The sequence below is a fragment of the Asterias rubens genome, chromosome 15 (genome assembly GCF_902459465.1).
Source record: "Asterias rubens chromosome 15, eAstRub1.3, whole genome shotgun sequence".
Taxonomy (NCBI): Eukaryota; Metazoa; Echinodermata; class Asteroidea; order Forcipulatida; family Asteriidae; genus Asterias; species Asterias rubens.
In genome coordinates this window covers 11,108,442-11,169,389 of record NC_047076.1, presented here as the reverse complement: position 1 = coordinate 11,169,389, position 60,948 = coordinate 11,108,442, and the positions used below count along the sequence as shown (strand labels likewise).

At 39.3% G+C, this 60,948-nt stretch overlaps 1 protein-coding gene across 1 annotated transcript; it reads right to left on the bottom strand.

Annotated features, from left to right (window-relative positions):
* Window positions 1–9,395: 9,395 nt before the first annotated feature.
* LOC117300263 (corticotropin-releasing factor receptor 2-like) lies at window positions 9,396–29,342 on the bottom strand. Its single transcript, XM_033783994.1, has 11 exons — window positions 29,288–29,342; window positions 28,720–28,827; window positions 27,407–27,498; window positions 26,397–26,479; window positions 24,401–24,509; window positions 22,245–22,404; window positions 21,260–21,320; window positions 18,699–18,780; window positions 16,370–16,461; window positions 12,950–13,139; window positions 9,396–11,202 (listed from the first exon to the last, which is right to left on the bottom strand). Exons 1-11 carry the CDS (start codon window positions 29,340–29,342, stop codon window positions 10,696–10,698), a joined length of 1,539 nt encoding a protein of 512 aa, XP_033639885.1. The 3' UTR covers window positions 9,396–10,695.
* Between the last annotated feature and the right edge of the window lie 31,606 nt (window positions 29,343–60,948).

The window sequence follows — 60,948 nt, the reverse complement described above, 5'->3', positions numbered from 1 at the left end:
CGGTGTATGGCGTTTTTTTTCCAGGACGAACGTGGGTTATTATCTACACAAGTTCGTCCTGGAAAAAAACCCGCCACAAACCGGGGTCGACCCAGGGAAGCTAAACGAACGCACCCTATATAGGGTGTCATGGCCGAGTGGTTTAGAGCATCGAATTCAAGTTCAAGGTGATTAAGCATTCGGAGTGTGGGTTCGGGTCCTGGTTGTGACACTTATGTCCTTGAGCAAGATACTTGACTATAGTTGCCTTCTACGCCCAGGGGTTGGGTACCTAAATAGGATAAAGGTTGATATTATGAAGAAGCCAAATGAGTACGGTTGCCTGGGTCTGTATACTCCACAAGGACCGGAGAAAGATGGAAGGAGTGTTATTGGAACAATGACCACGGGTGGATTTCACAATGAGTTAAGACTGGTATTATTATCTCCAGTAAGGATGAGTGTAAATTGGCATGAATAAGGTTCGGTGAATCGTCTTTGCAAGATAGAGGACAACTCGACATCATTCAGTAGCTCGACTTTACGAGAATAATCAACGTGGATAAGTGACTGGCAATTCTGGAGCTCCGTAGTAATCATACTCGGCTTGTTTGCAAAAAAATGAACTCATTGCCTTACCTTAGCCTATTTTTTTCTATTCGAATCCTTAAAGTTCCAACCTATAGGGTTTAGGGCAATGTAAGCTTCGTGTTTTGTGAGGTCACGTTTTTGTTTTGGCGTCTGTATAAACAACAACAAACTATAACAACAAGACAAACAAACATATTTCCAACTACAACTTCATCAAAGTCCATTTATCTTCACCCGATTCAGGTTATTCTTTGCTGATAGTGGGACGGACAAAATCGAATCTGTCTCATTTGATGGAACGAATCGACGGACAATCTACGAACAAAATGGCGCAGATTTCTTCGATATTACCATGTATGGAGTAAGTGCATAATGTCAATACCATCACGGTAAACATTTGTTTTTTTTGGAGGTCAAATTTGACACTAATATTTTCCTAAAGATTCACATCTTACTGTATGTTACTGCGCCAGGAGCGTCACTGAGTGACGGCTATTATGTGTGCCAGCCGTGTCCCTAAGCAAGACACATAACCATTGCTTCGTCCTTCGGATGGGACGTAAAGCCGTTGGTCCCATGTGTTGATAATCCCATGATTATAAGAAGCCACTATTATTATGAGGATTGTTCAGCATACTAATAATGTTGAACAGTTCTAGTGCGCCATGTTTTTCAATGAACTCTGCGAATGCACAAGACAACCACAAGTTTGAAGGCTGTTTAAGTTTCCGAAATAAATTTGTTTTGAAATGAGTTTTGAATTGGGAAAAACAAATATCTGCTTGTCTGAGTTAAAGTGAGACGCTGTTCTAAAGAGATGGCCCAACATGTTATTATCCCATAATTATAAAATGTTCCTCTATGTTATTTTTAAGGACATTCTATACGCGACAACAAGGCGGTCAACCGAACCTAACGGCAAGGTGACTGTACTGCGAGTCGGTGCTGCGAGTAACAAACCAGAACACATCGGATGTCATGCAAACCGTTAACCGTGACAATCAAACACTGGGGATCACAACACTGGATAGGTCTGTACAACCAGATAACCTGCAAGGCAAAATGGGTGTGTATAATAGTTACTGGTCTTGGTTCCAGGGTGCTCTTAGACTTGGTTCCAAGTCTGTGATCGTGGCTTTTATAGTCGTCCTGATAGGCGATACATGATTGGGTGAAACAGCGCCCTCTTGTAATAAACCCGTCGTTAGCCTACGATCAAAGAGTTAGGGCGCGTGATAGCTAATAATGTGGGACGTTTTTGTGGCGGATGAAGAGGACTAACCGCGATCTCAGACTTGAAAATCAAGTCTAGGGTGCTCCACACTAATAGGCTTACTATCATAATTGGTAGGCCCCCAAATCCTTTGAATGAGAACGTTTTTGGGGCCATGCAACGTGTTGTTCCATATACATGTATCATCGTATACTCTATCGTCAAATGCGTGCCGTAGTATTATGTGGTGCTAAGTTTGTTTGTTTGGGTGTTCATTTGACTTGCTTGAAAAGTAGCTATATAATAAAACCCCCAAACATAATTATTTATCTCCAGAAGACGATCACAGCATAAGGCCTACTGATCAAAACGTCGAGTTGTAAACCAACGGTTCTTTTCAGAACCACCCCAACTCATTAGAGATAGTCATTACATGGTGTTACCGCAAACCTTTCTGTATCGAATTTCCACCATGCATAGTTTCAAATCCTACATAATTATTTTGTTTGATACCGCATGTTATTTTTATGCGCTTTATTTGTTGACCATGAAAAGTGTAAAACAGAACGCAAAAGCAAAATAACCACACATTTTCTCCCCCAGATTTTACACCGATTGCTGCTGCCGCTGGGGGCGGGCTTGTGTTTATACTGATCCTTATCATCATCATTTGCTGTGCTGTTCGGTGCGCACGATCAAGTGGAGGAAGGTAGGACATGGTGAAAAATTGCAAGAAACAGCTCTCCTGAAGTAACGTAGTTTTTGCGAGAGAAATAGTTTCTCAATTATTTGAACCGAATAAGAGACCTCAGCTGAGGTCTCGATTTCAAGGCATTTGAAAGCACACGCCTATGCGAGACAATGTTGTTGTTTTTTCTTCCGGTCCTCGCAACTTCGATTACCAATTGAGTACAAATTTTCACAGGCTTTTTAAAACTTTTACGTATACACTTTTATGTACACAGCAACACCTACCCAGCTGGTGCATTCCAGCACCCATCAGAACAACCAGCACCATGCACTCCTGTTAGACCACCGGAAGACCCATACTACCTAGACCTTTCTATAGACAATGATCGCGTCTACGCAGAGCCTGGTGGTGAGGAGGCTTATCAGCAAGCCTATCTAAACCCAGTATTCGACGGGAACGAGGATGCGATCCCGCCAGGAATCCCACCAATAATCCCACCAGGAATCTCAACAGAAATCCCACCAGGAAACCCAACAAGAATCCCGCCAGGAATTCCAACAGGAAACCCAACAAGAATCCCACCAGGAATTCCAACAGGGATCCCAACAAGAATCCCACCAGGAATTCCAACAGGGATCCCAACAAGAATCCCACCAGGAATTCCAACAGGGATCCCAACAAGAATCCCACCAGGAATTCCCACAGGGATCCCAACAAGAATCCCACCAGGAATTCCAACAGGAATCCCAACAGGAATCCCAACAGGAATCCCAACAGGAATCCCAACAGGGATCCCACCAGGAATCCCACCAGGAATCCAACAAGGAAACTCAACAAGAATCGCACCATGAGTTCCAGCAAGGATCCCAACAGAAATCCGACAGGAATCCCGAACGCTTCATCAACTGGAAGGGATAACGACCACTACATCAACGCGAAAATTAAACAAAAAGTCTACTGAGAAGACTACAGCCAAACCCACGCCTAGGCTTAAGCCTAAGTCGTTTAGGCGAGCCCCAGCAGCTATTAATACTAGCTCTGGTGATACATGCATCTCACCTAAGCTACCGGCACAGCTAGAGCAGGGCTACATGGCATTGATGATGGACGTTCCAAAAGCTAACTAGTATAGACTTGCAGGGAGGGGGCCTGTCCAGTGAATCGATCACTCTTTTCCCGATTAATGAAAGGTTGTCATACCAAGCTGGTGACACTACTAGATCCAATAGACATTATGCATATGACGTCATTTCAGTAGGGCGCCCTCACCTAGAGGTCAAAAAGAGGTTGTTCATTGGCCAATACTGTGCGCCGCGCGTACAAATCTGTGCGTCTCGATTGTTTCGTCACCGTTTTTCCTCTAAGATGGCGGTTGGATGACGTCAATGCATAAGGTCTATAGACAATGGTGCAGCCATCTTGATTTTTCCCAATTGATATCAATGTAATCAAACCGAGGATGGAAGAACAATACAGTCTGGTTCCTAATTGCAAAATGATTATTAGCATTCATTATTGTTATTCGATAAAAGGAACATGACCACGATGGAGACATAATGATAAAGGTCTGTTGATTCTGTTGGACAATTTGTTTTTAAACTAAAAGGGCGTGGTCTAAGGCAAAATAGGGAGGACTGGAACGTTCACAGACCACGGAAATGCTTGATGCAGCGATGATAAAAAAAAAAAAATACTAACAAATAAATAATTTACTATTAACAAGATTGTTTGTGTACACTAAGTTAGTACACTGTAGCTTTGCTTTAAAATAAGTTTGTATAACAATATGACATTAGGGGCTAATTTTTTTATATCCCATGTTTTTTTCCCCGAAGTTACTCAATCTGCCTGGCCTTTTCAAATCATTTTGAGACTGACCCTTTATATTTAAATCTTTGTCATTGGTTGTTTGTCATGTTTCTTAATCTTTTCTTAAATATTGTCCAGTATTGTTCTTAATCGCTTAAATTTTTAATCTTTGTCATTGGCAGTTTTTTCCTTCTTCTGAGCGTTCTTGGTAAATAAATGATGGCGCTGTCCAATTCAGTGACATTTTGAGACTTTTGACTTGATACCATAGGTTTGCGAACAAAAATGTTTGCGAGGTGTATGGGTGGGGCCCATGTCAGTTTAATACATATCTCTGTCAGTTGGGTTTGTAGTGTAACCATGGGGTGTGTGGTGGCTGGATATTATTTGGGGTGACCGAGGAAGCCGTTATGACGGTTGCGTCATTAATTTGTGTAGGTGGGGTGAGATCGCGGGGATGGATATTTTTGTTCAGATCCCCTGTTTATCTTAATTTGTTTCGTATTTTCGTAACCTGCTCGATATTTTTAAACTCTGTGAAACAATTCGAGACCCTTGGAGGAGAGGGCGTGGTTATGGGCGCTATATAAAATTCGTTTTGTTGTTATTTTATTATTAATACTAAGGTGTACAATAAAGCTAATAAAAAACTATCCCTGTAAAATTCAAAATAGCAGATCAAGACAAAAAACAACAATTATAACAACACACGCGAAGAACAATCTTTGTTCTCATTATTGTTTTTCTCTAAAAATCATTTTGTTTAGACTTTATTTACACTTGATTATCATTGATACTTTTAATGTTTTTATTTTACATAATTAATTGTACTTTTTATCTTACAATTTAAGTGATTGATTTCGAATCAATGGAACACTTCATAGCTAATTGTTTTTATATATAAATACATTGTATGTTCAAGCTTATGCAACTTTGCACCAATAATACAATAGAGCTAGCATATGTAGCAGCAATGAAGTAATTTTAAACTAGTTTATTTACGTTATTTAACACATCTCCATGGACCAAAATGTTTAATAGTTCACTCCTAAAACAAGAGTCGACAATCACATAGACAAAAATAAAGGAAAAAGCACAAGAAAAACATATGCATACATGCATCTTATACATGTACATGCAAATGTTTATAATACAGTAGACGGATACAATTCAGATGCATACTTTAAGAATGACGTCAGACCATACGATGTCGTATCTGTCAGGGACACAATGCTTTTGGGTTGATCGCTTTGGGCTTTTAAGGCGTTTGTTATGAAATAAATTATGGTTGGAAAGAATGTTTTGAATAATCTGTGGTTTTCTTAATATTGTCCGCCATTTTTGTTAAAAACATTTGGTGTCAGAGTCAGCTTCATTAAAACTTATTTCACATTAGTAGAGTTGCGACAGATCTTATGTTTAGGAATACAATGTCTGTAGGGTTTTATAAAATGGTTTTGTAACTACACCAGCAAAAACCAGTAGCACCAACAGGACGGACAACAACAACAACAACCCCAGCAAAGATAACAGCAGCAACAAAAACAACATTAGCAACAGCAAAACCAGCAATAACAACATCATCAACGACGACAACAACAATAAGTCGACTTGTCTTGATAATTAATTTCACCAGGACGACTTGACTCAATAAGTTATTTTCCTAAGTTATATCCTACTCATACTAAAGAAGATGACTTGCCATCTCAGTTCGAGTAAGTCGTATAATCATAAGGACGAGTCGACATCCAAGTGTCGACTCATCAACGAAATTAAAACACGGGTAGTCGACACTAATAGTTTCGGTAAGTTTCCGCGACAGGGCCTATGATATTAAGATAAGTGGATGGCACATGCAGAACCCCGTACTTGTGTTCATAGGGGCTGCCATGATTTTGTACTAGCGGCTACAAATTGTCGATATTACAACTGTGTTTAGAATATTAATATGCCAAAAATGAAGAGTGTAAACACATACATTAGAGGACGGTCTCAATAGTTAAGTATTCTCAAATACTTAAGTATGTTCAATAGTTATTTTCAAAGAAGAAAAAAATCATCGTTTTTTGGATGTTTGTTTTTTGTACATTTTGAATTATTTACGGTGTGTGTAATAAAGTCTGCGGAAAAACCGTCTATATGAAAATTACCTCCCTTCCAGTCGTGGTGCTACACAAGAATCGCGGTGAATATAAACATAAATTGACGTTTCAATATAAACCCCAAACTTTTGTTGTTGTATCTCAGGCCCCCTTGGACACAGATCCGGGTCAGAATCTGGGTTTGATCCGGGTCAGAATCCTGGTTTGACCCGGAAGTTTTTAGTGTGTAAAATGAGGCGATCTTCAGTACTAAGTAACACAAATTGATATAGATTATATCTTTATGTCATGGCCACCAATTGTTTCTTATAGAAACTTTGAATCACTATCATTTTCCCCCAATTTCTGGATCCCTTCCCTTAACCCTTGCTCACCATTCCTCTCTAATAAAATGGATGTATTTGTTTGTACTTGTTTATGCCTCTGAAGAAGGTCCGGTTTGGATCGAAAGGTAAGGCCATCTACCCTACTTTATATATATCTTTATGACATAGATAACCATAACAGTAATTAAGATTTGTGAGCAGCCGTTGACACACTTCAAGTACGTTAAACAATGAGGCAACAGGCGAGAGCGCTTTATAACAATTTCAACATACCACTCCACCATTACTCTGTCAACATTGACTTACAAACCGATGAGTTAAAATTGATTTCGCTATTCACAATCTGGTACTGTACAAGTAAAATGGCCTACGAGTTTGATTTAAACTGGTTCTCTCTGAGAACAGTTCAGCAGTACACAGCTGTCTCATAAAATGTCCAATAAGTCTACGATGAATTGGAAGAAAGTTTACGGATTAATTTCAGTTTACGTAATTGTTTCATTACAAAATTACTTCATGGTTTTATTTTACAGCATTTGTAAATTGAGTCTAAAGCCACTAATTGTTTTCTTAAAACACTGAACCATTAATAAGTACATGATTGAAAAACGTTCATTATTTCGACCCCAGGTTTTTGCAGTGTAGCCTACTATTCATTCAAAAGTGTCGATTTTGTCCAATGTTACCCTGAAATCAAACCCGATGTATACTGAAGGACAACCTTAAAGACAGTGGACACTTTTGGTAATTGTCAAAGACTAGTCTCCACAGTTGGTGTATCTCAACATATTATGCATAAAATAACAAACCTGTGAAAATTTGAGCTCAATCGGTCGTCGAAGTTGCGAGACAATAAAGACAGACAAAAAACACCATTGTTACATGAAGTTGTGTGCTTTTAGATGATTTATTTCGAGACCTCAAATTCTAAACTTGAGGTCTCGAAATCAAATTCGTGGAAAATTAACTCTTTCTCAAAAACTACGTCACTTCAGAGGGAGCTGTTTCTCACAATGTTTTATACTTTCAACCCCTCCCCATTACTAGTAATCAAGAAAGGTTTTATGATGATAATTATTTTGAGTAATTACCAATAGTGTCCACTGCCTTTAACCTTTACACTTGTTTTAAATAGACTGTTAGTGTCACAGATTAAAAAGTTTTGTACAGTTTATTTACATCGTCTAAGCTTTCACCATGGTTGCGACCAGCGCTTTAACTCAACGTATAAGGTATAGCAAGGTATGTATAATAATCAGTTTTAAAATAATCGGTTTTTGTACCCCGCTTATGGAACAGTCCAAACTTTACCTTGCGATAAATATTCCTCCCCTTCCACTCTGAGCCACTCAATATTTGTATACTATCAACAGCTCTCCATTGCTTGTTACCAAGAAAGTTTTCATGCTAACAATTATTTTGAGTAATTACCAATAGTGTCCATTGCCTTTAATGTCATCTTTATTCTTTCAGTATAAGAACCTTATACGGTATGTTTGGGGCTACATTAAGATCATCGTTATTACTCGTGTGATACACTAAGTAACCGTTTACTTTGTATACTTGAGCTACAGTCAGTTGTTCAAACACCAGCTAAATCTCGAAAGTACATACATTTTGTTGACAAAGGTAAACAACAAAGGCGCCATTTTGTTGTTTACAAGAAAAACTGTTCCCGACGGCACAACGCGTATTACAACCTCGTATCCTTGCTCTGTTCGTACTTGGGCCTAATTATAACATCGTACAGGGCGCTGGAAACGACCAAAATGTGAGAATAATCAAGGTGTTGATCCCGGTATACAATTTACACCACTTTTCATTATATAGAGAAATGTACACAAACTTTCCAGACAACCGCGGGCGGGGCACGTTACGTTTGTTTCCCTATGTATACAGTATAAATTACGGTTTTGACATCGCACCTAAAACTAAATAGCATTAAGATCATTTTGCCTTCAAGCCATTAAAGTTCATAATTAAAACCTTATGGGAGGAGGTGGGGGGAATTAAACAATAATGAATTGAGAAGCAGCCTCCAAAATATTCAAAGTAACTTACTCTGCAAGGTGCTCTCCCAACCCAGGGTGTCAAGGGGTCCCTCAGCCCTCCACACACATGATTCCGCCATGCTGGATCCAAAAAGACAACTCGCCCTTAGCCTTTAGCTTTTCTCTGCCCATAGCCCAACAACTATAAGAATACACTGAACAGACAGTCTTTGTACTGACCAAAGCTGGATGTGAACAAAAGGGTTTTTAGACCGTTTTTTTTTAGACTGTTGGTTTCCAAACACATGTGATTCAAAGGAAAGATAAGTGTCAATTTACACAAGTTACTGACCTGGGTTAATCCATATCAACCACAGGGAGGAGGAGAGTGAACCCTGGACCAAACCACAAATGTTTAAAACAATTTAACTAATTTTGGTTTTACCCATATACACCGATAAGTGTTTTAGCTTTGTATAAACAGTACTTTCCTGAGCTCTGTAAAAAAAAAATAAAAAAAAAATCACGGGCATCTCGGGTGGGATTCGAACCTACGACACTCTGCCTCTAGCTACAGGGTGATCTCGATGGCCTATTATAAGACACTTCTCTAGAATAGCAAAGGTCTTGGGTTCGAATCCCAACAGAGAATATCCCCGTGATTTATTTTGCAAAGAGCTCGGGACAGTACCGAGTATACAGTACTAAAACACATCGGTGTATTATGGGTAAAATCAAAATTTATATACTTTATCCCCGATGCAAGTTTCAACCTACAATATAATTCAAAATAACGTGACTTAGAAATTAAGCCAAGAGTTTTATTTACAGAGCTGTGAAGCACAGCAGTTTAATATAAAAGTAAAGAAGGAAATGCTGCTTAAAATTCTTTGCACGTGTCATTGTATGTGGTTGGTAATACATTATTTGCTTAGCAACATTTTGCTCTGATACAGACATGAAACTGTCCTTAATCTCATATAGACATATGAAGCAGAAATAATAGGGGACTTCCGGGACGCTTGGTGGCAGCAGACTTACCAGGTAAAATCCATTGTTCTCGGTAATGTGCGCATGCTTGGAACTTTGAAACAGGGGACATTTACCTGGTAAGTCTGCTGCCACCAAGCGTCCCAAAGTCTCCCTTTGCTTAATAATTTTCTGTTACGCCAAATATAAGCAGGTTACCAGGCAGAGATTGGACATGTGACGTGGTAGATTGGCTGGTTACCTTAATATAAATAAACCTTATGATTTGAACCTCAAATACGCTTATGCTAAGCGTGGATTTATATATGCAACCATTAGCGCCGATATTTTGCTTACATCGGCAATCAAGGTCGTGAAACTGCTTCCAATTTCCAACTTCATTGAGCTGTCTATACAATAGCTGCGAACTCAGCTCAGCGATAAATATATATGCTTTCCACAATATAATAAGTATTCCGGCCAAAATACCATGTCATTGTACATTAACTGCTTCCATATTTCCTTTTGCTTAGCAGAACAATTTATACAGAGGTTACCAACCTAAATACCATGTCACATTAACAACATTTGGCTAGTATCTTACTTAGTTTTGCTCAGCAGAAAGTCTTTAAGCCAATATTTCTGTTTAGGAAGCTCTTTCAAATTAAGCCAGGACCTTTTGCAACCGTCAGGAGTGTGAGTTAGTAACAAAGAGTCAAGGCTCAATTTCAATAAGCCTGTAAGCACAAAAACATGCTAAGCACAGAAAAGTAGTACTTAACATAAACGGTTACCGGCCAAAATTAAATTTATTTTACATTGTTGTGGCAGGTGCCCCACTAAATTTTGGCTTAGCAAGGAAGCTTTGAAAGCAGCATTTCCGCTTAACAGCTTTATGCGATTGGGTCCATAAGTATACATTGAGAAACCAACTTGTGTTTAGCTGATTTTTATGTTAAAGCAGATTGGCCCTGATGCCTTTCTTTGTTATCATACAACATTAGTATTGGGGTTCAGGTTTATCCTAGTGTTCGTTAAACTCCGTATCGTTTTCCTTGGAAGCACTCGTTTCATGTTCTGGGGTTGCTTCCGATATGACAATGGTCGCTGCAGGTGTCTTTTGAGGCTGACCCTCCTCCAGAAGAGGCTCCGCCTCCTCCACTTCCTCCCCTTCCTCTGTCCGATCCCATTTGGCGGCAGTTCCGTTGTTCTTGACTACGTCCATCTCAATCGTCTCATCCTTAATCTTTCTCATGCCGTTCGTGTCTCCGTTGGCGATGATTGTCCCCGTTCCACCACCGTTGGCGTTCTTGTTGCCATGGTGATGACCCCGGTGACCCACGTCGTCATCATTGTAGCATGAATCCCCCATGGTGTCGTTGTTGGCCATGCTACGCATCGTACTGGTGCACGTTTGCTCGTCGTACTTGGAGTACGAGGAAGTGCGGGGTTTGGGACGCTTACGGCATAAACAAGACGGGGTTTTGCTGCCATATCGTCGGCGCCACTTTCTGCGAAGCACGGTTCTCACCTGGTTTTAAGGGGGAAGGATAATGTTAAGCACTCATCTCTTGAATCATCCTCGCCTAGCTCGATCGACCCCAGGGTTCAGTAGCAAGTGTTTGTGTGGGCAAACCGCTGGTTCCACCTCCTACGAAGCAGTGTATGAACCTGCCAGTGGGGGAGAAACATCAGTGTCTAGACCCATTGTTCTACCAATAATAACTTCCACTTGTCCAGTGGATAAGAGTGAATATTTCGCACACTTTGTGGTAAAAGCATGACACTGTGACACACATTTACTCAACACAAAAAACATGACATTTTAGGTAGGGCCTATAAAAATGATCATAATAGTGGCTTCTTATATAACGTGCACATCCGCCACTCAGTAATGCTCAAGGCACGTTATTTTTCAGTATTTTTATGCAAGTTTTGAACTATGTGACTTATCCTTTACATAGCACCATGTATTGATTTACAAGGTGCTGTGGTGTAATATGCTGCCAAACAAACCAGGAAACCCGTGGCGAACCCCTTCTGTTTTTGATAAGTGCACTGTGTTCTTTTACGTGCGTTACACAACACACGGGACCAACAGCTTTACGTCCCATCCGAAGGAAGACGAAGCATCGTGGTGTAAGTGTATTGCTTAAGGACACCTGGTTTGGTATACAGATGAGTGTGCTTTTACCACAATGTGCCAAATACTGTCAAAATAATATTGCACTTATCCACTTGACTACACAGACAATACAAAGCTCATGCATGAGATGCGTAACGTCTTCACTTTGGGCATCATGTTCGCGGAAACAATAATTCTGTAATCCTCCATGCAGTTCACGATAAAAAAATAAAAAAAAAAACTGCAAAATACAAAGCAACATTCTCTCGTTTCTAGTAAAACAAAAGGGAAGATGCACTGGGAACGCAGCAAACAATTCAAACATATCAGGATGAACATGTAAAATAAAAGCTATCAATCTGAAATAAAACAAGAGCTTTATAAACAAGTATAGTTAAATGGCTTGAACTTTAACATGCAATATAAAATGACATCTATAGTTGACAGTCGCTGTTTACTGTAGATTGAAGAAAAGCATTTAGCAAGTATCCAATGTTTCAATGTTTTTACTGTATGTATTTTGGGTGATCTAATGAAGATTAGTTGAAGTGAAACTGTGCGACTGTGTGTTAGTTTGGAATGGGCATCTGGTAACAAAAAGCTTAATGATTTTCCCCACATCTTTCTTTTTAGGCACTGGGACTTTGTGACGACATGTCACAGGGAACAACTGGTCATTGTTTTCGTAAGTTTAATCATGCCCAGCTTAACACAATCAGTAAATTGATCTGCTGCCACCTAGCTTCCACAAAAGTCTCTAGTTAGGTGTATTTGTAATAGAAATGGAATAAGTTCTCTTCAAAATTTTGTGCAGAAAAATGAATATCATTGTTTTGTTTACAGCCTATGTACACAGGTTCAAAGTGAAAGAGAAACGCCAAGTGGCACTTATGGGCTTCCTTAGTTTTGATCAACCTTATTGACTGTATGGCCCTTTTCGAAACCACGACTCCATATTCGGCTCAGGCTCAGGCTATAGCTTGGCCCCGCAGTTTTTTTGACAATATTGCGCGTGCTTTGAGTATCCTCAGGGCTTCAGACGAGAGAACTGAGCCTGAAGCCGAATCCAAAGACGAAGCCGTGGATTCGAAAAGGGCCTATGTTACTGTGGAGTACCAACTTCCAAGGCCCAAATTTTTCAGAAAATGCTCACCTCTGTGTTTAAGAATACGTAGATGACAGAGACGGCCAGGCCCTGGGTGCTAGCAAGAAGGACATTGACGTACTTGAGAATCAAGTTACCCAAAGGGGGTAAGTCTGTAGGAAGGAATGACAGACAGATGAATAGGATGTAACCCACACCAAGAAGAACAACCAAGACCAATGTTGCTCTTGCTGCCCGCCTGAAACACAAAGTAGAAAAGAAGTGTTGTATTTATTCACAAATAGTTTAATGAGCTCTGCACATAAAAACCACAGTGATACACTATGCAAATGGTTAAATGCACTGGGCACTATTGGTAATTACTAAAAACAATTTTGAGCATAACAACGTATACCTGGTAACGAGCAATGGGGCGGTGTTGATAGTGTAAAACATTGTGAGAAACGGCTCCATCTGAACGTAGGTTTTGAGAAAGAAGTAATTTCTCACTAAAATATTTGAATTGATTTCGGGACCTCAGCTGACCTCAGCTGAGGTCCCGAAATCAAGCATCTGACTAGCACACAACTTGTGCGACAAGAGTGTTCTTTTCTTCCATTATTCTCTCGCAACTTCGACGACCAATTGAGTTCAAATTTTCACAGGTTTGTTGTTTTATGCATTACGTTGGGATGCACCAAGTGAGAAAATTGGTCTTTATTCAAAATTTTTAGTGAGAAATTACTTCTTTCTCAAAAAAACTAATTTTGAGGGAGCCGTTTCTCACAATGTTTTATCAACAGCTCTCCATTGCTCTTAACCAAGTAAGCTATATGCTAACAATTATTTTGAATAATTACCAAGTGTCCAGTGCCTTTAAGCAGCTCTATGAAATTTTGCTCTTTTGTTTCTGACCAGAGCAGAGTCAGGATTCGATACCCGATCGTGCCACGTGTGTCCTTCCTTGAACAGAAGCCGATTTCACGAAACTCTAGGATTAATCCTAACTCGAGTTAGGACGAGTAACTCCTCCTAACTTAGGATGAGTTCAATGCGTCCTACGTATTTGGATACGGAACTGAACCCGTCCTAAGTCCTAAGATTAATCCTAAGTTAGGAAGAGTTTGGTGAAATAGACGGCTGGACACTTTACCAAAACTGTTTTGTCCTTCGTATGGGACATTAGGCCATGCGTCCCGCATACTACGATTGGTAGTGCGCGTAAACGACCCCAGAATACCTATCTTGGAAGAGTAAGGGTTAACCTCTGTGTTTTTTTGGTTCACATGGCAAGCACCCTTTTTTCATAACCGTTGAGGCATCATTGGTTTCATTACCAAACATATAGAACACTGTTACCTGTCAAGTTTGTTTTGTAGTCATTCTTAGCCTTCGAGAAAGACTCTGCTATATAGGGTCGAAACTTCAGGCTAGTAACTATTTTTTGGCTATTGTAACCTCGGCCCTTTTGGTTGATTAGTTGGTTGCAACAGCTAATTCTCATTTCTCAAAAATATAAAATACACCTGATTTGCTTAAATTAGAGTGTTTCTATGACGAGGGTATTGCACCGACACTTCACAGGAAAGGGTAGTAATTTAAAATCTGATGAACTTTCCACGCCGTTTTAAATTGTTTACCGCCGACACTTGAATAAAACATTTTGGAGTATTCGGTGCAGATGGTCACAAACCCCCACTCCACAATCTCTTCAACTCTAAACACGCGTCAATCGGTAAATAACCCTCAATATCTGCGTTCGACAGGATAGCGCTAGAGGCGATACAAGCACGTCTTGGTGCGCAAGTTACTTAATTTACTTATTCGCCGACTAAGATGGTTGTGAATAAGTAAATAAAACCCTAAGGGACTTATTTCATAGGCATTTTTTTTCCACACAACCTGTAACTCAAATATTTCCCAGCTGCTAATGAAACGTTGGGCCTACTTCTAAAACTCTTTCGACACCTGTTGTAGAGAACTGTTGGACCTATGAAGTGTTTTCACACTTCTAAGCTAACGGTGATTCAAAGGCAGTGGACACTATTGGTAATTAAAATAATATCGACATAAAACCTTACTTGGCAACGAGTAATGGGGAGAGGTTGATAGTATAAAACATTGTGAGAAACGGCTCCCTCTGAAGTAATGTGGTTTTCGAGAAAGAAGTAATTTTCCACGAATTTAATTTCGGACCTCATAGATATTGAGGTCTGGAAATCAAGCATCTGAAAGCACACAACTTCATGTGACAAGAGTGTTTTTTCTTCCATAGGTATCTCGCAATTCTGACGACAAATCGAGCTCAAATTTTCACAGGTTTGTTGTTTAATGCATATGTTAAGATACACCAAGTGAGAAACTGGTCTTTAACAATTACCAATAGAATCCATTGTCTTTATAACACAAATAAATCTAGGCAAGCACAGAACAGGAAGGCCCACCGCAAAACAATTTTTTTTTATGAATTTAAATTGACCTAAAATGGCGTTTGCAAAGTGTCCCTTTGATGTGTAGGTTATACATTTGTGTTGATTTTACATTCAAAACATCTTCCCGTTAACGACAACATCGTATTTATTATATGAACACATTGCTGCAAGCTAACTTTCAGATCATACACTGTTTTCACTAAGCAGGAAACCAAACTTTCCCCCCCCCCCCTTTTACAACATCAAAACCTATCAAAAAAAAAAAAGGAATAACAAACAAAAAAGCACCGACGAGTGCTCTCAACAGCCATCGAGTCAAATTGCATCGTTTGTCAGTTTGTGAGTATCGGCAAACAAGCTCCTTGGATGACCAACAGATCCAAGAGTACGTGAACAAACACTTGGGGTCAGGACACGAGAAGAGAGCGTCAATAAAGCCCCCCCCCCCCACCACAAATGCAAGTGAAACATCCTTATTTCTATGGCCAAGTAAAACAAAATACCAGTTGATCGTCGGTTTTTTTCCAAAAAGAGGAGGATGAGCGCCTTTTTATTGTTTGATTTCTTTCAAAGGTGGCCGTCATGGTTTTTATTTTTAAACTGGCCACAAGTTCTTCAGTTGAAAATCTCTACTTACTTTATGAAGTTACAAATTCTTAAAGAATATTAAGTTTAATAAGAAATACACAGACAAATTTACTTTAAAGGCAGTGGACACTATTGGTTTTGATTTTGAGACCTCAAGTTTAGAATTTGAGGTCTCGAAATCAACCATCTAAACGCACACAACATCGTGTGACAAGGGTGTTTTTTCTGTCATAGTTATCTCACAACTCCGATGACCAATCGAGCTCAAATTTTCACAGGTTTGTTATTTTATGCACATGTTGAGGTACACAATGTGAGAAGACTGGTCTTTGACATTTACCAATAGTGTCCACTGGCTTTATACATAAAGAAGAAAATAAAAAGGAAGATGCGGCCTCAAAAAATGACGAGGGAGGGGACGATCAACTGGTATTTGTTTTTCTTTGGCCTAAGTGAGACTGGTGTATACCTGTAGTGTTGAATATCACTGGTTCGGTTTCCTTGCATGCGAAGTTTACTCATCAAGAGACGGACGATGTTGAGTAGAAAGAAGCAATTAATCTGAAATGCGAGACGAAGATGAGAGAAATTAGAGGACATTAGTGGGGTAGACTCTCTACAAGCCTTTTGTAATGGCATGTTTCTTGAGGGTGTTTTGAATTAAAGGACATTAGGTTAGACTCTCTACAAGTCGTTTGCAATGCCATGTTTCCCAAGTCTGCAGTGCTAACACACATCGGTGTATGGGTAAAAACCAAAATTAATTTTCTTTATCCCCGATGCAAATTTAACATCTCTGAGTTCCCAAGTCTGTTTTGAATTAGAGGACATCAGTTAGACTCTCTACAAGCCGTTTGAAATGGGATTGCTCATTGTTTGAGATCTTGCTCAAGCATTCAAATAGGCTAGGCAGCGACATGGGATTTTTATTTAAAAAGGTTTGTCAAATAAAACTGTATTTTTTTGGGCAGAAATAATTGTAATTTCAGCACACTGTTGGTTCGATAAAACATACATACGATGTTTTGATCAGGGCCCAACTTCATGGCTCTGCTTACCGCCGAATTCTGCGCTTACGATCATGATTCTCCGCTTACGTGCAAGCGCCGAATTTCTGTGCTAGCCTTGTAAGCCTAGAATGCCTATAGTAACAGGGAGTACGCACGCGCAGAAGCCAAAATTCGCCGCTAACCCGTAAAATACGCTTGCCGTAAGCACATAATTCCCTGCTTCCGTAAGCGCCGATTATGTGCTTACGGTGAAGCAGAGCCATGAACCTGGGCCCAGGTATGAAGTGCACGTTTGAATTTTTGTCTTACCAAAATATAAATCAACACATTTCACACGCTTGCTCAAACTCGAGACCAACACACTTATATTGTTGTGTGATGTATTGCACCAACGCTCTCACAATAAACAAGGTATCGCTCTGCAGTGTCAGTGGCGCAAGTATTTTAATCTACTGATGGGAAAGCAAATCATCCATAGATGGAAAATATAAAAAGGAAACTCACATCATCTGGCAGTGCTAATCGAACGAGGGGACGGTTCGAGGTGTAACTTGAAACCTATAACGAACCCTCATACATTTTGCACAAGGACTGATGCGGCGATGGCAAACATCAACCGCTAAGAACAAACTTCAAAAAATTATAGATAAATTTGTCTTGCAAAGACGTTTACGGCAACCAATTTGACATTTGATCCTGGCAGAGACCGATTGTCTGGGTTTGATGCTTGATTGGAAGTCGTGATACATTTTTCTAATGGATGTAAATGTATATTCTTGATCTGTGCCAATACTCTCCATATGTGATTGAGATTGTTCTGTCTTTACTCGGTAAAAAGAAAAAACAGTAACTAGACATGTAGTGTTTGTATATAAGTTCTTCGGTGCAGACATGTCTGAGAACAGAGTAAGCACAGAGTATCTGAGGTAAACTGAGAATGTCTTCGACTTTTTGCACATTTTTTTTGCTTTGAAAATTTGCACAATTGAAATAAGAAACATATTGCAAAAATTTAAAACTGATAACGTCAGTATTAAGTTCAGAACTTATTATGTATGAAGACTAGTCAGACTTAAAGAAATCAAAGTAAAAATCTATTATTTTTATAACTTTAATTTCAATTTCTACCTCCATGGTTTAAACGGGAACTATGAAGAAGTTGCATTTGTTAAACATATTTGCATAAATTCTCCATAAGAGTATGTGGAAGGCTTGTAGGCCTGTATGATAGAGTTCGTTCTTTGTCTTAGTTTGGTCTTGAGTCCGTAAAAAGAAAAACAGTAATTACATAAAAAGATCTAACTTTTGTTACATCAACTAGTAAATGTTGACAGATTCGAAACTTACTTCTGGATGATGAACACATTCTACTGCTAGGTTTGCAAAGATGTTTTGCAATATCGCAACTATTTGCAAAGATTTTTCAGACGACTCATGTATTTGTTGATATATGTACAATAATCGTTTGGCTTATCTTAAATTGCTTTGCAAATATTTGCGACGATATTCAGGATTGAAGTCGAAGATTTCTTCGCTAGTTGCAAATACACCCATTACATTCGACGCCACCGATGATGACAATATTTAAACTGAAAGGGGTACCATTGCACGCGTGCACGTTATGTTGTTTACTATCAAAGATGGCGGCCATTGACGTCACGTGCAACCACCTACATATTTACGACGTGGCTGGTGTCCTCTTAGGGCCACCATACACATCTGACATTCGACCATATAATATCGCTGGTCGTACAAATAAAGTAAATGGAAAAACAAACATCATCTTACAACCAACACTAGAAGGATGGGTCCAATGATGCAAACGTATTCGTGGACAATCACCGCATCCTGGCTCATATTGATGAATTGACTGCAAACAAAACACAAATATTGCTAAAACCTTTGCTACAAAAATTCGAGACTAATAAGTATTGATTGATCATTTGCATTGTGTGGGTTAAACACAACTACACTACTAATAAATAGTAAACTTGCGGGTACAATCACGGGTAAGTCTCTTTTGTGGGAGTGTTGCCTCACAGAAGAGCTGCATGATGTTGTCTCAACGTATCGAACAGCACACTCTGCTCTCCTGAAGACGAGCCGAGTTTCTTCGAAACGTCGAGACCACACCAGCTCTCTTCAGAGCCAACATTCCCACGTATGAGGTGCTTGCATGGAACGTACTTGATTGACACCCCTCTAAAACGAATGGTATGGTCCAGCTTAGGGTATCATGGCATATGAGCTGACCCGTGTGTCCGATCAATGGCTATCACTGCAATTTTTTATTTTTTATTTTTTTATTTTTTTATAGCAGATGAACTACCCAGTCCCCCCACACACACACGCGAGGTGCCCGAATAGAAAATGACAGCAACTTGCAGCTTATTTATGGATGGTACTTATCCATCTCCCTGACACCTAGCTTTGATGGAAATAATCTGACCCAACATGTCCTTTTTCTCCTTCGCACGCAATTTACCAATGATGATTCTGTTGACAGCTGAACGATTAGTGGTTGCCGTGTGTAGCAACTATCAAGGAGGAAACTGCGCTGAAAATCTCCGAGTCTTTTACCGAGCACTTGAAGAAGGCGCGGTCGCTTATGATGCACCGCACTGAGGGACAATATTTTTTATTGAAATATGATCGCTGAAAATGTTTATTAGTGTAAGAGGCATTATATGAGTCCTGATATCTAACATTCACTAATGAAGCATGTGCCACTTCGCATCTCATTATAACTTCTTAACAGTTGAATGACAGAATACATTATCTCAATATATATTGAATGAATGCTAAAAGTTTATGGGTGTTCAGAGGCATCACTTTATATAACTAATGAGTCATGATTTTACAAATCACGAATGAAGCATGTACCACTTCGCATCTCTTAAAGGCAGTGGACACTATTGGTAATTACTAAAAATAATTATTAGAATAAAATTTAATTTGTAACAAGTAATAGGGAGAGGTTGATAGTATAAAACATTGTGAGAAACGGCTCCCTCTGAAGTGCTATAGTTTTCGAGAAAGAAGTAATTTTTCCACGAATTTGATTTCGAGACCTCAGATTTAGAACTTGAGGTCTCGAAATCAACCATCTAAACGCACACAACTTCGTGTTACAAGGGTGTTTTTTCTTTCATTATTATCTCGCAAGTTCGATGACCGATTGAGCTCAAGTTTTCACAGGTTTGCTATTTTATGCATATGTTAAGATACAACAACTGTGAAGGCTAGTCTTTGACACTTACTAATAGTGTCCACTGCCTTTAACACTGAAATATGAATGCTGGAAATTCTTATCAGCGTTAAAAGGCATCACTCACAACTAATGAGTCATGATTTTATCAATCACCAATGAACCATGTGCCACTTTGCATCTCAGTGATACCTCATATAACCGTTGAATGAAAGAATATCTCTATATAAAAATATATTGAAATATAAATGCTGGAAATTACTACGGGTGTTCAGAGGCATCACTCGTAACTAATGAGTCATGATTTTATCAAACACTAATGAGTGTGTAGCGCTTCGCATCTCAGTCTAAACAAACAACTAGCATGGCTGGTTCTCAAAGTTCTGACTGCGTCAAGAAGTGCTTGAATTTGTTTCTTTTTTCGATTGAGTTAACAGGGCAAATAGAACTACAAGAATTCAGCAAGAAGGCACAGACACAGGAAAGAACGCACGTGTTTTCCTTCATGCCACAGTTCAAATAATGTGTCTCCCTGGAAGCTTCGGTTTGTGTGATCAATCAAATGTCACGTTGTAAAATACCACCGTTTTAGAGCAGATAAGACTGTACAAAGTTCTATTTGCTTCACTTCAGTTAGGATACCGCAGGACAACATTCCAGTTGGAGCCGGTTAACCGAGGTCCACTGGTTTTATAACTGGATAGTGTGCAATTTCCATATAAAACCAACTGGTTTGAACTGTGTTCAACTATGTTTACTTATATAAACCAACTGGTTTTGTTCAAATTCCATATTAAGCCACGTGGTTTTAACTGTGTTTAACTAGTTTATCGACTGGCGTTCAACTGGTTCCAGTTAAACCCAGTTTTAACTACATGTAGGTTTGCTAAGCATGAACATTCTTCCTGGATAAAAACAGGATTATCAACCAAATTTCCGCGTGATATTCAGAATACGCAAACAACAGCCGAGTACCAGTAACAAGCACTATGCATCAAATGGAAATTTGGTTGGTAATCCTGTTCTTATTGAGGAAGAAGTTTCATGCTAACCAAATTTCCGTGCTTAGCAGCTCTATGAAATTGGACCCTTAGCTCTTTGAGATATCGGCCCCTGTTTAACAAACACAAGTAATACATACCTGTCTGGGTAGAGTGCAACTGATACGATAGCCCAGGAACCGACGAAAACCATTGGTAACCCTGTCGGGGAATGATATTATAGTAAAACAATTTTTAACATAGGTATCACACTAGCCTTGATTCAAGGCTGTTGGCGTAGTGTGCCCCGGCCCGGTGCGCGGCCGCGCAGTGTATACACGAACAACAGCGTGTACATTGTTTGTGCTGTACATTGTACAGCGAGATCAGTATAGCGTAGTCATGAGTACGGTCGTGTATTCAACCTCGTGCGTGTGGCTCAAACAACATGTACGGTACGGTACCGTACAGATTGTACATTTACATGTACAGTACGTATATGTACATACGCTGTACACGTATTATAATAATGCACTGTGTTATGTATGGGGGGGGGGGGGTGCGCTGGCGGAATTCCATGATGGCAGGTCGCGGCTTGCTGGAGCGCTTTGTTTAAGGCTAGTATCGCACAGACAGAGTTATAGGTTCCTGCCTGTGCAAGCAGCAGTGAGGTTTCAACTGGGGCCATTGTGATACTTCCATCCATAATGGTAAAACCAAAACCTTAGCATGAGCAAAATGAAGAATATTCTGAGAACACTTTATATTTAGATTTCTTGTTATCCAACATACATATTTGAACAAGATGATATGAATTTGAATTGAATGGGGGACTTTTGGGACGATTGGTGGCAGCAGATTCACCAGGTGAAATCCTTTGTTCTCGGTAATGTACGCATGCTCAGAACTACATAAACAATAGACTTTTTTTGCAAATACCCAATACGCAAGCGCGAACTGTTGAATGAGGTGCATGCTGGTCTAGCTAGGGACCAATCTTGATAGCTAGCTGGCCCAGTATGCATCTCATCCAACGCCTACAGCGCCCGTACTGAGTATTGTGGCTAAGGTCTATGACAAAACAACCTGGTGAGTCTGCTGCCACCTAGCGTTCCAAAGCATCCAATTGAATTGGCTATAGCTTACCCCATCCAATGATACAGTAGACCCAGAACATGATCTTGTCAGCGTCTATACGAAGCGCGAACACGACCAATGTGTGGAGGTACATGCCCTCAACGAACATCCAGAAGTAATTGGTTTGCTCGAAATAGAACAGGAGTGTATCCAAAATCCGCGTCAGGTGCTACAACAAGAGTTAAACAAGAAAAGAACAACCAATTACAATAACTTAAAGGGTTTTGGTACTTTTTGTGACACAAAACACAATGCCAGATGTACATTAAACATACATTAAACCTACGTTAAACATTAAACTTTAAAGTTTGAAATTAACTGATGGTAGAAAAGATTTCCGTAAAAATATTACCTGCTGAGGTGCTGAAGGTTTTGAGAAAGGAGTAAAACAATGTGACGCAAATATTTTATTTAAAGGCAGTGGACACTATTGGTAATTGTCAAAGACTGTCTTCACAGTTGGTGTATCTCAGCATAATATGCATGAAATAACAAACCTGCGAAAATTTGAGCTCAATCGGTCCTCGAACTTGCGAGATAATAATGAAAGGAAAAAACACCCATGTCACACGAAGTTGTGTGCGTTTAATAGATGGTTGATTTCGAGACCTCAAGTTCTAATACTGAGGTCTCAAAATCAAATTCGTGGAAAATTACTTCTTTCTCGAAAACTATGGCACTTCAGAGGAAGCCGTTTCTCACGATGTTTTATACCATCAACCTCTCCCCATTACTCGTCACCAAGAAAGGTTTTATGCTAACATTATTGTGAGTAATTACCAATTTAGAGTGTCCACTGCCTTTAAGCATGTATAACACACTTAGCATTGCTGCCTAGTATTTAATTATCAGTATAAATACGTTGCACATGCTGAAATAATGTACGTCTCCTAAGACGGAAGCTATTTCCCGTCATTGTTTGACTATTTTTCAAAGACTGGATCACCTTTAAAGGAAGCTTTCTACCATCATTATCTTGAAACTGTTACAGTAACGACTCGTTTCAGAATAAGTTCACAGAACCCAGGAAAGTACTGCGTATACAATGCTAACATACATCCAGCCGGTGTATACAGGTACAACCACAATTTAAGGGAATCAATGTGTGGTGAAGAGGTTTTCAACTAGTAGTTTAAGCCCGCGCCGAGGCCTGGACTTGATCATTTTACCGAGACGAAGTCGAGGTAAATTATCAAGAACCAGGCCTCGGCGGGTTTAAACCACTAGTTGAAAACCGATTCAACACACTTTGATTCCCATTCATAAATACCTTTTCGGTCAAAAGCATCATCACTTTTTGGTCAAAAAGTAAAATAAATGCAAAAATTATAATTGTTAAATGATTTCTGAAACACAACACCCCTCCAGCTATGAAATGGTAGAGCCCTCCGCTGCCCTCGAGTAAACAACTCCTTATAAGGGAATGCTGTGGGCGTCGCGCGTATTATCGTGGCACAACTGTTTCAGCCGTTGCTCTCGACCAATAGGAATGAAGAAACTGTCTTATAAGAACAGGTGCAAGGTCGCGTGTCACGCTTATGAATTAACACTTTTTACCGGTCATTAACAAAAGGTTTATGCACACCCACGTGACGCGCTCTCCACCAATAGGAGTAGAGAAACTGTCTGGGGTATTTATGAACAGTAAATTATTTATCCCGATTCAAGTTTCCATCTATTAAAGCTTAAAAAATTATTGACGCAAATGCTGCAAGCTCAGAAGGACTTTTAACAGATTAATCCAAACCTTGCAATACTTCTTGTTTTGAGCAAGACTAGTGTCAATGATTTGTCAAAGCCACCTGTAGGAATAACAGATACGATCTATTGGGTTAAATGATTAACCCTAGTTTTGCACGGGGCCATCCGTTAAATATCTTCGATTGATTGAATAATTGATGGGGTATTAAATACACTGAATACTATTAGTAATCACTCAAAATCATTGTTAGTATACACAATTACTTGTTAACGAGCAATGTAGAGCTGTTGCTAGTATAAAACATTGTGAGAAATGCAAAGTTTTTATGCAATTTCTGGAGGGAGTATATACCAATAGTGTCCAGTGTCTCTAATAAGCTCTTTCAAATTATATTACACTTTATTTTAATACGCCTTTGACAAACTATTTTGTTAAAATATATTGCTTGTGAATTCACACTTACCAGTTCTTTTGTATTAAACAACGCAATCTGTGCAAAGTAGACGAGGTACTTCAACATAAAGGAACTGATAAGGTGCCAGTGTATCCGATTCCTCGTACAGTGTAGAGTTCTGCAGAGGGAGGAAGTTCACCAAAAAGAAGAAATTATGTAGCACAAACCATACTATTGGATTTTGGAGACGGGGGGGGGGGGGGGGACGGATTCATTCCAATCATCTGATTTTCAACCACAGAGCAAATGGGAAACTTTAGACTATCTGCCAATCAGCAAGAGAGGGCGCTCTTCACCAGGTAATGTCAACAACTTAGGAATAGCAGACGCATGAGTGACGGTCACTGACAGCAAAATACCTTGTGTTTTGCGTGTTTTAGATTTTGTATTTTAGATTTAGCCAAACTGTGTTTTGTTTTTCATAACACATTGCCAGCATAAACCAAACTGTTCTGGAACAGGACGTACTGGACACGAGTTCCCCAAGGATAACAAGCGGTGTGCCTGAGTTTTTGGGAGTGTTTCTTCTAGGGTAATTAGCAAAAATTCCAAAATGCTGACCTACCAAAACTTGAGAAGAAATCTGAAGTTTAGTTGTATGACAATGTATCTGATTTAATTTTCAAGAGGCTGAGAGACTTCTGAATATTGTTTGAGTATTTTTGTATGTTTAGCATTTACCATTGTTTGCTATAGGAGTTGTGCACTCTTACCTGGCAGAGCTTTCAAAAAGTCCCCCATTCCTGACGTCAACTAAAGCCATTTATTTGCTCAACCTTTGTAGTTTACAATATTGTACTTATTTTTAAAACCTAACGTTTGATTACAAATGGCCATGTTAAATTAAGTAGGTAGGATTTGAAATGTTGCATGATGGAATAGCGATGAAAAGTGGTAAGGTATATATGCACCATGTAATAATGATAATCTCAAAATGATTAGGGCTGGTTCTCAAAATAATCGTTGGTTTCAACTCAACGTTTTGATCAGTATGCTCTGATCGTCTTCTGAATAAAAGCAAAAGACGAAAGCTTTTGATCAGTATGCTCTGATCGTCTTCTGAATAAAAGCAAACGACGAAAGCTTTTTTCAGAGGACGATCAGAGCATACTGATCGAAACGTCGAGTTGAAACCAACGATTCTTTTCAGAGCCACCCCAACTCATTTAGAGATTATCATTACATTTACCGCAAATCGTACTAAGAAAGGTGCCGAAAAATAAGTTTGTTGTAATTCCAAACATACTGATAAAACTTTAATTTTGGATGACGTTGAGTTGTAAACCTGCAATTTCATAACAGTATGGAGAAAGTGTAAGAACACAGCGGGTGTTTTCAGAGCCAACACTAACACAAAAGAGATTTGCCCATGCTTGTACCTACAAGTTACTATTTAATACTATCAGTAAAATTTGAAACTTTGCATGGTGGAAACACAAATGGAAAGGTTTGCGGTAACACCGTGTATTGACTATCTCTAAATGAGTTGGGGTGGTTCTGAAAAGAAGCGTTGAATTTCAACTCAACGTTTCGATCAATATTCTATGAACGTCTTTGTCTTAAAGCCATTTTACACTTTCGGAACAGGAAAAAAAAATGCACAGATTTACAAATAAATTACATGGTTTACAGAAAGTAATGGTGAAAGATTTCCCTTGAAATATTATTCCATGAAATGCTTTACTTTTTGAGAAAACAGTACAACAATTATCAATTCTCGATATCGAGAATTACGGATTTATTTTAAACACATGTCATGACACGACGAAACGTGCGGAAACAAGGGTGGGTTTTCCCGTTATTTTCTCCCGACTCTTATGACCGATTGAGCCTAAATGTTCACAGGTTTGTTATTTTTTGTATATAAGTTGTGATACACGAAGTGTGGGCCTTTGGACAAAACTGTTTACCGAAAGTGTCCAATGGCTAAAAGTATAGATTCTTCCTAGGTATCCACACCATGCAAAGCTTCTAACAATACTTTTATAGAAATTGAAAAACTTACCTTGAACATAAAAATATGAGGAAGGCAACGGCGCACGCAGCTAGCGACAAGGCGTAACCCAAATTGTTCAGAACCGCCAAAGACTGCAAGAACACAATACAACAACTTCAGTATTTTAACACCATCACATTTAAAGGCAGTGGACACTATTGGTAATAGCTCAAAACATTTATAGCATAAAACCCTGTAACGTGTAATGGGGAGAGGTTGTAAGTATAAAATATTGTGAGAAACGGCTCCCTCTGAAGTGACGTAGCTTTCGAGAAAGAAGTAATTTTCCACGAATTTGTTTTCGAGACCTCAAGTTTAGAATTTGAGGTCTCGAAATCAAGCATCTGAAAGCATACAACTTCGTGTGACAAGGGTGTTTTTTTCTTTCATAGTTATCTCGCCACTCCAACGACCAATCGAGCTCAAATTTTCACAGGTTTGTTATTTTATGCATATGATGAGATACACCAAGTGAGAGGACTGGTCTTTGACAATTTTCTATAGTGTCCAGTGTCTTTAAGATATTGCAACAATTCATGGTTATACACTGCAAACACTGAGGAATTAAATTTATTCTCTCGGTATCTATACGTGAAACGGTGATAATTTCACCAACGATATGGGGATAAAAATACCATATCGGTGTTGCCACATAAAGAAACCAGGAATAACCAATTGAATACCCCAGTTTTTGCAATGTACAGTTTAGCAGGCCTAATTATCAGATTTTATTAGATTTTCTTGACCTGCTCCAGTGTCGAGCATGATCATGCACGACTCTTTGAAACTACGATTGCAATTAAAATGATTTATTTAAAATAACATTCGATAAAAGACAGCTCGAAGGCTGAGACATTATTACTTAAACTATAACAAAATTGATACAAAGTGGACAAAATAAGTCACTTTTATTATAATATGTTTTTTTATAGATAATAATGTATAGAGGTGTATTCAAATAGTTAAACGAGTTTGAATCACTAAGTGGTGATATTCGATTGGTGGCGCCCCATACTTACCAAACAATGGACGCATCGACACGAGTCGGATAAGTATAATGATTGAGGACTCGCCTGTTCCCAAGTGGCATTGGAAAAACATGTTCTTTGTACTGTTGATGGTAACGAAAAGATAACACATACAATAATATAGTGTAAGGGTAAACCAAACTTGAGAAAAACATTAATAAAGTATTAATACTCTAGCCTTTCGGCAAGGTCATCATAGTCCCAACGACTGGAACCGAAGACAATAATTTGAAAAAACTGGGGCGTTTTCAAACTAACAAAATTGTGTATTAAAGACACACCAATGAATAAGAAATACTGATCGAAACTAGTCTATTTTCAACACCCTTTGATGTAAATGTTTTTTTTTTTTTTTTTTTTTTACAAGTGCGACTGCTAGTGGTATCAAGTTTAACCATGGAGGAAGAAAGAGCAGGAGCTCGAACGAAGGAACTTCAAAAGTCGAACCCGCGGTACCGCGGTCGTTTAACGACACCTCGTAATCACCCACATACCTTATACAGACAATGGGCGACCTGGCGTATGTGAGTTTGCGCGTGCGCACTTGGTTCTTCACTCAACTATGGTGTCGTATGTCGTATGGATATAATACAGAAAAAGTGTTTGAGACCTGTTAAAATTTGTGTACACTTGTGCCCACCAAATCGAAAAACTAAATTGAATACCAACCACCCTCGTGTGCTAATACCCAAATTTGGAACCACCGCTAGTGACCGGAAAGTCACAAAAAATGTAAAAATATGCCATGATGATTCAGTGAAACACCACAAACGGTAAATGAAAACGTGTATATTCACAATTCTTGTCTCCAATGATTCAACTTTACACGAAGGCAACGGTGCGGAACACGTTCTATACAAAGAGATCTAATCCCGCTCGTTATTTAGCCGTCCAGCTGGAGGTCTCCTATCTTTTTCCACTGGTCAGACAGGGGCATTGTCAGGGTATTCTTTTGTTACTCTGCGGTTTTGTGGGTCGTTCGAGCTCCTTCTCTTCCTTCCTCCATGGTTTAACACACTAGATAACGGCATTTCGAATCCTACATAGCACTGGTTGTTCTATACTGTTCTATGATTGCAAAGTTGTGGGTTCGAATCCCTCCGAGTAATATGCCTGTGCTTTTGTTTCACATAGCTCAATAAACATCAGCGTATAGTTAGGGTAAAACAATAATGAATATTCTTTCCCCAAGAAGCAAATTTCATCTCTTTGAAGTATATTACAAGTTTCATAGTTTAGCTATAAAGGAATTTATAAGTAAAATATGAATAGAACTAAAACGAGCTTTGGTTTTGTCGCCTTACCTAACGCAACCTCATATCTGTCCAGAGGGCAGATCTGTTCTACCTTTGTATCGGGCGCTGAAGGTGGCCAGCAAAGTACCCCATCGAAGAAAAATTGGCAAGAGAAATCTGCAGAGAAAAAAAATAACAACACAATATAAACATTTACAAATCGTAGGATTTGAAAACTTTGAAACTATTGTGAAAATACGATAGTATTAGGTTTGCGGTAACACCATGTAATGATAATATCTAAATAAGTTGGGGTGGTTCATGATGGTCGAAACGTCGAGTTAAAACCCACAGTTCTTCTCAGAGCCACCCCAGGTCATTTAGAGGTTGTCATTACATGGTGTTAAGGCAAACACACATCAGTTGTAGGAAAAGTAAGCCCCCCCCCTAAACAATTCGCCATAACATCGTAAGGTAAAACATTTTACCAATACAACTAATTAAAAAATAATTCTATGACATTTTTTCCTAAGTGTTGTGTGAAAATGAAAGATGTCCATGAATTCATGGCTGAATGAGCTCAAATGGAAGACAAAAACTGCTCTTCTCAAAAGTCACAAAGGTTTATCAAATTTACAGTCCAGTAACGCCTGTATCCACCACGCCTGCCAATGACCGCCTGGCACCGTCATGGTGTTGGTCACTGGCCAGTCTGGTGAAATGCTGCCGCTGTGGGATGGCATTCCACTGAATTTGCAGAAGATGGGACAGGTGAGCCAGATTGCTGTTGGCGTTGATGTGGGAATATGCAGATCGCTTCAGCTGGTCCTACAGGGATGGGATTGAGGTTGGGGGAACTTGCCGGCCACACCATTCGCTCGATGCCTTCACCAGCCAGCAAAGCAGTAGCTACCCTGAACCTGTTTTCCCGGTAAGGCTTATACCACCCCACACCATGACACTCCCACCCATCGTAGGTTGAACACAGCACTCTGCATGTTGCTCTCCAACTCGACACCCATCTCAACACCCGTCTCCGACCGTCAATGGGACGCAGGCAACTTCCCGTCTCATCGCGATCGGTGAACAACACAACGCAATCTTTGTGACTTTTGAGAATGGCAGTTCTTGTCTTCCCTTGTTTAGGGGGGGGGGGACTTACTTTTGTTGATGTGTTTATTAGGTGACTTGGTAACGAACAATTGAGAGCTGTTGATAGTATAAAATATTGCGAGAAACGGCTCCCTCTGAAGTAACGTAGTTCTTGAGAGAGAGGTGATTTATCACTCAAATAATACAAGGCTTAAAGGCAGTGGACACTATTGGTAATTACTCAAAATAATTTTTAGCATAAAAACTTACTTAATAACGAGTAATGGGGAGAGGTTGATAGTATAAAATATTGTGATAAAAAACTCCATCTGAAGTAATGTAGTTTTTGAGAAAGAAGTAATTTTCGAAATCAAGCATCAGAAAGCACACAGTTTCGTGTGGCAAGGGTGTTTTTTCTTTCATTATTATCTGGCAACTTCGATGACCGATTGAGCTGAATTTTTCACAAGTTTGTTATTTTATGCATATGTTGAGATACAGCAAGTGAGAAGACTGGTCTTTGACAATTACCAATAGTGTCTACTGTCTTTAATGCAACTGAAAAACACCTACAGTTGAGCAAAAAGGGTGTTTTTTCTTTCATTATTTTCTTGCTACTTTGATCACCAAATGAGTTCATATTTTCACAGGTGTTACTTGATGCTAATGATGGGACACACCAAGTGAACACACTGGTCTTTGACAATTACCAAAGGTGTCCAGTGCCTTTAACACATTCCGGTCAGGAACAGGCCCCGGTTTCCGATTTCCGATGACGCAATTACCTTTAATCATCCCAGATATAATAACGATATACGATTCTGTAATCAAAATAACATAACGGAAATAGCTGAGACGCTTTTAGGATCGGATGTGGTCTAAGCGGCAATGTTGCAGGATCAATTTCGTAAAAAAAAATGTATGGAACATTTTTTGTGTGGGCGAATGTGAGCGTATAATCCATTCACAATGATACCAAGGTATTTAACAACAAATAACCCAAACATTTGTCAGGTTTGAAAAGATCAGCCTTAATTTGTTAATGTGTTCTGCTCTTTATTGTGAGAACTGCATTTTGTACCATTTTAGACTATAGTCCGTATTTTTACTGAAAAAATACAAATAATCAAGGTGGTCTAGCTTTATACACATTATTGTGCAAACATTGCATTGCATTATCGTATAACTAGTAAAATAGAGCTTACAAAGATTTAAGCCCTCATAAAATTGAAGGTATAAACAAGTTTTTCTATAATTACGAGAGCAACTTCTAGAAATTGTTTTGTACATCAGTGGCGTCGGTGATGATATGTCGAGTACATTTTTTGTAATGTTTAAGGTTGACAAAAATGCTCAATGTGTGTCATCCCATATTATTGCGTCTTATTCTAATGAGAGAAAACATATTTCAAACACTGAGAACAAATCTAGGACCCGTCAACTTGAATATTTTCGTCTGTACTGACAATAAGTGCGTGTCAGACAAGAGCGCACATCCCATCCTAAAACGTGACTACTAACGGCCTCGTCAAACTACAGCGTTCTGTTTCTCGGTGCTTACGGACACGTTCCCAAAACTTTGGGGAGGTGGATCAAATTGTAATGTGTAACATTATTAGAACCCAGGCAACTGTTATGTCTCCGGGGACGAGGACGTGATCTGATTGGAATTAAGTTCATCTGCCGCGACTCAGTTGTGAGTTCTCCTGTTCGTTTCCTCATATTTGAAAATAGACAATGGTAAAATCAGTTGCATAAATTCCAAAGGTGTTATATAGTGAACAGCACCTTGTAACAAAACTAGCATGTGCTAAGGAAGGTCTCATAATCTAAATTGTAGTCCCAAATATATTGCAGGAAGAACTGTACAATTATTACAGCGCAAGGAGCGTCACTGTGTGACCGATTCATGTTTAACTGTGCCAGCCGAATTTTCGAACAAGTACCTTTCAAACGGTAGTTACTGAGTATACAAATACCAAGTTAACACTATAACACTGGTTTCAGTTGAGTTTCATGTATGGACTTTATAGTCTTTTCGCTAGCAGGGTACTTTTACGAGTACGAATGTAACGACGAAAGCGTTCCTAGTGTTTATTTCTCAAATTTTACTCGAGCGATCAAATTATAGGAGCTTGGTGCAAAGATTCACATTATCATTTCCAGTGCGCCTCTCCTGTGTTTCGTTCTTGATTTTCCTTCGTGCACTTAACAACCGTAAATCTGACTCTGGTGACACATCAGCTCAAGGTGCGAAGTGCTAAGTGCCGTCCATAGACATTATTGGTCCCTGGAAAATAACAAATCCAAGTCTACACATATATCCACCATGGTCAGTATTATTTCGCTCACTGGAAACAGCATCCATTCTTAAACATGTCCTCATCTCCCGGTTGAGACATTTTGTTCTTTCTTTGTCCCTGTACTTAATTATTATCTTCACATTTACTTGGACACAAATTTTCCTGTTAAAATTCCCCTATTGATACTTTAACCCACCTTTTTTATTTTTCGTATTTACTTATTTATTTATTTATTTATTTATTAAATATATATATTTTTTGGTGGGGGGGGGGGCATATTTGGGTACCGAATATTTGCACACTCTTACCACCTTTGGTCTCACCGGACTCAATACTCTTGTTTTTGAACGGAAGAACTACGACTAGGACCTGAATCTGTATAGGTTCGATTTACTAGGATTGTTAGTGCACGTAAACGAACCCAGAAAACTTATCGCTTATTGCCATTATTCGGCATTTTCACTTCATCCTTAAAACGAACGTACATACATTGGTCTATGCGCTGTGCAATGCACCCTAATTCAAAGAACCCGCTGTACACTTATTTTTATTTTATTTTATTAGACTTTCCACTGGCATAAACAAATAAATATACAAGACGATACATAAAGAAACAGTGGATCAAAATAGCTTTAAAATACCAAGCCAGTGAGTGGCCAGGAGGAACTTGAGTTGTCAAGAGAAGTTATTCACCCTGGTGTTGATAAGAAAGCACATACCAACCCTACCCGTATGATCCCTTAGAAGGGTCCAATGTGCAGTATCTATCAGTACAATTATAACACACCCTCAAGTGATACATTGATCTTGCGCTACATATTTGTTGAATTCCTAACAAATATTCACAGTCAGTAGACTCCATACTGGAAGGCCTTTTTAATTCATCCACAAAGTCCATTTATGGACAAGCTCCATATGGCAGGGGTAGGGGTTAGGGAAGCCTCAAGTAATAAATTTATAATGTAAAGCATTAGTTCAGAGTCAATGTTTGGGAAACATTATCCCGCCCTTTTCTTGATGTCCTGTTTACGCAACGGACCTCACCAGGTCCTAATAATCAGAGTACATCCAGAGTCATTCAGATATAGATACGACAGAGGATCCCAGCAGACCGTACCCGTCAAATTCACGGTCCTTTTTACCAAATTGATGACCTAGATGCACCAATTGTTCAAGACGGAAACGGTGTTTAATTTCATCCTTTTGGGAACACAAAACAAAAACTCCAATCAGCAGTGTTTTTTACCAACCCCGAACTGACTCTATCACTATACATCAACCTCTGAAACATTCGACCCCTCTTCGGGTGACTACGTTTTATTACAGTGGCGATCAAAATGAAGTGTCTTACGCGTGTCTATCTATAACGCGTTGTTATGAAATTTACTCCATCGTGATTGAAGCACGGCTTGGTCTCACGAGTCACATTAATATCATATTGTGACAGATATATTTCGTCCGTGTTTTTTGGCCAGATTACATGTACGTGATGAAATCAGATCAAATCACACTTTCCTAGCAGCTCTTTCGAGGAGCAAAGTTTCTCCCCGGAGGCAAACGAAGATATCATTTTTGTCCAGGACTCAGTTTTAACACTTGTTGTTATGCCGCAGATGTGTTTTATTATTATTGAAAACAACCGTATGGGTCGATGAGTCAACGACGTCATAACTAATGACGTCAAAACAATGCCAAAATTAACTTGCCGTGATAACAAACATGACATTGATAAACGCTGATGATCAATTTGAGGCAGTGCAGGGGCGTCAATAACATTGATAAGGAAAGCTTGACTTACTCTGCTTCAATACAAAAACAATGAGAAGCTACCATTATTGTGATATGCCATACCAATGCATATTCGCGAAATGAAAGTCAATTATTTGTTTTAAAGTATACCAAATTGGTTAGGATAAAAACACCATAAAATAATCTTAGCCTGAAAGTTTACTGATTATTTTTAAGCATTGTAGATTTACCAAACTAAAACACAAACACCAACAACTCAATACGTGCGTCTTACAATCTTTGTAAGAAGCGTCCAGCACACACACACACACCCACACACCTCAGCCGTGCAGTCTTCCCCCAGAAAGAACGCTAGAAACTGATAAAACAAATGCCAAACTAACACACTATCCCCGTAACAGTAGATGTCAAATGCCATAGACAAATAAAAGACCAAAGAAGAGAACAGATTTTATTGTGTGATAGTCTGAACATTGTGTTGCTAAGCACAACTAAGCAGGATACCATTTACAATTTCTGCATGTACAATATGGTATTTTAGCTGGTAACTTTATTCTCGTAAGCATAGTTTTATTCTGCTTAGCAACTTGTTATGCTTAAGCAGATCTATGCAATTTTGCCCAAAGAAGCCCAAGAGATTATTTACAAACACTTGGAAGCGGATAAAGATCAATGGTTGTTAGCCTGGGTAGAGGAACTGCACGGATATTGCGAAAGGAATTATATATAGCGTTGTATCTCTCATTACATCCAGGTCAGCAGTGTCAACATCGTTACGAGTAGAGCTAATCGAGTTGTTGTCGATCGTAGCCGAGCGCCGTGTCGGCCATACCTCGCAGAGCATTACCAGTCGTGCGTGAACACCGTGTGTGCAAGTGACTCTAAAGGGTTTGGCTACTTTTTTTTGTAGGACCGGCCAGCCGGCCTTAACTCTCAACACAAATCAAGCAGAGAAGGATGCGTTTTGCTGGCCACTGCTGCAGGAGCAAAGACGAACCAGTATGCAATACTATTATCTGTGGACCCCTAAGCATGGGAGGAGGAAACCTCGAAGACCTGCACTAACATTCTTACTCTGGACACGGGTCTGGAGTCAGCAGATTGGGGGACAGAAAGGCGTGGTGACATCGTGATTCGAGGACACCATTCGACTTAAGCAAGCAAACACAATGTCCACAGATTGACATTAAACTTACACGGTTTAAAGATAATGATGGTAGAAAGCGTTCCTTAACATTACTTGCTGAGGTGCTGTTGTTTTTGAGAAATTAAGAAATGTCACGAACATTTTCGTCTTTTAAGAAACGAAAATTGTTTTAGCATATACCCGGGTATTCAATTGACTTTCCTGAAAAGAAACCGCTCAGTGATAGTCACCTTTTTCTCAGAAACTTGACGAATAAGGAAACTGAAACTTCTACAGGTAAACTATATTACATACACCTTCACTCAAAGTGAGTAGGGATTCATGTCATGGCCAAAACAGAATGATCTACAAAAAGTATCAAGTCCCTTTAACCGCGAGGGGGGGGGGGGGGGGGAGGGTGGTGTTTGGCAAACTGCGACGGGAAAGGGGATGCAGTGTGAGAGTTGACGTTTGGTTTCTGATGCAAAATTGTTCTTCCCTGGCCTGGGGCAATTTGTGCAGTATCGATTTTGTAAAACAGTCAACTTTTTTAAAGTACATATTGTCAAGGTTTGTCCTTCCGACACAGTATTGATATTTAGAATGTATCGACTCTAGGGTTTATGTTTCTACATTCTTGAACTGACATAGTTTTATTTCTGGATAGAAGATGAACTTTAAGATTTTGATCACATAAGAACCAATGTAGTTCAACACTGTTTGAGTATACATGTACATTGACATTTTACCGTACACAATAATGACGTCACTCACGAAGTCATCCCGTACCTCAACCATTTCTTGACGGTGGCATTAATCTCGTTACTCACACAAGCTCACGCACAAACGAAACTAAACGTTTATGAGGTACCGACCTTTACCGTAAACGTAAACGTTTTGCTTACGGTAATCAGTGAGCCGAATTATGCGCTTACGGTTACCATTCGCCGCTTACGTGCAGCGCAAGTGCCGAATTTCTGCGCTAGCTTAGTAAGCGTATAATGCATAGGAACGTGGAGTACGCACGAGCATAAACCAACATTCCCCGCTAACCCGTGAAATACGCATGACGTAAGCGAGGAATACCCTGCTTACGCAAGCGCCGATTCCTTGCTTACGGTAAGCAGAGCCATTGGGCTCTGCCAAACTGTGGCTGCCAAGGAAACGACTGGGTGTCTGCAACAACGTGAAATTATGCAAGGACCTGACCATTGATTTCATTATAGAGGAGCCCCCAAACACAGAAACGTCACTGATAACGTTTGGGTGCTCAATCGGCAACATTTCTAAGCCGCTTGATTCCACCTGTACATCCCCCATCAACTGAAGCGGTGAAATTGTACAATCACGTACCGGAAATGGCACGGGCAAACCCCACAGCTTAATGCGGCCCTTCTGCCTCGCTTCTTCACAATGAACTGAGCTAGATTGCATGGTCCCCAAACTGTCAATAAATTGAGGAGGAGCAACAACCACAACAACAACTTTGGTTGAGAAAGAAAACACTAAAAACACAAATTCTGCTATATTGAGGGCTTAAAGACAGTGGACACTATTGGTAATTGTCAAAGATCAGTCTTCTTACTTCGTGTATCTCAACATATGCATAAAATAACAAACCTGTGAAAATTTGAGCTGGATCGGTCGTCAGAGTTGCGCGATAAATATGGAAGAAAAAACACACTGTCACACGAAGTTGTGTGCTGTCAGATGCTTGATTTCGAGACCTCAAACTATCCGAGGTCTCGAAATCAAATTCTTGAAAAATTACTTCTTTCTCGAAAACTACGTCACTTCAGAGGGAGCCGTTTCTCACATTGTTTTATACTATCAACAGCTCCCCATTAACCGTTACCAAGTGAGGTATTATGCTGATTTGAGTAATTACCAATAAGCAGATGTCCACTCTTCGAGCTCCATAATTAAATCTTAATATATACCGTATACTTTCCAATTGCTACGTTTGTATATCTGCATTATCTATTATACAATGTTATTTATATTTCAAATAGGCCGTTTGCCAATAATGTACACTCACAGCACTTAATCAAACTTTGCACATGGATGCTGTTGGGTCCGCATAAACATTAATGTACGTATCAGTCGGTGTCTAAATCGAGTTTGGAATCCGTACGCTATTATGAAAGTGCCTATACGCCACACAGGAAAGCCTGTAGTCAATGACACTGTCACTGTAAAATCATATTAGTAAAGTATACATGACTACGCAAAACTTTCAAGGGAGGTTTTATCAAATCAAATGGCACCTCCAGAAAGACACAGTAACGTTATTAAATTATTTACTAAACCCACGTAAAAGTTCATATTATTATTAGACTTATTCTGTTCATTTGTTTTATGCAAGTCGCCAGACACACAAGGCCTGAAGGCCATTTCAAGGTGTGGGCTATAAACCAACTATTATGTCCCAGGGGCCGTTGCCACCTACTCTTAGGGCTGAAACAGGGTTACACCCTTTTACAGTCCATACGGATGTAGGCTTGGGTATCATCAGTCCGAAGCCTGGCCGGTAGAGCAGAAAGTATACATCTCAACTTTTTACTAAGCAATCATGGTTATAGGAACACGTTGCCTTGGATCGGTGTCGAGTTGGTCTTTGAAAAGCGTTTGTAACCGTTTGTTATAAAACGCATGTGGTAAGAAAGATGTTTCAAAAGTAGAATACAATGATCCACAAACATTTGCTTTGAAATTGCTTGGTTTTTCTTTTACTTTGCGAACTAACACGGTCAGCCAGTAATGGGAGTCAAAAATTTGACTCCCATAATGGCTGACCATGTTTGTCGACGAGGTAAAAGGAACGCCATGCAATTTCGAGTGATACTTGTGTGGATCATTATATTATACTTTTAAAATATCTTTCTAATCATAATTATACATTCTATAACATACGGTTAAACGCCTTTCAAAGACCAACTCGACCGATCCAAGGCAACGTGTTCCTTTAAGAGTCTACATTGTGTAGCTTAAGAACACACGTGTCACGTCCGGGACTCGAACCCACACTTTCCTTATCAAACACTATATCAGAGCTTGACTCTGGTGCTCTAAAAACCGCCAGACACGTCACAGCTACTAATGGCATCTGATGACTGCAGAAAAGATCACCAAAAGAAGAAAGAGAGAAATAGTTGAAAACACGATTGTTACGGAGTCGAGACCCGCACAACTTTCTTAATATAATTTGTCAAGCCAGGTTGAACGACCTTAAAGTACAAAATTGTGTTATCAAACAAAACAACTTCGCGCTAGTTTGTATTGCAGCACCGTTGTTATATAATACACGATGTGCCAACAGGCACTTAGAATTTGGTCTCACCCAGGCGAAAATGTCATGGCACATCTTGCTCAAACTTGCTCCCTAGGCGCTAGCAAGAGAGAGCCGGGGTGTCTCTCCCAAAATGATTTTCAGTTGTTATAGGTACAGTATGACGTTCGAACCCCGTGGCTATGCGAACGGCACCCGGCTGGGACGCAGATGACGTCTAATATTAATTCAACTTCAGTAGAAAGGCATTAAAATGCCTCTAGCTCCCAAACTGCATTTACCTTTCATTTTGCATAGCCACAAAGCATTTTGTGTGAATTATTACTTCTGCCAGCATTCCCAACGGAGATAAAAAAAACCTCTTGCAGAAAACAACAAAGATGAAATCACTGTTCTTCTGGTAAAATTACTTTTCATCAGTCTTCCAAGACTCGGAATTGCATCAGACAATTGAGGAAAAGCAGTGGACCATACCTTAACTACACCCTCAAGATATCTCAGGTTTTTGTGAATTAGAATTGACGAAATAATTATTTGAGGAGAATTTGAGAGAGGAAGATTCAACCTGTTATGTTTCTCTAGATGGGTGCTTTTGAGCTTGTCAGCACTGTATTGTGAGAGCGTTGCGACAATTTACTACGTAGTATGGTAAAATTCTCTACACAAAGACGGTATGTATACTGGAGTGCCCTCTATCGTTTCAAAGTCAACATTTTGAATACATTGGCCGACCGTGTTCGTTCGCGACGTAAAACGAAAACCGTGCAATTTCGAGTCATTGTGTGGATCATTATAATGTACTTTAAAAACATCTTTCTGACCATAATGCATCATTTTCATAACAAACGGTTTCAAATACTTTTAAAAGACGAACTCGTCCGATCCGAGGCAACGTATCCCTTTAATCTGTGGACGACTAATATATTCACACAAACGCATGAGTCCGCGACTGTTCTGCTTAGATTGCAGGTAAAATTTCAAACTGTTCTAACATACTCACTAAGGCCACAGAACCAAAACAGATACTGTGTGCTTTTACGGGTGAGCACATGATTATTAAAGACCACTTAGTTAATTTAACAAAAAAACTGCATTCCTCTATATCACTGGTCTAGAACCTGGGGTGGATTTCACAAAGGTAGTCCTAACTTAGGACTAGACCTAGGCAATGCTAAAAGATAGGACCAGTCCTAAGTTAGGATGAGTTACTGGTCCAAACTTAGGACCAGTCCTATCTCTTAGCATTGCCTAGGACTAGTCCTAAGTTAGGACTACCTTAGTGGAATCCACCCCTGTTCACGTTAGACATAGACACTGGACACCTTTTGTGTTTGTCACGTAGCTATTTTGAGTAATACCAATAGTGTCCAGTGCCTTTAAAAGTGATGCTTAATGTGATATGCATCTCGAATTTAACGTGTCTTAATTATAACCTCGAAGATCAACAGCAATCTTTAATATCAAGGTAATGTGCAGTCGTCTTCTATTTGACTAGCGGCCACCGATTGAATCTGTAAACACACGCAATCGCCAGCGATATCCCAAAATATATATTTGCAGTAGAAGACAAAGAAGCGAGTGAGGGTCTTCTTAAGTTCTACGTAAATAATTCCATACGTTTGATGAAAGTCCAAACAAATGTTTAGAGAGGGGGGCGTAACCTTTAATTTTGTGGTTTATCTTTGGAGACGATCAGAAAGTCATCTGCCGGATCACGGAGTTATTTTTCCCCGTCTTCTACTGTGCTAAAAAAAGAAAAAGAAAAACAAAACTAAGATCAAATCTGTCTTCGCATGCCTCATCGGAGTACGGGATCACCTCACTGAATACACCGTCGAAACATCTCCTTCAACGGGTGAACTTATTAAGGCGAAGAGGGGTGGAGAATAGAATTACGTTGACAGCATCTAAAACATGATGTTGAGAATTTCCTTTCTCCCCAAGTAAAATTGAGCACTTTGTAATGACCCGCTGAAGTCTTTCCTTTGGAAAGTTCAATTAATCAAATCAGAGGCAGTGCACTGCTTTATACTTGTTGGGTGGTTGAAGCCGTCAGGCCCCGTTGGCACACACACGTACTCCACCACAGTAGTATCCCCAAGATGTTGTACAAACCCGGGTTCAATTCTCCCTGTACGAGCGAAAAACAACTCATGGACACACACTCACACAAACCGTTCAGTAAAAATAGGTCATTCCTTCGGGATATTTCCGAAAAGAGACCAAAAAAGAAAATCCAGTTGGGTCCTCGGTTCCTTTTTTGGAAAAACAGACAGCTCGCTCTCTCGGCAAACGTCAAGTAGCTAAAATGACTACGATCGATGAAGATATGGACTAGGGTGGAAATATCGCATCCTAAACTAATGGTTCCGTGACTAAAAATAGGTACCCATTGCGTTTCTCGGTGTTTTGATTTCCAATTCTGATTTTCTTTTTTAAGAAACAAAACAGCGTGAGTAAATATTATTGGAGTCGATTTTGAGGGGATGTGGTTTTGTCGACACCCACAAAAACATTTATATAAATAACTTTAACAAATCAAAAAAGAAGTACAACAATCCAAACGAAGACAGAAGTACGAATACATCAATGTACTTTTTTGAGAGTTTCAAAGACTCAAAGCAAAAGTAAACCTTGCACTATTTGCATTGATATGCAATGAAAACAAAGAATCTCAGAAAAGTGAACTTAATCACTATATTGCTAACCAAGACCCCCCCCCCCCCCGGGAGAACTCGAACTAAGGTAGTTTATGTTTTATATGTGGGAAGAAAACCCCAACCCCTCACAAACTTAGTTGGTTGTATCTATGAAGGCAAAGAATATCAGGAAAGTGAACTTGTACAAGTCAGGAACTCAATGGAGAGATGACAATAAAGGACGTTTCAGTTTTCTATTTGGGAGGAAAACCCCATAAATAATCCAGGGAAAATCAACACAGATGGACTTGAAACCCAAATCAAGTCCCTCGGCGGGATTTGAACCGTGAGGAAGGTGAGGAAAGATACCACTACCACCCGAACACTTTAAAAAGGTGGCTGCAGTTGTTTTTTCTTAATTTAAACGATTAAACATGACTTTTTAAACCTGAAATATTTTTTTAATATTTTTTTATTAAATGCGCAAGTATTTTAAAAATGGTTTTCAAGAGATTAGGGGAACCCACCCCGCCCCTAAAAGGGAGCCTTCATTTGCATAAACGTGACGTCATGTCGGTAACCCGAGCCGTCGGACCCCCCGGCTGTGTGCATATAGAGACGTGTGCACTGTGTGGCCTGGTACCTAGGCGCGTGCAGTTAGGGACCAGACTCTTGCCGACGATATGTTTGAATTCCCGACGTGACGTCGATGGTAGGGGGCGGTAACAATCCACAAAGGGGGGGGCATGACTTATTCGCTAATTACGCAAGTCAGATATGTCGGGAATAAACAAAACACATTTTATTGATTTATCGTTACATATAATTATCAGAAATACATGACAGCAAAAATTACTTTTTAATTTGAATTCACTGTAGCATCCCTTTAAGCGAGCTGGGACCCAAACACCACTCGTTGTTTGAGTGGAAGAAAACTCAGACAACACATCTTTAGTTCTAGAAAACAGGTGTACACTCCACTCAAATTATGCATCAACCGGTTCATCGTTGAAGACTACCCTTGACTCACTAAAGCACCTTAAGGCTATACATCGATACACATCGCCTGTTGAAATCCCTCCCCTTAAGTTCGTGCTTAAGTTCCCCTTAAGAATCGCCTGTGTCATTAACACTTCTTCCCCACTGGCTGGTTGGAAACGACCGCATCATCATACTGCCACCAACGCCGGAAGTGGTGTAGAAAACTTTCAACAAGTTCATGATGTATAATGTAAAGATATTCTATTGATTGTGAATGTTTAACGATGACACGCAGTGGACAGTCATGCAGATTTTGGAAAACTACCCGCCGTCTCGGCACAAGTGTGTGATTTCTTTTTTCAGGTTAATTCCTGCCGTCGCCGTTTTCATTAGGCCAAATACCGGTTCGGGTGCTGTCTTATCCATGATCGATACAAAAGAATGTAGTGTGGTTACCGAATTTGGTAACACCATTACCGGTAAATAGGATCATCAAGTGGGGATGCCCCACCGATAGAAGGAGGTAGAGTACGGGAATAGACCATGGCAAGGGGGACTAATACATGGGGCACTTCAGAGCGTTTCACGGTGGCGTCGCCACTCCAGAGCACCCTCCAGATTCCCAAGCCCCAAAGTGGGAACGTTTTAAATTTCCATCCCATCTTAGCGATCAGTCTGGCTTTTGATTATTCGCCCGATCTGATAACAATCTCATACGGTGTATATCCATTGCAATTTATCATTCGAAACTTAAACCCCGGTTGGAGTGTTTTTATTAGCAGGATACATGACATGAGTTGGAAATCAAAACAATACACGACAACGTGTTTTTTGTACCCATCAAAACTCCGGTATGCCACATTTAGACCTTTTTCTTATCAAAATATGTTGTGTGACAGTTTTTATACTCAACGGGTTATAAATAACCCCGCAAATTTGTTTAACTTCGATTGTCTGTCAGTTAAGTTGACTGTCACAGATGAACTTGCCAATAATTTTGTTATTTTGCATTCGAAATTGAGATTTTGTTTTATTTTTAAACTGAACTATAGCCTTAACTATGGAGACAAAAATGCTGAGATTTATTCAGTCAACATTCAGGGGGAACAGCACAAAAAGAACCAATAACCTCAAATTTGAGGATGAAAATATAAGAAGAATAACATAAAAAGACTAATACTAAAAAATTCAAGAAAAACAAAATCATAAAACAAAAACAATATAATATGTTGAATCTCTAAATTAAGGTTACCCTTTAAACAAAGTTATTGACAAAATAGGGAGACCGCCATCATAGAGCTAGCCAGCTCAGTTGGTAGAGCACTGTCACGGCAATCTGGGGGTTCTAATTTTAAATCCCGAACTAGTTAATTTGTCTTTATTCCACCCAAAGTTATTTAAAATTTACCCTGTCAGTTTTAATTGTGGCTTATACCGTTTATATTCTATTAATTTGTATCGGTCGTTGTTGGTTATAAATTACCAAACGCCACACAAAAAGACAAGCAAAAAAAACCACACAAAACACCACAAATAATTTTAACAACTAAACAAACAAAACAAAACCAAACAAACTGATAGAGAAATGCCAAGTTTGAGCTGATGTAACAAAAACATCTCAAACATTACGATATTTCATACATTGTGCTTTTGAGTTGTTAAGTCAGCGACGAACCGCAAAGGTATTTTGCAGCACATAAGCAAGTATGTTTTTTCAAACTCCTTTGCGATGGTATTGGCAAAACGTTGCCATAACATCAATAGTGAGTTTTGTGGTTGTACTATTTATTTTCAAGCCGCAACTAACCTTTAATTTAACTCATCTTAAAGGCAACATTGTAATAAGCCAATAGCCGACAGCAAGACAGCAGTTTGAATTCTACTCTATATTAAACGACAAACAGAGTCATGACACAAACTTTAACTAAAATAACCATACTAACAGGCACGCCAACCCAGAAATGCCGACAGTTTTAATTTTGATATTGCTTATTAAAACCGTTTGTGCCTGCCCCGCATTTGATCGAGTTATTACCCTGAGAGGTAGAGACAACGTTGACGCAGCTGCAGGCCCGCAGAAAAAGCTCATCAAAACGGGGTCTTGCGATTACTGTAAGTTGACAGAAGAAGTGCTGGCGACGGATATCGTTTTTGTTTCCCGAAGAGTTATACAACCCCCCCCCCCCTAAAAAAAAAAAAAAAAATGTTAACGCTCTGTTTGAAAGAGTTTTTAAGTTGAAAAACAAATCAATTGAACTACTGGATTTCGCCATTTAATGGGACTCCATGTTTTTGTTTATTTGACAGAAAAAGTGCTGGCGACCACATACATCCCCAAAAACTAACTCCGAATAAACCCTCTTTTAGTTGATGTCCACCGTTGATGTGGCTTCCAGTTGCTGTTCTTAAAGAATAGCAGAAGAAGTGCTGAAGACTATACATACTTCCACCCCCTAAACCTACGCCAAGTAAACGCTCCCAGGGAATTTATTTTTAAGTTGATGTCCACCGTGGAATGGGAGGCCATTATGGTTGTCCAAAAGGTTTGATACTGTTTTTTTTGTTGAAGCCATTATACACTTTCGGCACAGAACAAACAAAAGTTCACAGATTTACGAATAACTTACAGGGTTTACAGAAGGTAATGGTGAAAGACTTTTCTTAATTTATAATTCCATGAAATGCTTTACTTTTCGAGAAAACATTAAAACAATTATCAATTCTCTTTGGCGAGAATTACGGATTTATTTTAAACACATGTCATTACACGGCGAAACGTGCGGAAACAAGGGTGGATTTTCCCCGTTACTTTCTCCCGACTCCGATGACCGATTGAGCCTAAATTTTCACAGGTTTGTTATTTTATATATAAGTTGTGATACACGAAGTGTGGGACTTGGACAATACTGTTTACCAAAAGTGTCCAATGGCAAAGCTATCTTGTCATCAAACAGCCACTCAGGAACAAACTCTGAACTGCCTGTCGCTCGAAATACTAAAGCGATGGCCAAACCGGTGTGGGCGAGTTTGGTTGTTGATGCTGCTTGTACAAAGCGCGAAGCACCGACAAGGGGACACTTTCAAACATTTACCTGTAGCTTTGCTTAGAAAATGAATAACTAACAAACGACCCTTCAACAAAATGTCCGAATAGTTATGGCAAGTAACTTGCTTTTGAAACAGATGCCACGACCGGGACTGCTGATCAGGAACACCAGAGCTTGAATTCCTCTCCCGATGCCCTTGCTGAATGCGTCACGGAATCGTCGGTGTGTAATAATAACATGTTTTGTATTTTAGATTTTAGACCTAACTGCATTTTTAAAACTCTTAAGGATTTCTATAGATTAAGTTTGTGGTTGAATGTTTTAACGAATTTTTACTCACGTTGTTATAATTCTGTATGTATTTATATTTTTAGTTTGTCTATTTTTCCATGTTCAGCGCCCTGGAGCATGTTTACATGATTAGGACTATGTTGAATTATGAGACCTTCTACTTTTATTAGCAGCATGTAATGGTTTACGAGGTGCTGTGACACAATCTGCTGCTAATCAAGCCATGAACACCAGGGCAAATCCCCTTCTCTTTTCGATAAGTGCAACGGGTTTATACGTGCGATATACAACACACGGGACCAACGGTTTTACGTTCCACCGAAGGAGGAATCATCATGGTTAAATGTTTTACTTAAAGCCATTATATACTTTCGGTAAACAGTATTGTCCAAGTCCCACCCTTCGTGTATCACAACTTATATATAAAATAACAAACCTGTGAAAACTTAGGCTAAGTCGGTCATCGGAGTCGGGAGAAAATAACGGGCAAACCCACTCTTGTTTCCGCACGTTTCGCCGTGTCATGACATGTGTTTAAAATAAATCCGTAGTTCTCGCTATCGAGAATTGATATGGTTTTAATGTTTTCTCGAAAAGTAAAGCATTTCATGGAACAATATTTCAAGAGAAGTCTTTCACCATTTCTTTCTGTAAACCCTGTAAATTATTTGTAAATCTGTGAACTTTGTTATTTTGTTCTGTACCGAAAGTGTATAATGGCTTTAAGCACACGGGTAGAACGACTGGGAGTCAAACCAACCCTCTGATGACCAGAAACACCAGAGCTTGAGTCAGGTGCTCTTAACCGCTCGGCCATGACACCAATGGACACCCTCCAACCCCACACCAACCCTCTCCCAACCTAATCGGCGCCCATCTCCCACATGGGCTCCTCCGACACGCCCACCAACTCGCCTCTGATTGCCCCTGCATTATTAATAAGGAGTTGGCCCAGTGGTCATCTTTAAAAATTCATTATCTTCGCATTATTCAAATTTGAGGTGCGGACGTGATTTCTCGAAGGGATGCATCAGAATTTGCATTTGCTTGTTCGGAATCACAAATCTTCGTTAAAGGGTGTGGTATCTTTTGTAGATAAAGATTTTGGCCATGACATAAATCCTTACTAATTATGCATAAAGGTGTGTGTATATACATTTTGATTGTTCCCCATACACTCAGTATACTTTATAATTTGAATGTAGGAGTTTCAACTTTATTACTTATCACTCTTTTGAAAAAAATAAAAATGAAATTTACAGAGCAAGTTTCTTTCTTTTCTTTACTGTGTGAAATTGTTTCACTCAATTACAAAAAAAAATAAAATAAATAAAGCAACTTTACAAATCTTATTCTACGGAGGTTTTGCTTTTTATTACCTTTATATTTAGAACACTGTAATGTTGAACAAAAAGTACACACAGCCATTAAAGGCAGCCGATTTAACCCCTTGCTTTAAGTTATGTCTACTTGTTCAATCACTCAATGCGCTACGAGCTTGTTAAACACTAAGAATTCATTAATTGATTTAATTCAATCATTTAATGACCCGTGTCATTATTGCCATTGTCTTAACCACATCGTATACACACCAATATGCCACGATATCCCAAATTGGACCACTTCACTCAAGCTAGAGGGGTGTGCAAAACAGGGGTCAGTGACTTGTTCAGCAGGAACAATACAGCCATGCGGGAGTCCTCTGTGTATACACGATCAATATGCCACGCAATCAATGTGTATAACGAGATTGATAGAAGTCAATTAATCACAGGAAACAATTAGTCTTTATTTAATAAAGACAACACTTGGTTATTTTAAACAAAACACTTGGATAATATAAATCGTTAACAAAGTGCAACACTGTATGTTAGGCAATCGTGTCTTAGCTGTCTTTTTTGGGGGGTTTGTTTGTTTGTTTCGTTTGTTTCATTTGCACAACTTGAAATATAGATTAAATAACCACAGTTATAAAAGTAAAGGAAACCGTACTAATTAGGGTAAAAACGGAGATAACATACAGAGGAGGTAAAACTAGAAGAAGTACTTAATTTTTCCCAATATACTGATCTTCATAATAAAAAAAACTAAACTGTTACTAAAACACCAAAAATAAATACATTTAAACTTAGACTGTTTGTTTTTTAAACAGCTGATTTTGAATGCACCGTGACATGTATTGTATTTTATTATTTATTTTCCCAATGCACAGTCATCGACAAAGACCATCCTATGACTGAAATTTAAGCCCATCTTAATATCTCATATTAAAGTAATTTCCAAGTTTAAGAAGAAACGTCATGAAGTTAGTTACTTCCAAAGCTTTAGATCCAATTCACAACTTATTAAAGAAACAATGTGCCGCTGGCAGATAAGAATGGACATCCTCAAATAAGTTGATGTAAACTGGAATAGAAATGCATTTTATTTAAGTTGTAAACATCACAGAGGCGACTGCGGCGTTAAAGATTAATACGCTGTTTTATGAATCTTAAATTACAAAAGTCAGTAACATAACCAGCATCCTTTCATTGGATACGGTCTGGCAGATTATATCAAAGTTAGAAGCGCTAGAAGGGATGGAGTAGCATTACATTGCAAGTTATTACTCTATGTGAGGTGTAATGTTTTTATCATATCACGTGTAGTTAGATCAATTCGCACATTAGTTGATTACAGTGGTACATCAGACGACTGTTTCCATACCATGAATGCACATGTAATTAAGTTACCGACAAATAAGGACACGTTTCAACAACCTATCATGTGCACATTAATTTTAAAGGCTCTGGACACTAATGGTAATTACTCAAAATAATTGTTAGCACAACAACTTACTTTAACAAGCATGGAGAGCGGTTGATAGTATAAATCATTGCGGGAAACGGCTCCATCTATAGCAACGTAGTTTTCGAGAAAGAAATAATTGTTCACTAAATTATATGCTGCATTTGATGTCGAGACCTCATGCAGAATTCAAGCATCTGCAAGCACACAACTTGTGCGACAATGGTGTTTTTCTTCCATTTGTTATTATCTATGTGTTGAAATACACAAAGTGAGTAGACTAGTCTTTGACAATTACCAAAAGTGTCCAGGGGTGGATTTCACAAAGGTAGTCCTAACTTAGGACTAGGCCTAGGCATTGCTAAGAGATATGACCAGTCCTAAGTTAGGATGAGTTACTGGTCCTAACTTAGGACCAGTCCTATCTCTTAGCATTGCCTAGGACTAGTCCTAAGTTAGGACTACCTTTGTGAAATCCACCCCCGTGCCTTTAACAGTCAATATTTTACAAAACAGAAGTTTGATACCAGTTATCTGATGAATTAGCACTACCGAAAACACAGCTTTTTGACCAACAATCAACACAGTTGCGAAACATGCGCCTCGAAGTCCAATACATGAGCAATAAATCTAATTGAAATTTCAACAAACATGCAGGAAACAAAACTTATCTGGCTCGAGATGGAAATATTCAACAGGCTTAACAGATTGAACAAGAACGGCAATATAAGATTCAGAAAATCAAATCCCCCTTCCCTGATGAAAACTGAAAACCCCGGAGCTGGCTTTGATTTTAATTTCATGGAACTCGTCAACAAAATGACCCGACATGATTGATAACCCCGCCTGCCCGATTTAGCTGCGATAATTGGACCAATCTCAACAGCATTGCCATGGTAACTCACTGATGAGTTTATAAATCAAAGGATTTATGACCCATTTTAGTTCGTAAAATATAATAAAAACTCCCCCCCGTGAACCGGGAAAGAGCCGAGAATCACTACTCATTTACTTGAGTTTTAAGTTATTTGCATAGATTGGACGCAATATCAATGTCTGTAAGAGTCACTTACAGGATTAATCGCTTCAACATGTTTAGGTTCACACGATTCTACTTGGTTAAATCGTAAAGTAGAGTTCTTCAATAATCAACCACTATTGCATGGGTGAGAAAGTGTAATGTGGTGAAAGGTTCCTAGAAAAAGTGGCACAGCAACACAATTATTACGCTGAGAATTCCGGTAATATACAGCATACATAAGAAGCACGTCATTAGGTTTGTGTGTATCTACTTGCTAGATGATGTTCTTTTGAGAACTTGTCTTGCGTTACATTCTACTAATATGGGGTAGATTTTTCGAATTCGGATGACTTCTCCTTTTTTCCTTTAGGTTACAATTTGATGTTTGTTTAACCAGATTGTTGGCCTAAGAAAGGGCGCACTCTAAAAAAAAACGATGGTTAATTTATTATCCAGTAATCTTTAGAGTGTATCGTATTGGCATATTGAAGCTTAAGAAAAATGACCGTGTATTTTGATAGTACCTTAAAGTCACCTGGAAATATAATTTTTTTTCTTTCAAACATAAGAGTATATGCTTACGAACAATAAAACATTTTTTTAGTAATTGTTTGTCACGATTTATATGTTTAAAAAATATATAAAGTTGTTTTGGGGGCTGACATATCTGGAATTATTTATAAATACCTTGACCAACATGTTTGATAATTTTTGCACAACCCGTGTTTACATCTTAGGCTTATGCCCGTCTTTATTAACAAGATGAGTAGATTGAAGACGATCCTCTCTTTGCTAAAATATTGCATCACCACCATACACGTTTGGATGGTATTCGGTGTTTCAACTACACTCGCCAGACCTGGCCGCTGATTAAAAACAAGGTCTGTGTTATTTTTAAGGGAAAACATCCGTAAATCAATCTCTGTAATTATGGAAGTGACTTGTTATCGACCTTCAAAATGTCGGCGTTTTTTAGCAAAGACACTTAAGAAAAATAAACCATCGTCTACCCACGGAGGAGAAAGTCTCGTCGTATAATAACACGTTCGTGGTGAGGAGCTAAGGAGATGGGGTGGGGGGGGGGTCGGGTAACGTTCCGTCTCTTGAAAGCGGAATTCGTCAGAGTTTGGTTATGTTGCTAGCTAGAGAAAAGGAGCCCGGCCATCGATTTCACCAAACTCATCCTAAGATTAAGCTTAGGTCTTAGGAGAGTTAAGTTCCCTGTTTGAAGACGTAAAATCGAGTTTGGATTAATCGTAGTTTCAGCCTTTCTGAACAGTTAACCAATGTTCATGTATACAACAATGTTCCATGTACATGCAATGTTCATAAACAGCAATGGTCTATGAACGTCTGCCGAGGACACTCTGGTGGGTGTGGTCATGGGTGCCACGAGGATCATCTGGGGTCGATTTCACATTAATTGTTATAGGACTAGTCATAATTGAGGACCAGTCCTAGAAAATACAAAAAAAAATATCCAAGGCTAGTCCTAAGTTAGAAGGGGTAACTCGTCTTAACTCGAGGTAAGACTTAACCCTCTGTCGTGAAACTCATTCTTTGAGAGTTAACCCGATAAAACCTACTGGGAAATGTTTTGTAGAGTCCCATATTAAAAATGGCCACCACTGCCAGACATTTTCGGTGGTAGGGAGAGGAGAGGGTACATTTCCGCTGAGATAAAATGGTACAATAATATTCTTAATGTTCATAAGCATTTAAGTACAACAAATAAACACCGTAATTGGAAACCTTACAGTGAAAGTTGCTCATTGACTTAACCCGTTGAATGGCAACAAGGCGACAAATGTTAGGTCTTTTTACACAGTATACCCGCTGGCGGTTTCGCACCCGTGTTCCCGTGAATAGATCACATTATGCCCATGAATGGGTTCTCTTTATTTGAAGCTTCTCCAAAGGAGAGAAAAACAAACACACACAAATAAAAATGACATACCCGAAGGACTTGACAACTAAACCATACTAAAGAATCGACATGGCTATTAAAATCAATGAAATAAACATGACGGTGAGTTGTTTTTTAATTATAGGCTGCATTAAAGATACATTTTCTGTTTGAGTAAAGTTTCAGTTCTACGGCATCTAAACATTCAATTTCACGCTCCGAGGAGCAGGGTAACTTTTTCACAAGGTTTGTCTTATCCCTAAACTAACACAAACCATGCAGTGGGTAACCACTGATTATAAATTGTCTTTAAAGGGTGTGGGTACTTTCTGTACGACACAAAACACAATATTCACAGATTAAACATTGTATTAAACTACACAGTTTAAATATAGTGACGGTAGAAAGCTTCCCTTAAAATATAATTTACTGATGAGAAAAATTTTTCACGAACTCAAAAGTTCGTTTCAAAGAGATAAAAAATGTTTTAGCATGTACAGCAGATTGACGCAACTCTCCCGAACAGATTGCTCAACGATTTGCACCGTTTTCCAATAAAAATTATGACTAATGAGACAAAACGTCTACAAACAAACTGAATAACATACATCTTGAGATTTCAAAACGTGCATTGGACGCCACTTTTTAGCAAGCAACTCCTTAGCTGCAACGAAAGATCAGTGAGTGCAGAATATACCAACTGCTATATGGCGCTAAAAAGTGGCCCATCTGTGCGGCACCATAATGTAGCCCGAGCCCTAAATGTAGCCGGAACCTAAATGTAGCCCCAAACATGTACCTAAATGTAGCCCGGACCTAAATGTAGCCCCAAACATGTACCTAAATGTAGCCCTGACCTAAATGTAGCCCCAAACATGTACCTACATGTAGCCCGGACCTAAATGTAGCCCCAAACATGCCCTAAATGTAGCCCGGACCTAACGGCTAAGGTCCGGGCTACATTTAGGCACATTTTCGGGGCTACATTTAGGTCCAGGCTACATTTAGGGCTCGGGCTACATTAACTCTCAGCCCAAGGTATTGACCTTTTCGAACTTACTAGAAAACAACACGAGGTGTTTGGCTCAAGCGCCAACACCTAACAAGTAATCGACATGATGGAAAAAACAGTTCCTGCCAACCATCAAAACACGTGCTCCCCCTCAGTGCGCGATCACCCTCGAGTAGAGATGGAAATAAAATATACAAATTCGCCGAACTACGGATATATTGGTTTTCCTTTAAAGGCACTGGACATCTTTTGTAGTTTTCAAATATCAATTTTCTCACTTGTTGTATCTCAACATAAGAATGAAATAACAAATCTTTGAAAATTTGGACTGCATTGGTCAACACAGATGCAAGGTTATAATGACAGACAAAACCCCCTTGCTGCTCAAATTGGTGCGCTTTCGGATTTCTATTAAAGGCTTCAGGCCTGAATTGTGTTATTGTTTGAGTGCGATATTCTCTTTTTTCTAAATAATTACACACAATGTTTTTATTTTCAACAACTCTCCATTTCTGGTAACCAGAATGTTAACAATTATTTTGAGTATTTACCAATAGTGTCATTTCATTTCATTTCATTTCATTTATTAATTTCACAGGCAAAAATTCAAGCACAGACAATAAGAACAGTAAGAAGCAAAAACAAGAACATACAATACAATAACAAAAAAGCAGCACCCCTGAAGGATTTTGAAAAGTAAACTAAATTACTATCGAGTTAATCTCCTGATGCCACAATTTACGAAGAGACAAAAAGGGACATTACAGATGGACATTATTAAAACATGGCATATAAAATATAGAACTATACAAGCAGTTAAACTATAAAAGCACTAATGGGCATTAAAATACAAAATCGTTAAAAGAGAGATTCTAGTTAATTATGCAAAAGGCACTATAAATTTGAGAAATAAAAAACAGCAGAAAGGTATTTGAATGGGCAAGGCAACTAGAAAGTTAAACTGTTTTGGTCAAGGGGACCTCCTCGCCAGGGACTAATAAATGATTCCTGAGGGAATTTGTGAAGGGGGATAAACTATGGATAATTGTATCTTTAATGCAGGCCGGTAGTTCGTCCCATAGTCTAGGGAATCTGTGAAAAAGAGAAGTATGGGCAGCGTTGGAACGAGCCCATATGATGGACAAATTTAACAGATTCGATATGTCTACAATTACTGGGAATTAAAAGAGGCAGACCAAGCTTAAAAGAGGCAGACCCAGCTTAATGCCTTTAAAGGACATATCTACAAAAACAATGGCAATGCATTTCCTGCCCTGAGCTTCGACAACATTTTTGAAACGCGTTCATTGGTTGAAGCGATTGCACTTAACGCAAAGTGGACAGCCAGATCTAGTATCAGCGTAAAAAGCTTCTTTGCTCCAAAGCTTCGCAGGCGTCTCCGGTTGTTATGGATATGTAATCTATAACAGTCTGATATTATGCCTCACGGTGTAACATTATTATCAGCGTGTAAGTGCATGCTTTTTGTCTAATTATTAGGTTTCCTCCAACACCTTATTGGTGCAGTGTATCCATTAGTCTGATTACAGTACAGTTCAGACTGAAAGAACAAAACATTGTTTATGGCTCTCGCAATACCGTATCGGGAGAATGGAGCGAACCAGAGAATGCAAAACGTTCTTTAACAAACTCTGCGCGCGAGGGTCGCTGTTAGCACGTGCTGGTATACTTAAACAACCAGTACTTCGCGCTGGGGTGGATTTTACAAAGAGTTAAGACTAGCCTTATCTCGACTAAGAACGAGTTACTCGTCCTAACTTAGGACTAGCCATACAATTTAACTAGTCCTAAGTTAGGACTAGTCCTAACTCTTTGTGAAATCGACCCTAGGTCAGTCATATGCCATGATCTCATAAGCTGGACCATTCCACACGTCATAGAGGGGTGTAACAGGTGTCACTGATTTGGTAAGGAGGGGGCAGAATCCACAGATGTAAGATAGGGATAGAAACCATCCCGCCAGTTGATCACATGAAAGACGATGAAGAAATGTTCAGGTTTAGATTAAAGGATTCGAACCGGGTCCACAGAAGGAAAACGAAGGAGATAAAAAAACACATTGGAGCTAATCCTACTGATGATCAGACGCATGATGGCGCCACCAGGAAATCGTGAGTTAGTGCGCCTTTGAGTGAAGCTTCTCATACATATCGTGCGCGAAATGTGATATGGATTCGCAACTCCCTACGAGGGTAACTGAGGAACAGAGCGGATCGGCAAGGATTTCCTAGACCAAGAATGACATTTTATCCGGGGTTACAATTGACCTCAAGATATCGCAGAGCAGAGGGTGATCGGATTAGCAGGGTAGCATTTGGCAGAATCCTCTGCATGTTGTTATCTACCTGTGAAGATGACATGAACTAGGGCAATGTTCTAAAGGTTAAGCCAGCAATCTACCTGGACTTAAAGCCATTATACACTTTCAGTACAGAAAAAAAAAGTTCACAGATTTACAAATAACTTACAGGGTTTACAGAAGGTAATGGTGAAAGACTTCTGTTGAAATATTAGTCCATGAAATGCTGTACCTTTTGAGAAAACAGTAAAACAATATCAATTCTCGATAGCGAGAATTACGGATTTATTTTAAACACATGTCATGACACGGTGAAACGTGCGGAAACAAGAGTGGGTTTTCCCGTTATTTTCTCCCGACTCCGATGACCGATTGAGCCTAAATTTTCATAGGTTTGTTATTGTATATATAAGTTGTGATACACGAAGTGTGGGACTTGGACAACACTGTTTACCGATAATGGCTTATCATGGCTTTAAAGGGACTTTCATTCACAGTTAAATTGGGGAAAAATCACCTAAATGCTCACAGAGGTTCTGATACATACGACATAGATAATGCTCATTTAAAAACCCAACAAAAGGTTCAAGTAAAAGGTGAGGCAAGCACAACTTATTACCAAAAGAGTGTTACATTGTAAGAAGTGAATAGTGGCACAAAACTTGATGTCTGCAAACCTTTTTGCTCCCTACTCTCACCTCACTGCAGGCTAAAATTTAACTCTCATCCCGAGTGAACAGATGCACAAGGTGTTTTTAGTCTGGACCTGCTCACATGATGGAACTGATACCGAAAGTTATTCGGGGTATTGTCTACAGCCAATTTGTCGGCAAACTATTGCCTATACAGACTTTTATACTCATTTTGAATTTACGTATCGTAGCCTCAAACTGAAACATTTATTAAGGTTACTGTCGATTCAGACAGTCCCGGGGCTGGGAAGTAACATAAACAACCCGTTCCACTAACCGTAAGTGCAGGATGAAAAGTGCCGCGCTTGAACGCTTCCAAACACTGACATTCTAGGGTCTGGAATCAGCAGGTTTCAAGTCGGCAATTGAATGGGGGACAGAAAGCTATCGGTAACCATCGTGATTCGAGGACATCACTGACTTAAGCAAGTATAAGCAAGTCAGCAAGCAGGAACACTTCAATCTAAACTATCAAATCACATTTTCTCAAAGGAAGTTGTTAATTTAGGAGGATGTGTTATGCCCTTACTGTTAAGAGCAAAATACACACCAACCCAACTACAATACAAACACATCAACAACATGAGAAGAACAACCGCAGCAACAAAGAAACAACAGTAACAGGAACGAAAACAACAACTCCAACAAAAAACGACAACGACATTAGTAACATCGACAGCAACATCAACAACGACAAAAGGAACGACGACGACAACGACGACAACATCGACAACGACGTGGAAAACTTTAAAATAAACACCCTTTAAGAAAATATCGTAGCACACAATTTCTTGATACGCGTGAGCAATTAACAAAACATCACATATTTGTTCACAAATTTAGCTCCAAAACAATGAAATGCTTGTAATTTTCACATGGTTGTCCTCAGTTATCTGCAAATAAGCTCTTGTAAATTTGTTATTTCATATAGATTTGACGGTTTGGGGTTAAAAACATAATTTTTGCAACCTGTGAGGGCAAGTTAACGAAAACATCACACATTTCTTTTTACAAAACCATCTCAAAAACAATGACTTTGCACAATATGCCTGTATTGTTCACAAGTTGTCAATGCATAGTCTGCAAATAATGCATTTATACAATTTTGTTATTTTATATAGATTTAAGGTGCAATACATCAATAGTGACGACGCGGCAATCATAGCCTAGTGCTGACGCCCGAGTGTTTTTATTTTATTTGACGAGGCCACTAGGGTCCAAACAGTACGCGTTCCGTATTCACGTGAGATACCATGGTATGGGCAGACTTCACGCCTTCTTAATCATCTTCCATAATGAACAACGGTATCACTTTCAGCCCTCAATCATTCCTATCTCCGATCAGGCTTCCCATGGGGGCTGAACAACTACAACCAGATAACCATGGGACGGGATGAGCCTGTATTACCCACAGATCCCCCAGTTTCAAGTCACATGAGACGCAAAGGGGATTCGCTGACCCGTTTTTCCACGGTAATATTTATACAGGAAAAGTCCGTTGAAGATTTGGTCGGGCCTGACTTCACGGAAGCAACAAAGGCGATTGCCTCCATGCCACCTGGTGACTGCCTCTCGGTGCCCTTGAAATTTCCTTGAAGAAATCTACACTTTCACCATAAGGTGCCCTTTATCAACCAACAAAATGCCTTGGTGCCCTTGCCCTTTCAAAAACGAACCACTGTTTTGTACACGACGACGAAGAATGAGGAAAACTAATGTAATCAAACCATCTATTATAATATACTATTCGATTCTAATTGGATATGATTTTAAAATTTAGAAGACAAGCTGAATCCAGGCAGGATTTGATGACCCGTGGATTTATAATTGAATTATTGAACTTTTCAATGGAATGTAATGTGTCTGTGTAGGATACACAAAGATACAGAAGCGTACAATTTTCAAATTAGAAAACCTATCAATTACAACATCCTTCAAGAATATCTTACGAATTGGCAGTCAGAAAACATAATTGAATTAAATGTGAAAAACACTTGTTATTGGAGTAAAAGTACATTGTTGTTTAAAAAATCCAAAATTTTGAAAATACTAACAACATTTACTTGGTTTGCGAGGTATCCTAGATTTACCTCAAAACAGTAATTTATAGTTTGTTTTCAAATTGTTTAATACGCCGCCTCGTCCATCTGTTCAATGTCAACCATAGCATAGACGGTGGGGGGGGTATCTCACACTACATGAAAAAGAAAACAAGAAACAGCTAGCGAAAATAGTCCAAAACTTATGAATGACTGTACGTGCAGTAATGACCATTCTCGATGAACCCATGCCCCCTTAGGCGAATTTCACGACTTGAAGTAAAACTTTGAGAGTTGTTTAATATGAAACTGGCAATCTTCAATATAGCTCTTCAAGATGGTAAACCACGAAGTACCTTCTTGATTGGTTCATACGTGTCTTGAAATATCACGAGCGATGATGTACAGAAGGCAGGGTAACTTATTATCTCTGAAGAATCACCAATTACAAGACACTGATTAACGGCATTGGACACCTTTGGTAAAATTGTCAAAGACCAGTATTGTCACTTGGTGTGTCTCAACATATGCATAAAATAACAAACCTGTTAAAATTTGAACTCAATTGGTCGTCTAAGTTACGAGAGAATAGAAAAGAAAAAATACCCTTGTAGTTGTATGCTTTCAGATGCTTGAATTCGAGACCTCTTAAATATTATTTGAGTGAGAAATTACTTCTTTCTCAAAAACTATATTACTTCAGAGGGAGCCGTTTCTCACAATGTTTTATACTACCAAAAGCTCCCCAGTACTCGTTACCAAGTAAGTTTTTATGCTAATATTTATTTCGAGTAATTACCAATAGTGTCCAGTGCCTTTAAAAACAAAGAGGAAAATCGTTCGGGAGCCTCAGAGGGACTTGAAACCCAATCTGTATGTCTGAGGTAGTGGTTGAAGCCGGGTGAGAAAAGGAGAAAAGCTATGGAAGTTAAGATTGAGCCAACTTGACACCTCGTGTGACGTCATCAACACATTTTTGTTTGGACTGAGAGACATTACAGATGATTAAAGGGAACCGCACATCCGTTATTGATGGCATGATCAGAGATGTAAGTTCTAAAGCGGGAATTAAGACACATGAAATCCCTTTAACAGATGCCGGTGTCCCAGATAATTCTGTCCACTGGAGATTCGGTCCCCCAGGCCGGCCATATGAAGAATTACCCAGAGGTGGAGGAAGACGATTAAAAAGAGTACACTATCAAAAGAAGTTTGTTCACAGTTTGCCATATGGGGGGGGGGGGGGGGGGAGAGAATATCTCCGGGGGACCGAATCTCCTGCCACACCGAGTCAGATTTGACCTTGATCCATTCCCCATGGGACATGACTCTTTTTAGAGTAAGTATGACCCACAATCTGTAGGAGATGATGGCGGTAACACCACGCGAATATCTCGAAATCTCTGCAAACATCACCGAATTCTTGACCATTTTACGAGTCAGCCTGACCCATAAATGGATCAGTTCCCCAATGGATCCGGAATCCGGGTCAATTTTTACAGCGTAAGACGATATTCAAATTTTGTCAAAGTGATAAAAGGCTTCGGATAAAAGGATATCAGTAAAAAGCATTCCAATCAAATTGTCGTCCCTCAGCATTCTTGAATACTTCAGAAACCATGGAGGGGTGTGCTTCAATTTTGGTTTTCAGCATGGTGCAATTGATTACGTGGTTCTCACAAAGCGAGTTTAATATGGGTCTTGGGTACAATACCCTGTAAATGGAAAACCTCCCCAAGACCGATGGGAAATACACCGCGAAGATCGTTCTGCTTCAACACCTCTACCCTGGGCACATTCTTTTATCATTCGCTTAATGGGATTTTATGCTCGACAGGAGGCATGGTGATATAAAGGCTGCCCCTTAAGGAAAAATGTTAGAAGAAGGTCCGGCTCTCCAGGGAAATTCCTGGATTTCATCCGGTCTTGGATTAAAACGATGAAAGGCTATTGGATGTTCCTCAAGCAAATCAGTTATAAATCACAACATACAACCCCAAAACAGATATTGAACGGACACCATTACTATAGTGCTAGGCTAATGCCAGAAAAAGTATGACATTATTTACCAATTGTTCTGTATAAATTGGTATATTATTATTTCACAAAAAGGTACACAGGCTGAACGAAAGCGTTCTAAAGCTAAATTGACTGACGTCATGAACATCATCTTTTGATGTGCCATTTTTAAAGAAGTACAATAATCCAAGATCTTAAACTAAAAAGTAATCGACTAAACAAATATGTGTTTTTTTACAAGGTATAACTATTGGAATCTGACCAAATAAAAGAAACTTTGATTACAATCTTCATGTCAGTGCAAAGACTTAACCTAACATATCTCCTGAAATAACACTAAGTTTGAGATTTTAGGAACGTCATATCTCGCTTAAAGGTAGGCTCATTTTGGTATGTCTCAACAAACGGAATTGTTATTGAAGGCAGTGGACACTATTAGTAATTACTCAAAATAATTGGCATAAAACCTTTCTTGGTGGCGAGTTATGGGGGAGAGGTTCATGGCATAAAACATTGCGAGAAACGGCTCCCTCTGAAGAGAAAGAAGTAATTTTCCACGAATTTGATTTCGAGACCTCAGATTTAGAACTTGAGGTCTCGAAATCAACCATCTAAATGGTGACAACTTCGTTTGACAAGTGTAACTTTTCTTTCATTATTATCTCGCAACTTCAATGACCGACTGAGCTCAAATTTTCACAGGTTTGTTATTTTATGCATAATATGTTAAGATACACCAACTGTGAAGGCTAGTCTTTGACAGTTACCGATAGTGTCCACTGCCTTTACATGGCAGTTAGTAAACGCCATGCGAAGTTTGTTTCGTCTCCCGTTAAATATATAATATATAAAGATACGTTCTAAATTTTGGAAACTCTACAGATAGCCCAAAGGCTGTGTAACAACACACAGACGGTTCAGAGATTGCTTCAACCTGCACTAATTCTAGTCACCACAGTATCCGCCCCAGTAGAGCATGTAGACCCTATGTAATCAGCTGCTTTCATGAATGCCAAACTAGGCCAAGAACGCTGAATGTTTTTGCCTCAAAGGATTACTCTAATAAGGTATGCATCCTTAAGCATTTCGCCTCTCAGAGTATTAATATTGGCATCAATATTCTTGAAGGTGAACGTAATCAAGGAGGTTGCGGAGAAAAGGTTTTAAAGAAGAGATGTAAGTTTTAGAATTGAGGTTTGAAATCAACATTATCCACTTTCAGGACACACAATTTTCATATAACGTCAAAGGTCCCAAACAGTTTTATCTTGTCAATGGAGAACAGGTCTGCAAGTTGAGCGCATGTGACGTCACACAACAGCGCCACCATTGAGTTCAAAGGGGGACCTATGATTGGCTGCGAGTTCTGAAATATGACGTCGAATAGTCCAAACGGTGCCCTCATAGGAGACACATGATTGGCTGAAAGTTGTGAACATATGACGTCAAAAGTCAACAACAGCGCCCTCATTGGGGTCAACGGAAGCCTATGATTGGTTGAGATTTGAGCGCTTATGACGTCAACAAGTAAAAAACAGCGCCCTCACTGAGGTCAACGTGACCTAAGATTGACTGGCAGTTTTCAAAGCTAGGGACCTACAATGAATGCAAGACTTTTGGCAACTCACTGTTAATATTTTGGAGAATGAAAAATGTCAAGAGCAGACGAGCCTAGCCTGGTCACCACAACGAGTATTCCAAGCGTACGATGTACTTCTTATGCTAGCACGTAACTTGAGCGAAAGGTACATGACCATGTCGGTGCCTCACGCCATGCAGCAATTACAGATTCATCTATCGCGATTTTATTCATCGGTATGGAAACAGTGGAGCCAAATAGATGGACTTTTTATTACAGGTCACGGATCATAATCAAACACGTCCTCAGCCGATTCAACAAGACCTTTAATAACTTATGATAACTGAATATTTCATGCTTCGTCTGCGGTGGATATTACAATTTATCACATGAGTGGCGGGTATAA

What these genes read in the sequence shown, in the direction of transcription:
- LOC117300263 (XM_033783994.1), bottom strand. Translation starts at nt 29,342, where the DNA reads ATGACGGTGCCAGGCGGTCATTGGCAGGCGTGGTGGATACAGGCGTTA. An exon ending in GATACAGGCGTTACTGGACT is followed by an intron (nt 28,828 to 29,287) that starts GTAAATTTGATA and finishes TTTTCTCTGCAG; the next exon opens with ATTTCTCTTGCCAATTTTTC. An exon ending in AGTGATATTCAACACTACAG is followed by an intron (nt 13,140 to 16,369) that starts GTATACACCAGT and finishes TTTGTGTTTCAG; the next exon opens with GCGGGCAGCAAGAGCAACAT.